The 72,089-nt window shown below is 47.8% G+C and overlaps 2 protein-coding genes and 1 non-coding gene across 12 annotated transcripts; all 3 read right to left on the bottom strand.

The window, feature by feature from the left end:
- Positions 1-37,380: 37,380 nt before the first annotated feature.
- TRNAD-GUC (transfer RNA aspartic acid (anticodon GUC)) lies at positions 37,381-37,452 on the bottom strand. The gene has a single exon. It is a non-coding gene; the product is annotated as a tRNA-Asp (tRNA).
- A 402-nt stretch (positions 37,453-37,854) lies between these two features.
- On the bottom strand, positions 37,855-41,024 carry LOC125531301 (uncharacterized). Of its 3 annotated transcripts, none has more exons than XM_087518585.1 (5): positions 40,713-41,024; positions 39,777-39,942; positions 38,806-38,978; positions 38,481-38,667; positions 37,855-38,268 (listed from the first exon to the last, which is right to left on the bottom strand). In XM_087518585.1, the coding sequence occupies exons 2-5, from the start codon at positions 39,916-39,918 to the stop codon at positions 38,039-38,041; spliced, it is 732 nt and encodes a 243-aa protein (XP_087374711.1). In that variant the 5' UTR covers positions 39,919-39,942; positions 40,713-41,024; the 3' UTR covers positions 37,855-38,038. The 3 variants fall into 3 exon arrangements, with proteins under 3 accessions (XP_087374711.1, XP_087374712.1, XP_048551669.2); XM_087518586.1 differs by having other exon boundaries at positions 39,777-39,910; positions 40,713-41,023; XM_048695712.2 differs by lacking the exon at positions 39,777-39,942 and having other exon boundaries at positions 40,713-41,021.
- Positions 41,025-41,880: 856 nt separating this feature from the next.
- On the bottom strand, positions 41,881-61,334 carry LOC147976159 (uncharacterized). Of its 8 annotated transcripts, none has more exons than XR_015601350.1 (5): positions 61,065-61,334; positions 60,745-60,993; positions 42,883-43,015; positions 42,627-42,706; positions 41,881-42,459 (listed from the first exon to the last, which is right to left on the bottom strand). XR_015601350.1 is itself a non-coding variant. In XM_087518584.1 (4 exons), the coding sequence occupies exons 1-4, from the start codon at positions 61,091-61,093 to the stop codon at positions 42,680-42,682; spliced, it is 438 nt and encodes a 145-aa protein (XP_087374710.1). In that variant the 5' UTR covers positions 61,094-61,334; the 3' UTR covers positions 41,881-42,679. The 8 variants fall into 8 exon arrangements, 2 of the variants coding, with proteins under 2 accessions (XP_087374710.1, XP_087374709.1); XR_015601347.1 differs by lacking the exons at positions 41,881-42,459; positions 42,627-42,706 and adding exons at positions 59,521-59,770; positions 59,867-60,104 and having other exon boundaries at positions 42,892-43,015; XR_015601348.1 differs by lacking the exons at positions 41,881-42,459; positions 42,627-42,706 and adding exons at positions 59,521-59,746; positions 59,867-60,104 and having other exon boundaries at positions 42,892-43,015.
- Positions 61,335-72,089: the final 10,755 nt, after the last annotated feature.

The raw sequence follows: 72,089 nt of genomic DNA, 5'->3' as shown, positions 1-72,089 counted from the left end.
AAACCGGAGTGCCGGAAGGGTTACCAGAACCCCCCGAGGAAGTATTGGGCCTTAGTGGGCCTAAGGGGAGAGAGAGGGCAGCAGCCCAGGAGGTGGTGCGCCCCTCCCATGGGGAGTCTGAATTGGACTAGGGGAAGGGGGCGCGGCCCCTCTTTCCCTCTCCCTCTCCCTCTCTTTCCTTCCCCCTTCTCTCTTCCTAGTTGGACTAGGAAAGGGGAGTCCTACTCCTACTAGGAGGAGGACTCCCCCTCCTTGGCGCGCCCCAAGGGCCGGCCGGCCTCCCCCCTTGCTCCTTTATATACGGGGGCACGGGGGCACCTCTAGACACACAAGTTGATCTTCGTGATCGTTCTCTTAGCCGTGTGCGGTGCGCCCCTCCACCATAATCCTCGATAATATTGTAGCGGTGCTTAGGCGAAGCCCTGCGACGGTAGAACATCAAGATCGTCACCACGCCATCGTGCTGACGAAACTCTTCCCCGACACTTTGCTAGATCAGAATCCGGGGATTGTCATCTAGCTGAACGTGTGCTAGAACTCGGAGGTGCCGTAGTTTTGGTGCTTGATCGGTCGGGCCGTGAAGACGTATGACTACATCAACCGCGTTGTGCTAACGCTTCCGCTTACGATCTATGAGGGTATGTAGACAACACTCTCCCCTCTCGTTGCTATGCATCACCATGATCTTGCGTGTGCGTAGGATTTTTTTTTGAAATTACTACGTTCCCCAACAGTGGCATCCCAGCCTAGGTTTTATGTGTTGATGTTATATGCACGAGTAGAACACAAGTGAGTTGTGGGCGATATAAGTCATACTGCTTACCGGCATGTCATACTTTGGTTCGGCGGTATTGTTGGATGAAGCGGCCCAGACCGACATTACGCGTACGCTTACGCGAGACTGGTTCTACCGACGTGCTTTGCACAAGGTGGCTGGCGGGTGTCAGTTTCTCCAACTTTAGTTGAACTGAGTGTGGCTACGCTCGGTCCTTGTGAAGGTTAAAACAGCACCAACTTGACAAACTATCGTTGTGGTTTTGATGCGTAGGTAAGATTGGTTCTTGCTTAAGCCCGTAGCAGCCACGTAAAACATGCAACAAACAAAGTAGAGGACGTCTAACTTGTTTTTGCAGGGCATGTTGTGATGTGATATGGTCAAGACATGATGCTAAATTTTATTGTATGAGATGATCATGTTTTGTAACCGAATTATCGGCAACTGGCAGTAGCCATATGGTTGTCGCTTTATTGTATGCAATGCAATCGCCCTGTAATGCTTTACTTTATCACTAAGCGGTAGCGATAGTCGTAGAAGTATAAGATTGGCGAGACGACAATGATGCAATGATGGAGATCAAGGTGTCGCGCCGGTGACGATGGTGATCATGACGATGCTTCAGAGATGGAGATCACAAGCACAAGATGATGATGGCCATATCATATCACTTATATTGATTGCATGTGATGTTTATCTTTTATGCATCTTATCTTGCTTTGATTGACGATAGCATTATAAGATGATCTCTCACTAAATTTCAAGATAAAAGTGTTCTCCCTGAGTATGCACCGTTGCCAAAGTTCGTCGTGCCCAGACACCACGTGATGGTCGGGTGTGATAAGCTCTACGTCCATCTACAACGGGTGCAAGCCAGTTTTGCACACACAGAATACTCAGGTTAAACTTGACGAGCCTAGCATATGAAGATATGGCCTCGGAACACTGATACCGAAAGGTCGAGCGTGAATCATATAGTAGATATGATCAACATAGTGATGTTCACCATTGAAAACTACTCCATTTCACGTGATGATCGGTTATGGTTTAGTTGATTTGGATCACGTGATCACTTAGAAGATTAGAGGGTTGTTTTTCTAAGTGGGAGTTCTTAAGTAATATGATTAATTGAACTTAAATTTATCATGAACTTAGTACCTGATAGTATCTTGCTTGTTTATGTTTAATTGTAGATAGATGGCCCGTGCTGTTGTTCCGTTGAATTTTAATGCGTTCCTTGAGAAAGCAAAGTTGAAAGATGATGGTAGCAATTACACGGACTGGGTCCGTAACTTGAGGATTATCCTCATTGCTGCACAGAAGAATTACGTCCTGGAAGCACCGCTGGGTGCCAGGCCTGCTGCTAATGCAACTGACGACGTTAAGAATGTCTGGCAGAGCAAAGCTGATGACTACTCGATAGTTCAATGTGCCATGCTTTACGGCTTAGAACCGGGACTTCAACGACGTTTTGAATGTCATGGAGCATATGAGATGTTCCAGGAGTTGAAGTTAATATTTCAAGAAAATGCCCGGATTGAGAGATATGAAGTCCCCAATAAGTTCTATAGGTGCAAGATGGAGGAGAACAGTTCTGTCAGTGAGCATATACTCAAAATATCTGGGTATAATAATCACTTGATTCAACTGGGAGTTAATCTTTCGGATGATTGCGTCATTGACAGAATTCTCCAATCACTTCCACCTAGCTACAAGAGCTTCATGATGAACCATAATATGCAAGGGATGGATAAAACAATTCTCGAGCTCTTCGCAATGCTAAAAGCTGCGGAGGTAGAAATCAAGAAGGAGAATCAAGTGTTGATGGTCAACAAGACCACTAGTTTCAAGAAAAAGGGCAAGGGGAAGAAGAAGGGGAACTTCAAGAAGAACAGCAAACAAGTTGCTGCTCAGGAGAAGAAACCCAAGTCTGGACCTAAGCCTGAAACTGAGTGCTTCTACTACAAGCAGACTGGTCACTGGAAGCGGAACTGCCCCAAGTATTTGGCGGATAAGAAGGATGGCAAGGTGAACAAAGGTATATGTGATATACATATTATTGATGTGTACCTTACTAGAGCTCGCAGTAGCACCTGGGTATTTGATACTGGTTCTGTTGCTAATATTTGCAACTCGAAACAGGGACTACGGATTAAGCGAACACTGGCGAAGGACGAGGTGACGATGCGCGTGGGAAATGGTTCCAAAGTTGATGTGATCGCAGTCGGCACGCTACCTCTACATCTACCATCGCGATTAGTATTAGACCTAAATAATTGTTATTTGGTGCCAGCGTTAAGCATGAACATTATATCTGGATCTTTTTTGATGCGAGACGGTTATTCATTTAAATCAGAGAATAATGGTTGTTCTATTTATATGAGTAATATCTTTTATGGTCATGCACCCTTGAAGAGTGGTCTATTTTTGATGAATCTCAATAGTAGTGATACACATATTCATGATGTTGAAGCCAAAGATGCAGAGTTGATAATGATAGTGTGACTTATTTGTGGCACTGCAGTTTAGGTCATATCGGTGTAAAGCGCATGAAGAAACTCCATACTGATGGACTTTTGGAACCACTTGATTATGAATCACTTGGTACTTGCGAACCGTGCCTCATGGGTAAGATGACTAAAACGCCGTTCTCTGGTACTATGGAGAGAGCAACAGATTTGTTGGAAATCATACATACAGATGTATGTGGTCCAATGAATGTTGAAGCTCGTGGCGGATATCATTATTTTCTCACCTTCACAGATGATTTAAGCAGATATGGGTATATCTACTTAATGAAACATAAGTCTGAAACATTTGAAAAGTTCAAGGAATTTCAGAGTGAAGTTGAAAATCATCGTAACAAGAAAATAAAGTTTCTACGATCTGATCATGGAGGAGAATATTTGAGTTACGAGTTTGGTCTACATTTGAAACAATGCGGAATAGTTTCGCAACTCACGCCACCCGGAACACCACAGCATAATGGTGTGTCCGAACGTCGTAATCGTACTTTACTTGATATGGTACGATCTATGATATCTCTTACAGATTTACCGCTATTGTTTTGGGGTTATGCTTTAGAGACGGCCGCATTCACGTTAAATAGGGCACCATCAAAATCCATTGAGACGACGCCTTATGAACTGTGGTTTGGCAAGAAACCAAAGTTGTCGTTTCTAAAAGTTTGGGGTTGCGATGCTTATGTGAAAAAACTTCAACCTGATAAGCTCGAACCCAAATCGGAGAAATGTGTCTTCATAGGATACCCAAAGGAGACAGTTGGGTACACCTTCTATCACGGATCCTAAGGCAAGACATTTGTTGCTAAGAATGGATCCTTTCTAGAGAAAGAGTTTCTCTTGAAAGAAGTGAGTGGGAGGAAAGTAGAACTTGATGAGGTAACTGTACCTGCTCCCTTATTGGAAAGTAGTACATCACAGAAATCGGTTTTTGTGACACCTTCACCAATTAGTGAGGAAGTTAATGATGATGATCACGAAACTTCAGAACAAGTTACTACTGAACCTCGTAGATCAACCAGAGTAAGATCCACACCAGAGTGGTACGGTAATCATGTTCTGGAAGTCAAGCTACTAGATCATGATGAACCTGCGAACTATGAAGAAGCGATGGTGAGCCGAGATTCCGCAAAATGGCTTGAAGCCATGAAATCTGAGATGGGATCCATGTATGAGAACAAAGTGTGGACTTTGGTTGACTTGCCCAATGATCGGCAAGCAATTGAGAATAAATGGATCTTCAAGAAGAAGACTGATGCTGACGGTAATGCTACTGTCTACAAAGCTCGACTTGTCACAAAAGGTTTTCGAAAAGTTCAAGGGATTGACTACGATGAGACCTTCTCACCCGTAGCGATGCTTAAGTCTGTCTGAATCATGTTAGCAATTGCCGCATTTTATGATTATGAAATTTGGCAGATGGATGTCAAAACTGCATTCCTGAATGGATTTCTGGAAGAAGAGTTGTATATGATGCAGCTGGAAGGTTTTGTCGATACAAAGGGAACTAACAAAGTGTGCAAGCTCCAGCGATCCATTTATGGACAGGTGCAAGCCTCTCGGAGTTGGAATAAACGCTTTGATAGTGTGATCAAAGCATTTGGTTTTGTACAGAATTTTGGAGAAGCCTGTATTTACAAGAAAGTGAGTGGGAACTCTATAGCATTTCTGATATTATATGTGGATGACATATTACTAATCGGAAATGATATAGAATTTCTAGATAGCATAAAGGGATACTTGAATAAGAGTTTTTCAATGAAAGACCTCGGTGAAGCTGCTTACATATTGGGCATTAAGATCTATAGAGATAGATCAAGACGCTTAATTGGACTTTCACAAAGCACATACCTTGACAAAATTTTGAAGAAGTTCAAAATGGATCAAGCAAAGAAAGGATTCTTGCCTGTGTTACAAGGTGTGAAGTTGAGTAAGACTCAATGCCCGACCACTGCAGAAGATAGAGAGAAAATGAAAGATGTTCCCTATGCTTCAACCATAGGCTCTATCATGTATGCAATGTTGTGTACCAGACCTGATGTGTGTCTTGCTATAAGTCTAGCAGGGAGGTACAAAAGTAATCCAGGAGTGGATCACTGGACAGCGGTCAAGAACATCCTGAAATACCTAAAAAGGACTAAGGATATGTTTCTCGTATATGGAGGTGACAAAGAGCTCATGGTAAATGGTTACGTTGATGCAAGCTTTGACACTGATCCAGACGATTCTAAATTGCAAACCGGATACGTATTTACATTAAATGGTGGAGCTGTCAGTTGGTGCAGTTCTAAACAAAGCGTCGTGGTGGGATCTACATGTGAAGCGGAGTACATAGCTGCTTCGGAAGCAGCAAACGAAGGAGTCTGGATGAAGGAGTTCATATCCGATCTAGGTGTCATACCTAGTGCATCGGGTCCAATGAAAATCTTTTGTGACAATACCGGTGCAATTGCCTTGGCAAAGGAATCCAGATTTCACAAGAGAACCAAGCACATCAAGAGACACTTCAATTCCATCCGGGATCTAGTCCAGGTGGGAGACATAGAGATTTGCAAGATACATATAGATCTGAATGTAGCAGACCCGTTGACTAAGCCTCTTCCACGAGCAAAACATGATCAGCACCAAGGCTCCATGGGTGTTAGAATCATTACTGTGTAATCTAGATTATTGACTCTAGTGCAAGCGGGAGACTGAAGGAAATATGCCCTAGAGGCAATAATAAAGTTATTATTTATTTCCTTATATCATGATAAATGTTTATTATTCATGCTAGAATTGTATTAACCGGAAACATAATACTTGTGTGAATACATAGACAAACTAAACGTCACTAGTATGCCTCTACTTGACTAGCTCGTTAATCAAAGATGGTTATGTTTCCTAACCATAGACATGTATTGTCATTTGATTAATGGGATCACATCATTAAGAGAATGATGTGATTGACATGACCCATTCCATTAGCTTAGCACCCGATCATTTAGTATGTTGCTATTGCTTTCTTCATGACTTATACATGTTCCTGTGACTATGAGATTATGCAACTCCCGTTTGCCGGAGGAACACTTTGTGTGCTACCAAACGTCACAACGTAACTGGGCGATTATAAAGGTGCTCTACAGGTGTCTCCAAAGGTACATGTTGGGTTGGCGTATTTCGAGATTAGGATTTGTCACTCCGATTGTCAAAGAGGTATCTCTAGGCCCTCTCGGTAATGCACATCACTTAAGCCTTGCAAGCAATGCAACTAATGAGTTAGTTGCGAAATGATGTATTACGGAACGAGTAAAGAAACTTGCTGATAACGAGATTGAACTAGGTATTGAGATACCGACGATCGAATCTCGGGCAAGTAACATACCGATGACAAAGGGAACAACGTATGTTGTTGTGCGGTCTGACCGATAAAGATCTTCGTAGAATATGTAGGAGCCAAAATGAGCATCCAGGTTCCGCTATTGGTTATTGACCAGAGACGTGTCTCGGTCATGTCTACATTGTTCTCGAACCCGTAGGGTCCGCATGCTTAACGTTACGATGACAGTTTCATTATGAGTTTATATATTTTGATGTACCGAAGGTTGTTCGGAGTCCCGAATATGATCACGGACATGACGAGGAGTCTCGAAATGGTCGAGACATAAATATCGATATATTGGACGGCTATATTCGGACAACGGAAGTGTTTCGGGTGATTTCGGAGAAAACCGGAGTGCCGGAAGGGTTACCGGAACCCCCCGAGGAAGTATTGGGCCTTAGTGGGCCTGAGGGGAGAGAGAGGGCAGCAGCCCAGGAGGTGGCGCGCCCCTTCCCATGGGGAGTCCGAATTGGACTAGGGGAAGGGGGCGCGGCCCCTCTTTCCCTCTCCCTCTCCCTCTCTTTCCTTCCCCCTTCTCTCTTCCTAGTTGGACTAGGAAAGGGGAGTCCTACTCCTACTAGGAGGAGGACTCCCCCTCCTTGGCGCGCCCCAAGGGCCGGCCGGCCTCCCCCCTTGCTCCTTTATATACGGGGGCACGGGGGCACCTCTAGACACACAAGTTGATCTTCGTGATCGTTCTCTTAGCCGTGTGCGGTGCCCCCCTCCACCATAATCCTCGATAATATTGTAGCGGTGCTTAGGCGAAGCCCTGCGACGGTAGAACATCAAGATCGTCACCACGCCATCGTGCTGACGAAACTCTTCCCCGACACTTTGCTAGATCGGAATCCGGGGATTGTCATCTAGCTGAACGTGTGCTAGAACTCGGAGGTGCCGTAGTTTTGGTGCTTGATCGGTCGGGCTGTGAAGACATACGACTACATCAACCGCGTTGTGCTAACGCTTCCGCTTACGATCTATGAGGGTATGTAGACAACACTCTCCCCTCTCGTTGCTATGCATCACCATGATCTTGCGTGTGCGTAGGATTTTTTTTTTGAAATTACTACGTTCCCCAACACCGCCAACCCGGTGCACCATCGGCGTACGAAGCATATTGAGCTCGATATTCACTTCGTGCGACAGCAGGTTCCCCATAGCCGTGTTTGGGTTCTCCACGTTCCGACGACGCAACAGTTTGCTGATGTGATAACTACGGGATTGCCTACTTCCGTCTTCGAGGAGTTTCGGTCCTGTCTCTGTGTCTCCGGCGACGCTTCGACTGCAGGGGGTGTTGAGTATATGTGTTGCATGTATTACGTATATTGTGGCCCACCTCCTAGTTGTGTATAGTTGAGGTCGAGGCCTACATGTACTTGTATATATGTGCACCAGCAACTAATCAATACAACGAATATTGTATTGCCAAACCATCCCTATACAAAGTGGATCTATCACTTGATTGTACAACTTCTCACAAATGCTCTCAAATCCCTTAGGGATCTAAGATTTGGTGTATGAGTGGGTGAGATAGAGAGTGAAATGTGTTCTTGGGGATGTTCAAAGTGAATGGTCAACCCTCTCATGGAATAGGAGAGAGGTATATATAGTATCCCACAATAAGTGGTCGTTGGAGCCAAATGAATGCAGCAGTTCTCGGATGTCCGAGGCTTACCGGACGTCCGAGGCCTCGACAGGTACCGGACAGCCGACATACTACCGGACGTCCGACAAATATACTCTGTTTGTATGGTACCAGACGTGCGGAAAACACCAGATGACCGACATTTTGACTCTAGTTAGTGAGTATCGGATTTCTGGAGAACGTCGGTCCTCCGAGGCCCCGGACATCTGATAGAGACCGGAAGTCCGATGTTTTCGCTCTGTTAGGGACAGATCGGATTTTTGGAGGAGGAAGGAAATCCGATATTTTGGCTCTGTATAGGTAGTACCGGACGTCTGATTGATACCGGTCGACCGACAAGTATCGCACGCCCGAGAGAGATAGAGAACAGATGGTGAAACATGAAGATGATTATTGAGCAAGTCCATTGTAAGACCCCATGTTCCCGTCTTAATAGTGTTGGGGAACGTACAAATTTCAAAATTTTCCTATGCACACGCAAGATCATGGTGATGCATAGCAACGAGAGGGGAGAGTGTGTCCATGTACCCTCGTAGACCGAAAGTGGAAGCGTTAGCACAACGCGGTTGATGTAGTCGTACATCTTCACGATCTGACTGATCAAGTACCGAACGCACGGCACCTTCGAGTTCTGCACACGTTCAACTCGATGACGTCCCTCGAACTCCGATCCATCCGAGTGTTGAGGGAGAGTTTCGTTAGCATGACGGTGTGGTGACGATGATGATGTTCTACCGACGCAGGGCTTCGCCTAAGCACCGCTATGATATGATCGAGGTGGATTATGGTGGAGGGGGCACCGCACACGGCTAAGAGATCAAGAGATCAATTGTTGTGTCTATGGGGTGCCCCCCTCCTCCGTATATAAAGGGGGGAGGAGGAGAGGGTCGGCCAAGGGGGTGGCGCGCCCTAGGAGGGGGAAACCTACTCCAAGTAGGTTTGCCCCTCCCTTTCCTAATCCAAGAAGGGGGGGAAAGGAAGGAGTGGGAGAGGGGAAAGGCAAGGGGGGCGCCGCCCCCCTTTCTTTGTCCTATTCGGACTCAAGGGGAGGGGGCGCGCCTCTTGCCCTAGTCGGCCCCTCTCTCTCCACTAAGGCCCAACAAGGTCCATTAGTTCCCGGGGGGTTTCGGTAACCCCGATACTCCGATAAATGTTCGAAACCTTCCGGAACCTTTTAGGTATCCAAACATAGTCGTCCAATATATCGATCTTTACGTCTCGACCATTTCGAGACTCCTCGTCATGTCCGTGATCACATCCGGGACTCCGAACTAACTTCGGTACATCAAAACATATAAACTCATAATATAACCGTCATCTAACTTTAAGCGTGTGGACCCTATGGGTTCGAGAACTATGTAGACATGACTGAGGCACGTCTCCAGTCAATAACCAATAGCGGAACCTAGATGCTCATATTGGCTCCTACATATTCTACGAAGATCTTTATTGGTCAAACCGCATAACAACATACGTTGTTCCCTTTGTCATCGGTATGTTACTTGCCCAAGATTCGATCGTCCGTATCTCAATACCTAGTTCAATCTCGTTACCGGCAAGTCTCTTTACTCGTTCCGTAATATATCATCCCGCAACTAACTCATTAGTTGCATTGCTTGCAAGGCTTATAGTGATGTGCATTACCAAGTGGGCCCAGAGATACCTCTCCGACAATCGGGGTGACAAATCCTAATCTTGAAATACGCCAACCCAACAAGTACCTTTGGAGACACCTGTAGAGCACCTTTATAATCACCCAGTTACGTTGTGATGTTTGGTAGCACACAAAGTGTTCCTCCGACAAATGGGAGTTGCATAATCTCATAGTCATAGGAACATGTATAAGTCATGAAGAAAGCAATAGCAACAAACTAAACGATCAAGTGCTAAGCTAACAGAATGGGTCAAGTCAATCACATCATTCTCCTAATGATGTGATCCCGTTAATCAAATAACAACTCTTTGTCTATGGATAGGAAACATAACCATCTTTGATTAACGAGCTAGTCAAGTAGAGGCATACTAGTGACACTCTATTTGTCTATGTATTCACACATGTATCATGTTTCCGGTTAATACAATTCTAGCATGAATAATAAACATTTATCATGATATAAGGAAATAAATAATAACTTTATTATTGCCTCTAGGGCATATTTCCTTCACTCTCCCACTTGCACTAGAGTCAATAATCTAGATTACACGGTAATGATTCTAACACCCATGGAGCCTTGGTGTTGATCATGTTTTGCTCGTGGAAGAGTCTTAGTCAATGGGTCTGCAACATTCATATCCGTATGTATCTTGCAAATCTCTATGTCTCCCACCTGGACTTGATCCCGGATGGAGTTGAAGCGTCTCTTGATGTGCTTGGTTCTCTTGTGAAATCTAGATTCCTTTGCCAAAGCAACTGCACCAGTATTGTCACAAAAGATTTTCATTGGACCCGATTGAAGGAAATATGCCCTAGAGGCAATAATAAAGTTATTATTTATTTCCTTATATCATGATAAATGTTTATTATTCATGCTAAAATTGTATTAACCGGAAACATAATACATGTGTGAATACATAGACAAACAAAGTGTCACTAGTATGCCTCTACTTGACTAGCTCGTTAATCAAAGATGGTTATGTTTCCTAACCATGAACAATGAGTTGTTATTTGATTAACGGGATCACATCATTAAGTGAATGATCTGATTGACATGACCCATTCCATTAGCTTAGCACCCGACCGTTTAGTATGTTGCTATTGCTTTCTTCATGACTTATACATGTTCCTATAACTATGAGATTATGCAACTCCCGTTTACCAGAGGAACACTTTGGGTGCTACCAAACGTCACAACGTAACTGGGTGATTATAAAGGAGTACTACAGGTGTCTCCAAAGGTACATGTTGGGTTGGCGTATTTCGAGATTAGGTTTTGTCACTCCGATTGTCGGAGAGGTATCTCTGGGCCCTCTCGGTAATGCACATCACTTAAGCCTTGCAAGCATTGCAACTAATGAGTTAGTTGCGGGATGATGTATTACAGAACGAGTAAAGAAACTTGCCGGCAACGAGATTGAACTAGGTATTGGAATACCGACGATCGAATCTCGGGCAAGTAACATACCGATGACAAAGGGAACGACGTATGTTGTTATGCGGTCTGACCGATAAAGATCTTCATCGAATATGTAGGAGCCAATATGGGCATCCAGGTCCCGCTATTGGTTATTGACCGGAGACGTGTCTCCGTCATGTCTACATTATTCTCGAACCCGTAGGGTCCGCACGCTTAAGGTTACGATGACAATTATATTATGAGTTTATGCATTTTGATGTACCGAAGGTTGTTCGGAGTCCCGGATGTGATCACGGACATGACGAGGAGTCTCGAAATGGTCGATACATAAAGATTGATATATTGGAAGCCTATGTTTGGATATCGGAAGTGTTTCGGGTGAAATCGGGATTTTACCGGAGTACCGGGAGGTTACCGGAACCCCCCGGGAGCTATATGGGCCATGATGGGCCTTAGTGGAAAAGAGAAGAGGCAGCCCCTCATGGGCCGCGCGCCCCTCCCCTCCCTTGGTCCGAATAGGACAAGTATTCCAACTAGGATTGGGGGGGGGGGGGGAATCCTACTCCCAGAGGGAGTAGGACTCTCCTGGCGCGCCCTCCTTGGCCGGCCAGCCTCCCCCCTTTAGTCCTTTATATACGGAGGCAGGGGTACCCCAGAAACACACAAGTTGATCCACGTGATCTTTTCCTTAGCCGTGTGCGGCGCCCCCAGCCACCATAGTCCTCGATAATATTGTAGCGGAGTTTAGGCGAAGCCCTGCTGCAGTAGTACATCAAGATCGTCACCACGCCGTCGTGCTGATGGAACTCTTCCCCGACACTTTGCTGGATCGGAGTCCGGGGATCGTCATCGAGCTGAACGTGTGCTAAAACTTGGAGGTGCCGTAGTTTCAGTGCTTGATCGGTCGGGCCGTGAAGACGTACGACTACATCAACCAAACGCTTCCGTTGTCGATCTACTAGGTATGTAGATCACACTCCCCCCTCTCGTTGGTATGCATCACATGATCTTGCGTGTGCGTAGGAAAATTTTTGAAATTACTATGTTCCCCAACAGTGGCATCCGAGCCTAGGTTTTATGTGTTGATGTTATATGCACGAGTAGAACACAACTGAGTTGTGGGCGATATAAGTCATACTGCTTACCAGCATGTCATACTTTGGTTCGGCGGTATTGTTGGACAAAGCGGCCCGGACCGACATTACGCATACGCTTACTCGAGACCGGTTCTCCCGACATGCTTTGCACAAAGGTGGCTAGCGGGTGACAGTTTCTCCAACTTTAGTTGAACCGAGTGTGGCTATGCCCGGTCCTTGCGAAGGTTAAAACAGCACCAACTTGACAAACTATCGTTGTGGTTTTGATGCGTAGGTAAGATTGGTTCTTGCTTAAGCCCGTAGCAGCCACGTAAAACTTGCAACAACAAAGTAGAGGACGTCTAACTTGTTTTTGCAGGGCATGTTGTGATGTGATATGGTCAAGACATGATGCTAAATTTTATTGTATGAGATGATCATGTTTTGTAACCGAGTTATCGGCAACTGGCAGGAGCCATATGGTTGTCGCTTTATTGTATGCAATGCAATCGTGATGTAATGCTTTACTTTATCACTAAACGGTAGCGATAGTCGTGGAAGCACAAGCTTGGCGAGACGACAACGACGCTACGATGGAGATCAAGGTGTCACGCCGGTGACGATGGTGATCACGACGATGCTTCGGAGATGGAGATCACAAGCACAAGATGATGATGGCCATATCATATCACTTATATTGATTGCATGTGATGTTTATCTTTTATGCATCTTATCTTGCTTTGATTGACGGTAGCATTATAAGATGATCTCTCACTAATTATCAAGAAGTGTTCTCCCTGAGTATGCACCGTTGCGAAAGTTTTTCGTGCTGAGACACCACGTGATGATCGGGTGTGATAGGTTCTATGTTAAAATACAACGGGTGCAAAACAGTTGCACACGCGGAATACTTAGGTTATACTTGACGAGCCAACCATATACAGATATGGCCTCGGAACACGGAGACCGAAAGGTCGAGCGTGAATCATATAGTAGATATGATCAACATAATGATGTTCACCAATGAAACTACTCCATCTCACATGATGATTGGACATGGTTTAGTTGATTTGGATCACGTAATCACTTAGAGGATTAGAGGGATGTCTATCTAAGTGGGAGTTCTTTAAGTAAATTAATTGAACTTAAATTTATCATGAGACTTAGTACCTGATAAGTATCTTGCTCGTTTGTGCTTGTTTGTAGATAGATGGCTCGTGCTGTTGTTCCGTTGAATTTTAATGCGTTCCTTGAGAAAGCAAAGTTGAAAGATGATGGTAGCAATTACACGGACTGGGTCCGTAACTTGAGGATTATCCTCATTGCTGCACAGAACAATTACGTCCTGGAAGCACCGTTGGGCGCCAGGCCTGCTGCAGGAGCAACGTCGGATGTTATGAACGTCTGGCAGAGCAAAGCTGATGACTACTCGATAGTTCAGTGTGCCATGCTTTACGGCTTAGAATCGGGACTTCAACGACGTTTTGAACGTCATGGAGCATATGAGATGTTCCAGGAGTTGAAGTTAATATTTCAAGCAAATGCCCGGATTGAGAGATATCAAGTCTCCAATAAGTTCTATAGCTGCAAGATGGAGGAGAACAGTTCTGTTAGTGAGCATATACTCAAAATGTCTGGGTATAATAATCACTTGATTCAATTGGGAGTTAATCTTCCAGATGATTGCGTCATTGACAGTATTCTCCAATCACTGCCACCAAGCTACAAGAGCTTCGTGATGAACTATAATATGCAAGGGATGAATAAGACTATTCCCGAGCTCTTTGCGATGCTGAAAGCTGCGGAGGTAGAAATCAAGAAGGAGCATCAAGTGTTGATGGTCAACAAGACCACTAGTTTCAAGAAAAAGGGCAAAGGAAAGAAGAAGGGGAACTTCAAAAAGAACGGCAAGCAAGTTGCTACTCAAGAGAAGAAACCCAAACCTGGACCTAAGCCTGAAACTGAGTGCTTCTATTGCAAGCAGACTGGTCACTGGAAGCGGAACTGCCCCAAGTATTTGGCGGATAAGAAGGATGGCAAGGTGAACAAAGGTATATGTGATATACATGTTATTGATGTGTACCTTACTAATGCTCGCAGTAGCACCTGGGTATTTGATATTGGTTCTGTTGCTAATATTTGCAACTCGAAACAGGGACTACGGATTAAGCGAAGATTGGCTAAGGACGAGGTGACGATGCGCGTGGGAAACGGTTCCAAAGTCGATGTGATCGCAGTCGGCACGCTACCTCTACATCTACCTTCGGGATTAATATTAGACCTAAATAATTGTTATTTGGTGCCAGCGTTAAGCATGAACATTATTTCTGGATCTTGTTTGATGCGAGACGGTTATTCATTTAAATCAGAGAATAATGGTTGTTCTATTTATATGAGTAATATCTTTTATGGTCATGCACCCTTGAAGAGTGGTCTATTCTTGTTGAATCTCGATAGTAGTAACACACATATTCATAATGTTGAAGCCAAAAGATGCAGAGTTGATAATGATAGTGCAACTTATTTGTGGCACTGCCGTTTAGGTCATATCGGTGTAAAGCGCATGAAGAAACTCCATACTGATGGACTTTTGGAACCACTTGATTATGAATCACTTGGTGCTTGCGAACCGTGCCTCATGGGCAAGATGACTAAAACGCCGTTCTCCGGTACTATGGAGAGAGCAACAGATTTTTTGGAAATCATACATATAGATGTATGTGGTCCGATGAATATTGAGGCTCGTGGCGGATATCATTATTTTCTCACCTTCACAGATGATTTAAGCAGATATGGGTATATCTACTTAATGAAACATAAGTCTGAAACATTTGAAAAGTTCAAGGAATTTTAGAGTGAAGTTGAAAATCATCGTAACAAGAAAATAAAGTTTCTACGATCTGATCGTGGAGGAGAATATTTGAGTTACGAGTTTGGTGTACATTTGAAAAATTGTGGAATAGTTTCGCAACTCACGCCACCCGAAACACCACAGCGTAATGGTGTGTCCGAACGTCGTAATCGTACTTTACTAGATATGGTGCGATCTATGATGTCTCTTACTGATTTACCGCTATCCTTTTGGGGGTACGCTCTAGAGACGGCCGCATTCACATTAAATAGGGCACCATCAAAATCCGTTGAGACGACGCCTTATGAACTGTGGTTTGGCAAGAAACCAAAGTTGTCGTTTCTGAAAGTTTGGGGCTGCGATGCTTATGTGAAAAAGCTTCAACCTGATAAGCTCGAACCCAAATCGGAGAAATGTGTCTTCATAGGATATCCAAAGGAGACTATTGGATACACCTTCTATCACAGATCCGAAGGCAAGACTTTTGTTGCTAAATTCGGAAACTTTCTAGAGAAGGAGTTTCTCTCGAAAGAAGTGAGTGGGAGGAAAGTAGAACTTGACGAGGTAGCTGTACCTACTCCCTTATTGGAAAGTAGTACATCATAGAAAACTGTTTCTGTGACACCTACACCAGTTAGTGAGGAAGCTAATGATGATGATCATGAAACTTCAGAATAAGATACTACTGAACCTCGTAGATCAACCAGAGTAAGATCCGCACCAGAGTGGTACGGTAATCCCGTTCTGGAAGTCATGCTACTAGATCATGGTGAACCTACGAACTATGAAGAAGCGATGGTGAGCCCAGATTCCGCAAAGTGGCTTGAAGCCATGAAATCTGAGATGGGATCCATGTATGAGAACAAAGTATGGACTTTGGTTGACTTGCCCGATGATCGGCGAGCAATTGAAAATAAATGGATCTTCAAGAAGAAGACTGACGCTGACGGTAATATTACTGTCTACAAAGCTCGACTTCTCGCAAAAGGTTTTCGGCAAGTTCAAGGGATTGACTACGATGAGACCTTCTCACCCGTAGCGATGCTTAATTCTACCCGAATCATGTTAGCAATTGCCGCATTTTATGATTATGAAATTTGGCAGATGGATGTCAAAACTGCATTCCTGAATGGATTTCTGGAAGAAGAGTTGTATATGATGCAACCAGAAGGTTTTGTCGATCCAAAGGGAGCTAACAAAGTGTGCAAGCTCCAGCGATCCATTTATGGACTGGTGCAAGCCTCTCGGAGTTGGAATAAACGTTTTGATAGTGTAATCAAAGCATTTGGTTTTATACAGACTTTTGGAGAAGCCTGTATTTACAAGAAAGTGAGTGGGAGCTCTGTAGCATTTCTGATATTATATGTGGATGACATATTACTAATTGGAAATGATGTAGAATTTCTGGATAGCATAAAGGGATACTTGAATAAGAGTTTTTCAATGAAAGACCTGGGTGAAGCTGCTTACATATTAGGCATTAAGATCTATAGAGATAGATCAAGACGCTTAATTGGACTTTCACAAACCACATACCTTGACAAAGTTTTGAAGAAGTTCAAAATGGATCAAGCAAAGAAAGGGTTCTTGCCTGTGTTACAAGGTGTGAAGTTGAGTAAGACTCAATGCCCAACCACTGCAGAAGATAGAGAGAATATGAAAGATGTTCCCTATGCATCAGCCATAGGATCTATCATGTATGCAATGCTGTGTACCAGACCTGATGTGTGCCTTGCTATAAGTCTAGCAGGGAGGTACCAAAGTAATCCAGGAGTGGATCACTGGACAGCGGTCAAGAACATCCTGAAATACCTGAAAAGGACTAAGGATATGCTTCTCGTATATGGAGGTGACAAAGAGCTCATCGTAAAAGGTTACGTTGATGCAAGCTTTGACACTGATCCGGACGATTCTAAATCGCAAAACGGATACGTGTTTACATTAAACGGTGGGGCTGTAAGTTGGTGCAGTTCTAAACAAAGCGTTGTAGCGGGATCTACATGTGAAGCGGAGTACATAGCTGCTTCGGAAGCAGCAAATGAAGGAGTCTGGATGAAGGAGTTCATATCCGATCTAGGTGTCATACCTAGTGCATCGGGTCCAATGAAAATCTTTTGTGACAATACCGGTGCAATTGCCTTGGCAAAGGAATCCAGATTTCACAAGAGAACCAAGCACATCAAGAGACGCTTCAATTCCATCCGGGATCTAGTCCAGGTGGGAGACATAGAGATTTGCAAGATACATACGGATCTGAATGTTGCAGACCCGTTGACTAAGCCTCTTCCACGAGCAAAACATGATCAGCACCAAGGCTCCATGGGTGTGAGAATCATTACTGTGTAATCTAGATTATTGACTCTAGTGCAAGTGGGAGACTGAAGGAAATATGCCCTAGAGGCAATAATAAAGTTATTATTTATCTCCTTATATCATGATAAATGTTTATTATTCATGCTAAAATTGTATTAACCGGAAACATAATACATGTGTGAATACATAGACAAACAAAGTGTCACTAGTATGCCTCTACTTGACTAGCTCGTTAATCGAAGATGGTTATGTTTCCTAACCATGAACAATGAGTTTTTATTTGATTAACGGGATCACATCATTAAGTGAATGATCTGATTGACATGACCCATTCCATTAGCTTAGCACCCGATCGTTTAGTATGTTGCTATTGCTTTCTTCATGACTTATACATGTTCCTATAACTATGAGATTATGCAACTCCCGTTTACCAGAGGAACACTTTGGGTGCTACCAAACGTCACAACGTAACTGGGTGATTATAAAGGAGTACTACAGGTGTCTCCAAAGGTACATGTTGGGTTGGCGTATTTCGAGATTAGGTTTTGTCACTCCGATTGTCAGAGAGGTATCTCTGGGCCCTCTCGGTAATGCACATCACTTAAGCCTTGCAAGCATTGCAACTAATGAGTTAGTTGCGGGATGATGTATTACAGAACGAGTAAAGAAACTTGCCAGCAACGAGATTGAACTAGGTATTGGAATACCGACGATCGAATCTCGGGCAAGTAACATACCGATGACAAAGGGAATGACGTATGTTGTTATGCGGTCTGACCGATAAAGATCTTCATAGAATATGTAGGAGCCAATATGGGCATCCAGGTCCCGCTATTGGTTATTGACCGGAGACGTGTCTCGGTCATGTCTACATTGTTCTCGAACCTGTAGGGTCCGCACGCTTAAGGTTACGATGACAGTTATATTATGAGTTTATGCATTTTGATGTACCGAAGGTTGTTCGGAGTCCCGGATGTGATCACGGACATGACGAGGAGTCTCGAAATGGTCGAGACATAAAGATTGATATATTGGAAGCCTATGTTTGGATATCGGAAGTGTTCCGGGAGAAATCGGGATTTTACCGGAGTACCGGGAGGTTACCGGAACCCCCCGGGAGCTATATGGGCCATGATGGGCCTTAGTGGAAAAGAGAAGAGGCAGCCCCTCATGGGCCGCGCGCCCCTCCCCTCCCTTGGTCCGAATAGGACAAGTATTCCAACTAGGATTGGGGGGGGGGGGGAATCCTACTCCCAGAGGGAGTAGGACTCTCCTGGCGCGCCCTCCTTGGCCGGCCAGCCTCCCCCCTTTAGTCCTCTATATACGGAGGCAGGGGCACCCCAGAAACACACAAGTTGATCCACGTGATCTTTTCCTTAGCCGTGTGCGGCGCCCCCAGCCACCATAGTCCTCGATAATATTGTAGCGGAGTTTAGGCGAAGCCCTGCTGCAGTAGTACATCAAGATCGTCACCACGCCGTCGTGCTGACGGAACTCTTCCCCGACACTTTGCTGGATCGGAGTCCAGGGATCGTCATCGAGCTGAACGTGTGCTAAAACTCGGAGTTGCCGTAGTTTCGGTGCTTGATCGGTCGGGCCGTGAAGACGTACGACTACATCAACCAAACGCTTCCGTTGTCGATCTACTAGGTATGTAGATCACACTCCCCCCTCTCGTTGCTATGCATCACATGATCTTTCGTGTGCGTAGGAAATTTTTTGAAATTACTACGTTCCCCAACACCGATGCACTAGGTATGACACCTAGATCAGATATGAACTCCTTCATCCAGACTCCTTCATTTGGTGCTTCTGAAGCAGCTATGTACTCCGCTTCACATGTAGATCCTGCTACGACGCTTTGTTTAGAACTGCACCAACTGACAACCCCTCCGTTTAATAAAAACACGTATCCGGTTCGCGATTTAGAATCGTCCGGATCAGTGTCGAAGCTTGCATCAACGTAACGATTTACGACGAGTTCTTTGTCACCTTCATAAATGAGAAACATATCCTTCATCCTTTTCAGGTATTTCAGGATGTTCTTGACCGTTGTCCAATGATCCACTCTTGGATTACTTTGGTACCTCCCTGCTAAACTAATAGCAAGGCACACATCAGGTCTGGTACACATCATTGCATACATGATAAGCCTATGGATGAAACATAGGGAACATCTTTCATTTTCTCTCTATCTTATGCAGTGGTCGGGCATTGAGTCTTACTCAACTTCACACCTTGTAACACAGGCAAGAACCCTTTCTTTGCTTGATCCATTTTGAACTTCTTCAAAACTTTTTCAAGGTATGTGCTTTGTGAAAGTCCAATTAAGTGTCTCGATCTATCTCTATAGATCTTGATGCCCAATATATAAGCACCTTCACCGAGGTCTTTCATTGAAAAACTCTTATTCAAATATCCTTTTATGCTATCCAGAAATTCTATATCATTTCCAATCAACAATATGTCATCCACATATAATATTAGAAATGCTACAGATCTCCCACTCACTTTCTTGTAAATACAGGCTTCTCCAAAAGTCTGTATAAAACCATATGCCTTGATCACACTATCAAAACGTTTATTCCAACTCTGAGAGGCTTGCACCAGTCCATAAATGGATTGCTGGAGCTTGCACACTTTGTTAGCTCCCATTGAATCGACAAAACCTTTTGGTTGCATCATATACAACTCTTCTTCCAGAAATCCATTCAGGAATGCAGTTTTGACATCCATTTGCCAAATTTCATAATCATAAAATGCAGCAATTGCTAACATGATTCGGACAGACTTAAGCATCGCTACGGGTGAGAAATTCTCATCGTAGTCAATCCCTTGAACTTGTCAAAAACCTTTTGCAACAAGTCAAGCTTTATAGACAGTAACATTACCGTCAGTGTCAGTCTTCTTCTTGAAGATCCATTTATTTTCAATGGCTTGCCGATCAACGGGCAAGTCAACCAAAGTCCACACTTTGTTCTCATACATGGATCCCATCTCAGATTTCATGGCCTCAAGCCATTTTGCGGAATCTGGGCTCACTATCGCTTCTTCATAGTTCGTAGGTTCGTCATGGTCTAGCAACATAACCTCCAGAACAGGATTACCATACCACTCTGGGGCGGATCTTACTCTGGTTGACCTATGAGGTTCAGTAACAACTTGATCTGAAGTTTCATGATTATCATCATTAACTTCCTCACTAATTGGTGTAGGTATCACAAGAACCGGTTTCTGTGATGAACTACTTTCCAATAAGGGAGCAGGTATAGTTACCTCATCAAGTTCTACTTTCCTCCCACTCACTTCTTTCGAGAGAAACTCCTTCTCTAGAAAGATTCCAAATTTAGCAACAAAAGTCTTGCCTTCGGATCTGTGATAGAAGGTGTACCCAACAGTCTCTTTTGGGTATCCTATGAAGACACATTTATCCGATTTGGGTTCGAGCTTATCAGGTTGAAGCTTTTTCACATAAGCATCGCAGCCCCAAACTTTAAGAAATGACAACTTTGGTTTCTTGCCAAACCACAATTCATAAGGCGTCGTCTCAACGGATTTCGATGGTGCCCTATTTAACGTGAATGCAGCCGTCTCTAAAGCATAACCCCAAAATGATAGCGGTAAATCAGTAAGAGACATCATAGATCGCACCATATCTAGTAAAGTACGATTACGATGTTCGGACACACCATTACGATGTGGTGTTTCGGGTGGCGTGAGTTGCGAAACTACTCCGCATTGTTTCAAATGAAGACCAAACTTGTAACTCAAATATTCTCCTCCACGATCCGATCGTAGAAACTTTATTTTGTTGTTACGATGATTTTCAACTTCACTCTGAAATTCTTTGAACTTTTCAAATGTTTCAGACTTATGTTTCATTAAGTATATATACCCATATCTGTTTAAATCATCTGTGAAGGTGAGAAAATAATGATACCCACCGCGAGCCACAATATTCATCGGACCACACACATCTGTGTTGGGGAACGTAGTAATTTCAAAAAAAATCCTACGCACACGCAAGATCATGGTGATGCATAGCAACGAGAGGGGAGAGTGTGATCTACGTACCCTTGTAGACCGACAGCGGAAGCGTTAGCACAATGCGGTTGATGTAGTCGTATGTCTTCACGGCCCGACCGATCAAGCACCAAAACTACGGCACCTCCGAGTTTTAGCACACGTTCAGCTCGATGACGATCCCCGGACTCCGATCCAGCAAAGTGTCGGGGAAGAGTTCCATCAACACGATGGCATGGTGACGATCTTGATATACTACCGTCGCAGGGCTTCGCCTAAGCACCGCTACAATATTATCGAGGACTATGGTGGAAGGGGGCACCGCACACGGTTAAGAATATGATCACGTGGATCAACTTGTGTCTCTAGAGGTGCCCCCCTGCCCCCGTATATAAAGGAGCAAGGGAGGAGGAGGCCGGCCCTAGGAGGGGGCGCGCCAAGTGTGGAGTCCTACTAGGACTCCCTAGTCCTAGTAGGATTCCACCTCCCATATGGAATAGGAAAAGAGGAAGGGAAAAGGAGAAGGAAGGAAGGGGGCGCCCCCCTTCCCTAGTCCAATTCGGACCAGACCAAGGGGAGGGGTGCGGCCACCCTTGAGGCCCTTTTTCTTCTTTCCCGTATGGCCCAATAAGGCCCAATACGTATTCCCGTAACTCTCCGGTACTCCGAAAAATACCCGAATCACTCGGAACCTTTCCGATGTCCGAATATAGTCGTCCAATATATCGATATTTATGTCTCGACCATTTCGAGACTCTTCGTCATGTCCCCGATCTCATCCGGGACTCCGAACTCCTTCGGTACATCAAAACTCATAAACTCATAATATAACTGTCATCGAAACCTTAAGCGTGCGGACCCTACGGGTTCGAGAACAATGTAGACATGACCGAGACACGTCTCTAGTCAATAACCAATAGCGGAACCTGGATGCTCATATTGGCTCCTACATATTCTACGAAGATCTTTATCGGTCAGACCGCATAACAACATACGTTGTTCCCTTTGTCATCGGTATGTTACTTGCCCGAGATTCGATCGACGGTATCTCAATACCTAGTTCAATATCGTTACCAGCAAGTCTCTTTACTCATTCTGTAATACATCATCTCGCAACTAACTCATTAGTTGCAATGCTTGCAAGGCTTATGTGATGTGCATTACCGAGAGGGCCCAGAGATACCTCTCCGACAAACGGAGTGACAAATCCTAATCTCGAAATACGCCAACCCAACATGTACCTTTGGAGACACCTGTAGAGCTCCTTTATAATCACCCAGTTACGTTGTGACGTTTGGTAGCACACAAAGTGTTCCTCCGGCAAACGGGAGTTGCATAATCTCATAGTCATAGGAACATGTATAAGTCATGAAAAAAGCAATAGCAACATACTAAACGATCGGGTGCTAAGCTAATGGAATGGGTCATGTCAATCACATCATTCTTCTAATGATGTGATCCCGTTAATCAAATAACAACTCTTTTGTTCATGGTTAGGAAACATAACCATCTTCGATTAACGAGCTAGTCAAGTAGAGGCATACTAGTGACACTCTGTTTGTCTATGTATTCACACATGTACTATGTTTCCGGTTAATACAATTCTAGCATGAATAATAAACATTTATCATGATATAAGGAAATAAATAATAACTTTATTATTGCCTCTAGGGCATATTTCCTTCAGTCTCCCACTTGCACTAGAGTCAATAATCTAGTTCACATTGCCATGTGATTTAACACAGTTCACATCATTATGTGACCAACACTCAAAGGGTTTACTAGAGTCAATAATCTAGTTCACATCGCTATGTGATTAACACCCCAAGAGTACTAAGGTGTGATCATGTTTTGCTTGTGAGATAATTTTAGTCAACGGGTCTGTCACATACAGATCCGTAAGTATTTTGCGAATTCTATGTCTACAATGCTCTGCACGGAGCTACTCTAGCTAATTGCTCCCACTTTCAATATGTATCTAGATCGAGACTTAGAGTCATCCAGATCTGTGTCAAAACTTGCATCGACGTAACTTTTTACGACGAACCTTTTTGTCACCTCCATAATTGAGAAATATTTCCTTATTCCACTAAGGATAATTTTGACCGCTGTCCAGTGATCTACTCTTAGATCACTATTGTACTCCCTTGCTTAACATAGTGTAGGGTATACAATAGATCTGGTACACAGCATGGCATACTTTATAGAACCTATGGCTGAGGCATAGGGAATGACTTCCATTCTCTTTCTATCTTCTGCCGTGGTCGGGCTTTGAGTCTTACTCAATTTCACACCTTGTAACACAGCCAAGAACTCTTTCTTTGACTGTTCCAATTTTTGAACTACTTCAAAATATTGTCAAGGTATGTACTCATTGAAAAAAAACTTATCAAGCGTCTTGATCTATCTCTATAGATCTTGATGCTTAATATGTAAGCAGCTTCACCGAGGTCTTTCTTTGAAAAACTTCTTTCAAAACACTCCTTTATGCTTTGCAGAATAATTCTACATTATTTTCGATCAACAATATGTCATTCACATATACTTATCAGAAATGTTGTAGTGCTCCCACTCACTTTCTTGTAAATACAGGCTTCACCGCAAGTCTGTATAAAACTATATGCTTTGATCATCTCATCAAAGCGCATATTCCAACTCCGAGATGCTTGCACCAGTCCATAGATGGATCGCTGGAGCTTGCACATTTTGTTAGCACCTTTAGGATTGACAAAACCTTCTGGTTGTATCATATACAACTCTTCTTTAATAAATCCATTAAGGAATGCGGTTTTGTTTATCCATTTGCCGGATTTCATAAAATGCGGCAATTGCTAACATGATTCGGACAGACTTAAGCATAGATACGAGTGAGAAACTCTCGTCGTAGTCAACACCTTGAACTTGTCGAAAAACTTTTTTTTGCGACAATTCTAGCTTTGTAGATAGTAACACTACTATCAGTGTCCGTCTTCCTCTTGAAGATCCATTTAATCTCAATGGCTCGCCGATCATTGGGCAAGTCAATCAAAGTCCATACTTTGTTTTCATACATGGATCTCATCTCAGATTTCATGGCCTCAAGCCATTTCGCGGAATCTGGGCTCATCATCGCTTCCTCATAGTTCGTAGGCTCGTCATGGTCAAGTAACATGACCTCCAAAACTGGATTACCGTACCACTCTGGTGCGGATCTCACTCTGGTTTTACCTACGAGGTTCGGTAGTAACTTGATCTGAAGTTACATGATCATCATCATTAGCTTCCTCACTAATCGGTCTAGTAGTCACAGGAACATATTTCTGTGATGAACTACTTTCCAATAAGGGAGCAGGTACAGTTACCTCATCAAGTTCTACTTTCCTCCCACTCACTTCTTTTGAGAGAAATTCCTTCTCTAGAAAGGATCCATTCAAAGCAACGAATATCTTGCCTTCGGATCTGTGATAGAAGGTGTACCCAACATTTTCTTTTGGGTATCCTATGAAGACGCACTTCTCCGATTTGGGTTTGAGCTTATCAGGGTGAAACTTTTTCACATAAGCATTGCAACCTCAAACTTTAAGAAATGACAGCTTAGGTTTCTTGCCAAACCATAGTTCATATGGTATCGTTTCAACGGATTTAGATGGTGCCCTATTTAACGTGAATGCAGCTGTCTCTAATGCATAACCCCAAAACGATAGTGGTAGATCGGTAAGAGACATCATAGGTCGCACCATATCTAATAAAGTACGGTTATGATGTTCGGACACACCATTACATTGTGGTGTTCCAGGTGGCGTGAGTAGTGAAACTATCTCACATTGTTTTTAACTGAAGGCCAAACTCGTAACTCAAATACTCTTCTCTACGATCAGATCGTAGAAACTTTATTTTCTTGTTACGATGATTTTTCACTTCACTCTGAAATTCTTTGAACTTTTCAAATGTTTCAGACTTATGTTTCATCAAGTAGATATACTCATATCTGCTCAAATCATCTGTGAAGATCAGAAAATAATGATACCTGTCGTGAGCCTCAATATTCATCTGACCACATACATCAGTATGTATGATTTCCAACAAATCTGTTGCTCGCTCCATTGTTCCGAAGAACAGAGTCTTAGTCATCTTGCCCATGAGGCATGGTTCGCAAGCATCAACTGATTCATAATCAAGTGATTCCAAAAGCCCATCAGCATGGAGTTTCTTTATGCGCTTTACACCAATATGACCTAAACGGCAGTGCCACAAATAAGTTGCACTGTCATTATTAACTTTGCATCTTTTGGTTTCAATATTATGATTATGTGTATCACTATGATCGAGATCCAATGAACTATTTTCATTGGGTGTGTAACCATATAAGGTTTTATTCATGTAAACAGAACAACAATTTATTCTCTTACTTAAATGAATAACTGTATTACAATAAACATGATCAAATCATATTCATGCTCAACGCAAACACCAAATAACACTTATTTAGGTTCAACACTAATCCCGAAATTATAGGGAGTGTGTGATGATGATCATATCAATCTTGGAACCACTTCCAACACACATCGTCACTTCACCTTTAACTAGTCTCTGTTTATTCTGCAACTCCCGTTTCAAGTTACTAATCTTAGCAATTGAACTAGTATCAAATACTGAGGGGTTGCTATAAACACTAGTAAAGTACACATCAATAACATGTATATCAAATATACTTATGTTCACTTTGCCATCCTCCTTATCCGCCAATCACTTGGGGTAGTTCCGCTTCCAGTGACCAGTCCCTTTGCAGTAGAAGCACTTAGTCTCAGGCTTAGGACCAGACTTGGGCTTCTTCACTTGAGCAGCAACTTGCTTGCTGTTCTTCTTGAAGTTCCCCTTTTTTCCTTTGCCCTTTTTTTGAAACTAGTGATCTTGTCAACCATCAACACTTGATGCTCTTTCTTGATTTCTACCTTCATCGATTTCATCATCAAGAGCTTGGGAATCGTTTCCATTATCCCTTGCATATTATAGTTCATCACGAAGTTCTACTAACTTGGTGATGGTGACTAGAGAATTCTGTCAATCACTATTTTATCTGGAAGATTAACTCCCACTTGATTCAAGCGATTGTAGTACCCAGACAATCTGAGCACATGCTCACTGCTTGAGCGATTCTCCTCCATCTTTTAGCTATAGAACTTGTTGGAGACTTCATATCTCTCAACTCGGGTATTTGCTTTAAATATTAACTTCAACTCCTGGAACATCTCATATGGTCCATGACGTTCAAAACGTCTTTGAAGTCCCGATTCTAAGCCGTTAAGCATGGTGCACTAAACTATCAAGTAGTCATCATATTGAGCTAGCCAAACGTTCATAACATCTGCATCTACTCCTGCAATAGGTCTGTCACCTAGCGGTGCATCAAGGACATAATTCTTCTGTGCAGCAATGAGGATAAACCTCAGATCACAGATCCAATCCGCATCATTGCTACTAACATCTTTCAACACAATTTTCTCTAGGAACATATCAAAATAAACACAGGGAAGCAACAACGCGAGCAATTGATCTACAACATAATTTGCAAAATACTACCAGGACTAAGTTCATGATAAATTTAAGTTCAATTAATCATATTACTTCAGAACTCCCACTTAGATAGAGATCCCTCTAATCCTCTAAGTGATTACGTGATCCAAATCAACTAAACCATGTCCGATCATCACGTGAGATGGAGTAGTTTCATTGGTGAACATCACTATGTTGATCATATCTACTATATGATTCACGCTCGACCTTTCGGTCTCCGTGTTCCGAGGCCATATCTGTATATGCTTGGCTCGTCAAGTATAACCTGAGTATTCCGCGTGTGCAACTGTTTTGCACCCGTTGTATTTGAACGTAGAGCCTATCACACCCGATCATCACGTGGTGTCTCAGCACGAAGAACTTTCGCAACGGTGCATACTCAGGGAGAACACTTCTTGATAATTATTGAGAGATCATCTTAAAATGCTACCGTCAATCAAAGCAAGATAAGATGCATAAAAGATAAACATCACATGCAATCAATATAAGTGATATGATATGGCCATCATCATCTTGTGCTTATGATCTCCATCTTCGAAGCACCGTCGTGATCACCATCGTCACCGGCGCGACACCTTGATCTCCATCGTAGCATCGTTGTCGTCTCTCCAATCTTATGCTTCCACGACTATCGCTACCGCTTAGTGATAAAGTAAAGCATTACAGCGCGATTGCATTGCATACAATAAAGCGACAACCATATGGCTCCTGCGAGTTACCGATAACTTGGTTACAAAACATGATCATCTCATACAATAAAATTTAGCATCATGTCTTGACCATATCACATCACAACATGCCCTGCAAAAACAAGTTAGACGTCCTCTATTTTGTTGTTGCAAGTTTTACGTGGCTGCTACGGGCTTAAGCAAGAACCAATCTTACCTACGCATCAAAACCACAACGATAGTTTGTCAAGTTGGTGCTGTTTTAACCTTCGCAAGGACCGGGCATAGCCACACTCGGTTCAACTAAAGTTGGAGAATCTGTCACCCGCTAGCCACCTTTGTGCAAAGCACGTCGGGAGAACCGGTCTCGCGTAAGCGTATGCGTAATGTCGGTCCGGGCCGCTTCGTCCAACAATACCGCCGAACCAAAGTATGACATGCTGGTAAGCAGTATGACTTATATCGCCCACAACTCAGTTGTGTTCTACTCGTGCATATAACATCAACACATAAAACCTAGGCTCGGATGCCACTGTTGGGGAACGTAGTAATTTCAAAAAATTTCCTACGTACACGCAAGATCATGGTGATGCATAGCAACGAGAGGGAGAGTGTGATCTACATACCCTTGTAGACCGACAGCGGAAGCGTTAGCACAACGCGGTTGATGTAGTCGTACGTCTTCACGGCCCGACCGATCAAGCACCGAAACTACGGCACCTCCGAGTTTTAGCACACGTTCAGCTCGATGACGATCCCCGGACTCCGATCCAGCAAAGTGTCGGGGAAGAGTTCCGTCAGCACGACGGCGTGGTGACGATCTTGATATACTACCGTCGCAGGGCTTCGCCTAAGCACCGCTACAATATTATCGAGGACTATGGTGGAAGGGGGCACCGCACACGGTTAAGAATATGATCACGTGGATCAACTTGTGTCTCTAGAGGTGCCCCCCTGCCCCTGTATATAAAGGAGCAAGGGAGGAGGAGGCCGGCCCTAGGAGGGGGCGCGCCAAGTGTGGAGTCCTACTAGCACTCCCTAGTCCTAGTAGGATTCCACCTCCCATATGGAATAGGAAAAGAGGAAGGGAAAAGGAGAAGGAAGGAAGGGGGCGCCCCCCTTCCCTAGTCCAATTCGGACTAGACCAAGGGGAGGGGTGCGGCCACCCTTGAGGCCCTTTTTCTTCTTTCCCGTATGGCCCAATAAGGCCCAATACGTATTCCCGTAACTCTCCTGTACTCCGAAAAATACCCGAATCACTCGGAACCTTTCCGATGTCCGAATATAGTCGTCCAATATATCGATCTTTACGTCTTGACCATTTCAAGACTCCTCATCATTCCCCGATCTCATCCGGGACTCCGAACTCCTTCGGTACATCAAAACTCATAAACTCATAATATAACTGTCATCGAAACCTTAAGCGTGTGGACCCTACGGGTTCGAGAACAATGTAGACATGACCGAGACACGTCTCTAGTCAATAACCAATAGCGGAACCTGGATGCTCATATTGGCTCCTACATATTCTACGAAGATCTTTATCGGTCAGACCGCATAACAACATACGTTGTTCCCTTTGTCATCGGTATGTTACTTGCCCGAGATTCGATCGACGGTATCTCAATACCTAGTTCAATCTCGTTACCAGCAAGTCTCTTTACTCGTTCTGTAATACATCATCTCGCAACTAACTCATTAGTTGCAATGCTTGCAAGGCTTATGTGATGTGCATTACCGAGAGGGCCCAGAGATACCTCTCCGACAAACGGAGTGACAAATCCTAATCTCGAAATACGCCAACCCAACATGTACCTTTGGAGACACCTGTAGAGCTCCTTTATAATCACCCAGTTACGTTGTGACGTTTGGTAGCACACAAAGTGTTCCTCCGGCAAACGGGAGTTGCATAATCTCATAGTCATAGGAACATGTATAAGTCATGAAGAAAGCAATAGCAACATACTAAACGATCGGGTGCTAAGCTAATGGAATGGGTCATGTCAATACATCATTCTTCTAATGATGTGATCCCGTTAATCAAATAACAACTCTTTTGTTCATGGTTAGGAAACATAACCATCTTCGATTAACGAGCTAGTCAAGTAGAGGCATACTAGTGACACTCTGTTTGTCTATGTATTCACACATGTATTATGTTTCCGGTTAATACAATTCTAGCATGAATAATAGACATTTATCATGATATAAGGAAATAAATAATAACTTTATTATTGCCTCTAGGGCATATTTCCTTCAATCTGTATGTATGATTTCCAACAAATCTGTTGCTCGCTCCATAGTTCCGGAGAACGGTGTTTTAGTCATCTTGCCCATGAGGCACGGTTCGCAAGTATCAAGTGATTCCAAAAGTCCATCAGTATGGAGTTTCTTCATGCGCTTTACACCAATATGACCTAAACGACAGTGCGACAAATAATTTGCACTATCATTATCAACTCTGCATCTTTTGGCTTCAATATTATGAATATGTGTATCACTACTATCGAGATTTAACAAAAATAGAGCACTCTTCAAGGGTGCATGACCATAAAAGATATTACTCATATAAATAGAACAACCATTATTCTCTGATTTAAATGGATAACCGTATCGCATCAAACAAGATCCAGATAATGTTCATGCTCAACGCTGGCACCAAATAACAATTATTCAGGTCTAAAACTAATCCCGAAGGTAGATGTAGAGGTAGTGTGCCGACCGTGATCACATCGACTTTGGAACCATTTCCCACGCGCATCGTCACCTCATCCTTAGCCAATCTTCGCTTAATCCGTAGCCCCTGTTTCGAGTTGCAAATGTTAGCAACAGAACCAGTATCAAATACCCAGGTGCTACTGCAAGCATTAGTAAGGTACACATCAATAACATGTACTCCCTCCGTTCCTAAATATTTATCTTTCTAGACATTTCAAATGACTACTACATACGGATGTATGTAGACATATTTTAGAGTGTAGATTCACTCATTTTGCTCCGTATGTAGCCATTTGTTGAAATGCCTAGAAAGACAAGTATTTAGGAACGGAGGGAGTATATCACATATACCTTCGTTCACCTTGCCATCCTTCTTATCCGCCAAATACTTGGGGCAGTTCCGCTTCCAGTAACCAGTATGCTTGCAGTAGAAGCACTCAGTCTCAGGCTTAGGTCCAGACTTGGGTTTCTTCTCTTGAGCAGCAACTTGTTTGCCGTTCTTCTTGAAGTTCCCCTTCTTCTTCCCTTTGCCCTTTTTCTTGAAACTGGTGGTCTTATTCACCATCAACACTTGATGCTCCTTCTTGATTTCTACCTCCGCAGCCTTTAGCATCGCGAAGAGCTCGGGAATTGTCTTATTCATCCCTTGCATATTATAGTTCATCACGAAGCTTTTGTAGCTTGGTGGCAGTGATTGAAGAACTCTGTCAATGACACTATCAACAGGAAGATTAACTCCCAGTTGAGTCAAGTGATTATGATACCCAGAAATTTTGAGTATATGTTCACTGACAGAACTATTCTCCTCCATCTTGCAGCTATAGAACTTATTGGAGACTTCATATCTCTCAATCCGGGCATTTGCTTGAAATATTAACTTCAATTCCTGGAACATCTCATATGCTCCATGACGTTCAAAACGTCGTTGAAGTCCCGGTTCTAAGCCGTAAAGCATGGCACACTGAACTACCGAGTAGTCATCAGCTTTACTCTGCCAAACGTTCTTAACGTTGTTAGCAGCATCTGCAGCAGGCCTGGCATCCAGCGGTGCTTCCAGGACGTAATTCTTCTGTGCAACAATGAGGATAATCCTCAAGTTACAGACCCAGTCCGTGTAATTGCTACCATCATCTTTCAACTTTGCTTTCTCAAGGAACGCATTAAAATTCAACGGAACAACAACACGAGCCATCTATCTACAATCAACATAGACAAGCAAGAAACTATCAGGTACTAAGTTCATGATAAATTTAAGTTCAATTAATCATATTACTTAAGAACTCCCACTTAGATAGACATCCCTCTAATCCTCTAAGTGATCACGTGATCCAAATCAACTAAACCATGCCCGATCATCACGTGAGATGGAGTAGTTTCAATGGTGAACATCACTATGTTGATCATATCTACTATATGATTCATGCTCGACCTTTCGGTCTCAGTGTTCCGAGGCCATATCTGTTATATGCTAGGCTCGTCAAGTTTAACCTGAGTATTCTGCGTGTGCAACTGTTTTGCACCCGTTGTGTTTGAACGTAGAGCCTATCACACCCGATCATCACGTGGTGTCTCAGCACGAAGAACTTTCGCAACGGTGCATACTCAGGGAGAACACTTATATCTATAATTTAGTGAGAGATCATCTTATAATGCTACCGTCAATCAAATCAAGATAAGATGCATAAAAGATAAACATCACATGCCATCAATATGAGTGATATGATATGGCCATCATCATCTTGTGCTTGTGATCTTCATCTCCGAAGCACCGTCATGATCACCATCGTCACCGGTGCGACACCTTGATCTCCATCGTAGCATGGCTGTCGTCTCGCCAACTTATGCTTCTACGACTATCCCTACCGCTTAGTGATAAAGTAAAGCATTACAGGGCGATTGCATTGCATACAATAAAGCGACAACCATATGGCTCCTGCTAGTTGCCGATAACTTGGTTACAAAACATGATCATCTCATACGATAAAATATAGCATCATGCCTTGACCATATCACATCACAACATGCCCTGCAAAAACAAGTTAGACGTCCTCTACTTTGTTGTTGCAAAGTTTTACGTGGCTGCTACGGGTTGAGCAAGAACCGTTCTTACCTACGCATCAAAATCACAATGATGGTTCGTTAAGTTAGTGTTGTTTTCACCTTCTCAAGGACTAGGCGTAGCCACACTTGGTTCAACTAAAGTTGGAGAAACTAACACCCGCCAGCCACCTGTGTGCAAAGCACGTCGGTAGAACCAGTCTCGCGTAAGCGTACGCGTAATGTCGGTCCGGGCAGCTTCATCCAACAATACCGCCGAACCAAAGTATGACATGCTGGTAAGCAGTATGACTTGTATCGCCCACAACTCACTTGTGTTCTACTCATGCATATGACATCTACGCATCAAACCTGGCTCGGATGCCACTATTGGGGAACGTAGTAATTTCAAAATTTTCCTACGCACACGCAAGATCATGGTGATGCATAGAAACGAGTGGGGAGAGTGTGTCCACGTACCCTCGTAGACCGCAAGCGGAAGCGTTAGCACAACGCGGTTGATGTAGTCATATGTCTTCACGATCCGACCGATCAAGTACCGAACGCACGTCACCTCCGAGTTCTCCACACGTTCAACTCGATGACGTCCCTCGAACTCCGATCCAGCCGAGTGTTGAGGGAGAGTTTCGTCAGCACGACGGTGTGGTGATGATGATGATGTTCTACCGACGCAGGGCTTCGCCTAAGCACCGCTACGATATGATCGAGGTGGATTATGGTGGAGGGGGGCACTGCACACGGCTAAGAGATCAAGAGATCAATTGTTGTGTCTATGGGGTGCCCCCTCCTCCATATACAAAGGGGGGAGGAGGAGAGGGCCGGCCAAGGGGGTGGCGCGCCCTAGGAGGGAGAAACCTACTCCAAGTAGGTTTGCCCCTCCCTTTCCTAATCTAACAAGGAGAGGAAAGGAAGGAGTGGGAGAGGGGAAAGGCAAGGGGGGCGCCGCCTCCCCTTTCTTTGTCCTATTCGGACTCAAGGGGAGGGGGCGCGCCTCTTGCCCTGGCCGGCCCCTCTCTCTCTCCACTAAGGCCCAACAAGGCCCATTAGTTCCCGGGGGGTTCTGTTACCCCAATACTCCGATAAATGTCTGAAACCTTCCGGAACCTTTTCGATGTCCAAACATTGTCGTCCAATATATCGATCTTTACGTCTCGACCATTTCGAGACTCCTTGTCATGTCCGTGATCACATCCGGGACTCCGAACTACCTTCGGTACATCAAAACATATAAACTCATAATATAACTGTCATCTAACTTTAAGCGTGCGGACCCTACAGGTTCGAGAACTATGTAGACATGACCGAGACACGTCTCCGGTCAATAACCAATAGCAGAACCTGGATGCTCATATTGGCTCCTACATATTCTACGAAGATCTTTATCGGTCAAACCGCATAACAACATACGATGTTCCCTTTGTCATCGGTATGTTACTTGCCCGAGATTCGATCGTCGGTATCTCAATACCTAGTTCAATCTCGTTACCGGCAAGTCCCTTTAGTCGTTCCGTAATATATCATCCCGCAACTAACTCATTAGTTGCATTGCTTGCAAGGCTTATAGTGACGTGCATTACCGAGTGGGCCCAGAGATACCTCTCCGACAATCGGAGTGACAAATCCTAATCTCGAAATACGCCAACCCAACAAGTACCTTTGGAGACACCTGTAGAGCACCTTTATAATCACCCAGTTACGTTGTGTTGTTTGGTAGCACACAAAGTGTTCCTCCGGTAAACGGGAGTTGCATAATCTCATAGTCATAGGAACATGTATAAGTCATGAAGAAAGCAATAGCAACAAACTAAATGATCAAGTGCTAAGCTAACGGAATGGGTCAAGTCAATCACATCATTCTCCTAATGATGTGATCCCGTTAATCAAATAACAACTCTTTGTCTATGGCTAGGAAACATAACCATCTTTGATTAACGAGCTAGTCAAGTAGAGGCATACTAGTGACACTCTGTTTGTCTATGTATTCATACATGTATCATGTTTCCGTTTAATACAATTCTAGCATGAATAAAAAACATTTATCATGATATAAGGAAATAAAAATTAACTTTATTATTGCCTCTAGGGCATATTTCCTTCAAATAGTGCGGGATCCCTATACTCAAGAGCAAACATAAAGAGCCTAAGCTAGTAGTCTTGTTTCTTCGTTTTTGAGTAATATATGTATGTTCTATAGTCATGATCCACACACACGATCCTGAGGGGACTAAACCTGAGATATACTTGACAAACATTGTTAGTCCCCTATGTGTATATTGTCATCAACATCAAAATACAATTAAGGGCATGATTGCACTTTCAGCGCCCCCTATTGAGACACAAGTTCCCTCACTCCCTCTAGTTCTCAAGAAAATTGTGAATGCCACAAGAATGCTCCTCCCTCCTCTTCTACTCTGATATTGTCAAGCTCTGGACAGTGAAGCTAGCACTGCTGGATCCCTAGTGTCGTATGTGTGCAATCTACAGAGGGATCATGCATTCGATTCTTATTTTGAGGGAATTGTTCGTGTTTGAGGGACTTCAAGAATGATCTTCACCCATTCTTCTTTCGATGCAACTCATTGTTGGTAAAGATCAGATCTAAGCTTGTATGTACATCTTCATAGTGATCCTGTGTAGGATGTTTTTTTTTGTTTTCTACTATGATTCCGAACACTTCTTTCCCACCGGTTTGGGAGTTGTTCATACATATTTCTACCACTCTTCTGAACCACAAACCATCTCCCCCAAACCCTTATCGCCCCTATATGTTAAGGGGTAATTGTGGATGGATCTTGAAGCCTATTGTTGATCTCCTCCATTGTTTCCCTTTTCTTCTATCTCCTACTTTCTTGAGTTGCATCTTGTGAGATTGGGAGACTAGTGACTAGTGACGTGTGGAACCTTCCCATGCCACTAACTCTAGTTGGTTGGCCGGATAGTTGAGTCCAATCAACTACCGACGTATGAGCACCGGCCCGTGCCACTAGTATTTTACCATCAGCCACGAGTACACGAACGTCGTTGATATTTTGAAAAGAGCAGTGCTAGGCAGACGACAAAAGTTGGACGACCAACACACGACGATGAAATCCAGCTAGCGAATCTCATCCATAGCCATGCAACGTCCGTTGGATTGTTGTTCGTGCATAGATCGGCCACGTTGTGTCGTGTGTGGAGAAATTATGTTTTGAAAAACTATCAGCAACATTCCAGATTTTGAAGGTGCCACTAATTATCTATTTCTATAAGGGTTTTCCTACCAATGGCTTACCTGAGTTTTGGCCATCGGCGCCCGCATCGGACGTTCACACAACCCTTTGTACCTTCGGCATCCTCTCTCCCTTATCTCATTGTCTCCGACGGCCACCTCGCCCCGTAGAGCTGCCAATGAGTCGAGTTCAAGTGAGTTGGACTAGGCTCACATCAATTTATACTAAAGTTTGAGCAAGCACAAACTGAGCAAAGCTCAAGATCGAGTTGTATAGAAAGTAACTTATGATTAGCTTGTAACGACCTCGAGTCTATCTAGATAGTTTTGAGCTAAATAAGATGTTTTTCTTTATAATCTAAGCCAACTTTTCCAACAAGATAGAACACAACACAACATAAAAAACAATTATAAAATATGACGTATTCTCTGCCAACTGAAAACTAGTACTTAATAGCAAGATATCATGGATGAACTAGAATGGGAAGAAAATGAAGGTGCATCTGCTCTCAAACTTTGGTAAAAAAATAACAAGATATTTACACATATTGAGGCTGATTTGTCTTCATGCTTAATTAAGCTTCCATGCTTTCTAGTGATAAAATGGAGAAAAATCATACACAATATATATGGCAATAAATTATCCTATTTTCTTTTAATACATATCAAGATTATTTGATGTAATTACATGATATCGAGCAAAAATCGAGGGAGCCAGTGTTGGCTCAAGATCGACTACTTTCTCGATCAAGCTAAATAAAGTGCTCATACACAACTCATTTATATTCGAGTCCATCTTGAGTAGAGCAAAAGTACGAGTCAATCTCAAAGGCTCGTGAGCATTGAGCTTTTCTTGCAGTCCTAGCCGCGCAACCGTTGAATAAAGCTTCGCCTCAAACAACCGCGATCGCGTCCCTCTTCTCCTTTTCATGCAAGTTTGTTAGTGAAACCCTAACAGAGTCAAGAAAAATGTGGGAGGTGGTTGTGGGGCATGCTTAAAAAACTGCATGAGCCACCCAATATGCGATGTGTCCAAGCGCCAAAGTGCTATGCAAAGAAAGCGCACAACGCCTTTTAGCATTTGGGGCAATACAAATGCCCTTTCGTAAAAAGAAGGAAACCAGAAACAAGTTCAATTGGTACGCAAGAAAACAATGCAAAGGTAAAAAAAAAGGAGCGCTATTGAATTCAGCTTCGCGTCGGACAACCGCGATTGCGCCTTGACCTTCCTGTTCCCCCACTCGCTTGTGTCGTTTTCCTTCCCTGTTCTCCTTTTCATGCAAGTTCGTCAATGAAACCCTAGCAGAGTCGAGAAAAATGCAGGAGATGGTTGTGGGGCACTCTTAAAAAAACTGCCTGTGCCGTCCAATAGTGCGATGTGTCCAAGCGCCCGAGTGTGTTGTGCAAAGAAAGTGCATAACGCATTTTAGCATTTGGGGCAATACAAATGCCCTTTCATAAAAAAGAAGAAAACCGGAAACAAGTTCAATTGATACACAAGAAAACAATGCAAAAGGTTTGAGAAAAGAAGGTAGCGCCGTTGCCGGGGATCGAACCCGGGTCACCCGCGTGACAGGCGGGAATACTTACCACTATACTACAACGACTTCGGTGATTACACATTTTTGGGGCCTTATAATTAGCTTATAGTTACTAGCTAACAGTGCACAGTTGCCCGTAGCATGAGGAACGTGCAGCTTTCAGTTCCTAATGCGACCCGACGTATGATCAGCTCGCCTCGAATAGCGGAGCTAAAAGAATCTACCCAACTGTATGTATTTCTCGAGATCGTTTTCTTGCACATGCTGAGGTTTTCGACCCAGCAGTAGAGCCGGCGGCACTGGAGAGCCTCGTTGGCCAGCTGATCGCCGGTGACTACCCTGGTAAGCATTGTAATCCGACAGGGCAAATGCGAGGGATACAATGAAGACTGACATGTGATGACCCACTCATAACTGAATAAGCAACGCTAACCGTTGCCAGATCTTATGAGGGGGAAAAGCGCGAGGAATCGAAAGAGTTGTTCTGTTGCTGTCAGAGTTGTGTCTTTCAACCGTGGAGGTGCTGTACATCACAAAAATTTGAAGCTAAAAACTGAAAAGAGAAATGGAAAGAAGAAGAACATTTTATACACGGCGACGTGAACTAATCTGGGATGATTGGAGATCAGGGCGTCAGACTGTATTCGCTATCTTAGAGTTCATTGCTCAGGCCCAGCTCGTCGTCCATGTCGTCTCCCTCCTCGAAGAGCTTGAGAAATCGTAACTGATCCCGCTCCCTCTTCTTTTTCAGCCAGTACTTGTAGGCTCCGAACAAGGCGAGGACGACGATAACGGAAGCGAGAACGCTTACTATTATGGTAACAGCAACAGATGTCTTTTTGGCTTCCACCTCTGAGCTAGAGTGATGGGCTGCAGCATCACCTGACAATGGTAGAGAAACAAAAATCTTTGAGCAATAGCCATGTAGAGCTCAAACACATAAAGCATATCGTTAACAATCTATCAATTCAACAGAGCAAACTCGACATCAAATATGCTGCAATGTTGTTACCATGATAAGAAAAAAGCAACCACAAATCATATAAAGGAAGTTTTGAAGAACAGAAACTAGAGGTACTGAATATGAGCCGTACCAACAGAGACAGTACAGTTTGGGCACAGGAAGGTCCCATTGAACTGCCCTTCCTTGAAGTGTGTGTACTTGCCATCTTTGAAGTCACTAGAACACAGCTCCCATTCATCAAACACATCATTTCTAAACATATCCTGTTCGTACAAACCACATCGCTTGCACTTCTTTTCTGGAAGTTCCGTTAAGGGCTGCACAACATGATGTAGTAAGGAATTCAGTGCTTAGTAAAGAAGATAAACGCAAACACCACGATTACTGAAAACCAGTATCAGGTGTGAACCAAATGAGAGGAAGCCACCAATATCTTAAGTAAAAGTTAGACTGACCTGCCATGATTCTTCACCCTTAAAGGTATATATCAAATTTGCCTCCTTCACGTCAGGCAAATATGTCTTGTTATCTCCACTGCAGCGGAAAAACACAGTTGGTCTGGAGAACCATTCATGAGTGGTAAATATATCAATGGTATCAAGTGTGACAAGCCTCGAAGAAAAAGCCCCTGCAAATTAAGCATAATCAGTCGTGCACAAAGAATTATTAACGGCAATAGAAGAAATATTATCAAATATTATATCCTGTTCAACTACATACACGAGAACACAAAAAATGCAACAGAGAAAGCATACATGAATTTTAGTTCTATGCATTCCCACTTCAGCAAGGGTATACTCATAATTCATATGGTATTTCCCCTACAATTTTTTCTCAACTCGAATCACACAAGGATTACTATCCAGTATTCAATGTAAGAAGTACAAGGCTTTGACTATGCTCTTTTCTTTCTTTACCTTTATGTTTTTCTAAAGCTTATTCAGTAGGTTACTAACATGAGTATGCTATGTAATACAGTAGCAGACAGTCTAATCAATCAATCAATCAATACCTCTTTTCTATGATATTTGTGTTAGTCTAATGCGCAACTTGAGATATTATCATACTGAGAATACAATCTATTACTCAAGTTACTGGCACAATAGAAACTCACCCCAAGTCTTATACTCAACACACCAGCCACTGCTTCACATGGTCAAACACAGCACATTTTTATACCATAGGCAGTGAGAACATACCCAGTCCTTCCTCCTCATAAAGCACACCCATGCTACCAACATGAGAAGCACCACTAGAAAGTGATAAGAACCCATTTCAAAGGAAAAAAAAGGTCATAAGAAAACTATGTTAACAAGGTTCAACTACGATGCCACAAAGTTAAAAGAAACAAAATAGATACACACATGAAGAAACAAAAATGAGAAATTCTGCTGTTAATATTAATAATGCACAAAACTATTTTCACCTCTGAATTTGAATTGGCTACTACCAGAGCAGAATTTGTCATTCTTGTTTCTCGGCGTGTGGATCAAATTGTGTGGCATCATAGATGAATCTTGTATCGAATCGATGTTCTCATTTTTCACCAGACGTCCAGACCTTTTCATGTTTTTGGTGGTAGAACGGAACCACTGTAAGGTAAGGAAGCACCAGATATCCCCTCAACAGGATGTAACCCAGTTTAATTAGAAAGCACGGTCAAGAACTGCTCCGAGTACATATTGATCCCTATCTAAAAAGACACCCTCAGCTGAACAACTACCACCAGCTCCAACAAATGTTCAACAACCGGAGCATGAGATTTTATTTCTAGTAACAATCCTCGTTTCTACAGATAGAAAACTAGTGATAATCCTACTTTCACTAGACTAATGTGCTCACATAACTCCATAGAAGAGTTGCCAAGAATATGGAAATGGCAAAGAATATGATGGTTTGACTTATGATTTGCATTGAGTTATACTGATAGAAAACAAACTAATTATGAAGCCTAACCAAATATTTTTTCATGGTGGAACCGAAACGGGGCCACGCTAAGGATTGCTGGACTAGGACAATCCAAATCAAACCAGCAGAACATCCAAATAGTATTATTTGTCATAACACTTGCTTTCAAGGCTCTATAAATCACTACTGCCCTCTCCCGCACGACATCGCCAATAGAAGTCAAGTTGATGAACTGGTAAGCGCTTAGATTGCAGCCAACTTGTTCAGCAAGCCGCCAACGCATTCGAATAATACATACAGATTAAAAGGTAACCACTCTCCACGGACAAAATAGGGTAAACTGCCCGTAAAAAAAAAAGGTAAACTAGATTCGGTCAAATGTCCACGCGGAAAGATTGACTGCTTAAATCCGAAGAAGAAAGCAGTATTGGGAGAGGTAAGAGCCGGATCTCACCAGGAATCGAGCAGAGGGCGACGAATTGGACGACGAGAAGGAGGCGGCCAGGCGAGATCGGCGGCCGCCAAGTCATGCTACGGCTGCGGTGAGCGCTGCGGATCGCCGGTGAAGAATCAGAGTCTCGGACGCAGCTCCCCTAGCGTCTGGCCGCCGTAGGCAGGCAGGTGTTCGCTGCGTCGCTCTTCTTCTTCCTTTTCTTCTTCTTCGCCGTCGAAGTCCCGGAGAGAGAGAGGACAGACCTTTCTCCCGTGGCCACGCGTAAACCCACTACCTTTTCTTTGGAACAGGGAAATGACTCTAAGCCCCTGCTTGGAATCGGTGTATTTCTATACACCTGTATTTGTTTTACAAGTGTATCTTACCGGCCGTGTGCAAATTCTATCTGAGAATCAAAACGGCGGATCGTGGTCTGCATATTTTACAGGGGTAAAAGCGCTGGAAACGACAATCCAATCAAGGCCTAAGTATCAAATAGGATCAAAGATGCAATATAAACGAATGTGCTCATGTGAGCCCGAGCTGCAGTGATCCCGAAATCTGTACCACTACTTCATCTCGTGATCGATGCAACCAGAGGTACTGGTACAGGCATAAGACCCACAAGTCAAATGCCGTTCAATTAACCCCGTCACGTATCGTTATGACGGGACAGAAGGAGATACACGATGTGGGCCGTCTCAGCCAAGATTCTGGTCTAATGTGGACCGGCAAACCCATTTACTACAAACCACCGTTGGACCTACCAATCTTCCTAGCCTCAAAAAAGAAAAACTACCAATCTTTCTCTGGACGGCTCCGCTCTCTTCTTATTCTTCAAGATTCAACCCACCCCCTCGTAGACCAGTGTTTGAATCAACTCGAATTAGTCCCAGAAATTCGTTCCACAGCATGTCTGCATTAACTAGCCCAACCATTCAGCAAGCAAACAATGACATGCAGCGGTATTTGGTTTCTGAAAGCACATGTCAAAAGTTCTCTGATATAAAACATACTCCCTCCGTTCCAAATTACTCGTCGCGAAAATGGATGTATCTTCGCGACGAGTAATTTGGAACGGAGGGAGTATATGGCAGCACCTTAAAACCTGGGATTAAAGTTCATCTGGACACACAACATATCTACTCATCTACCAGATATAATACAGTAATTACCATGAAACATGAGATCAACCCCACCTGAACATCACATTTCTTGAATATAGACAGTGAATCAAACACTAATAATTCGGAAATAGGGTATCATCACCACCTGAAGATCACTACCATACATGTAGTCATCCTAAAGAAACCATTGTTTTTCTTGTTAAAGAACGACAGCATCAGCAACAGCAAGCAATATTTTTAAGTCTGAAAATGTCCTATCTAGCATGCTAGAACTGAAATTATTCTTTTGATACTCTGCTAACACACATGTTATGTTCATCTAGGCTCAAGATTTTGTTTTTACAGGAACCAGACAACTTAGTATCATTTGTCTAACATAGTTCTACAACCGGAAAACTTGATCACTCGCATCAATTATTTGAGTCCTAGTTCAGCTGCTATGTGACAGTTGTTCCTACGGCGACCTTCAACACCACAGTTTTTTGCATCTGGCTGGCTTACGAGGCTGCTTTGGAACATCTGCCTGATCAGGGCAGGTTGTTCGTTTGTGCCCTTGCCTCCGACTTATATTGCAGAATTTTGTGCGCTACTTAAACCTTCATAGGGCGCCTTCTCCCTACTTGTCGTAGGCCTCCCAATCTCTGTAAACGGCTTCATTTCAGCAGCATATTTCTTGAACAAGGAGATTACATGCTCATATGCTTTCACACTGCTGTCCCCCATGCGCACAAGCTCCATCGCATGCATATACATATTGAAATGCCTGTAACTAAATGGGTTTTGTTGAGCATGGTCCCTCAGCTAGTACCTGTGTCAGGTTAGGCGGGAGGATATCCCGTGCATCTATGGTCCATCTTTTTACTATATGCTTCTTTGGGATTTCTGTACCTGCATCGAATTAGTCTGCATTCATCAAATGATTCAAGAGCGATCATGAACAATTTTCACATAAATCTTAATTGCATAATTAACAGTTCAGGACTACCTTCAGTACATGGCTGCATAGCAACCCCATGTGGGCAAACTGCCTGCATTCACATTCAAATTCGCAACATATGTTTTACCTGTTTCGATCTCCTCCATCTGGTATGCACCACACTCTTATAGTATATGGCCGAATTGCCCAAACATAGCTCTGGTATATATCTTGCCAGCATGTCTTTCGGTTGCCATGCTTGCTCACATAAGTGGCCTGCCCTGCAAAATCAACAATTTGATGTCGTCAGACAATTACTTGTCATTGTTTAGAAAAAAACTTTTCCTTTTTTCTAATAAGTATCTTGTTGTCGGAGTAAATAGCCATGGGTAGCCTAGCCGGCTTCCCCTGGCACTTCTGCAAAAACTACGAGCCCGCCCGGCTCCCAAGAATCCAAGACATGGGGCCACCTTCCCCCCGCCGGCTGTGATCCAGGCCGGCTTTAGGAAGGCGGTCCGACTTTAACCTTCGTGAGAGGGCCGACTCCAAGAAGCCGGCTACGAGAAGGCCGACTCCTTCAAGCCGGCTCCCCATAAAGTAGTTAAGACCGTACCCACAAAGTTTGCACCCACCTAACAGCGGTGCGACGGGGCATGGCTACGGCAGAGCCTGCCACCCCCGAATCCCGGGGCACGCCTGGCACAGTGCGCCGTACGAGGTAGGCATGACCCGTCCGGCGCAGCACTGTTGCCATGTTGACCCTGGCGTCACCCACGACGGGCCGCCAGCGTGGCCCACAGGCGGTGGGCCCCTTAGAGCAGAGAGGCGGCCGAAGGAGGCCACGCTTCCAACCAGCCGGCCCAAGACGGAGCCGGCTCCCCGCAGCCGGCCCGCCGCCTCCCTCGAAGAGGACGCCCCATTAAGGAAACAAGACGCGGTAAGGCTACAGCGATCGTCCGACAGGCGGCGGTACTGTAGCCGCGCTTACCACGATGAAGCTCACGTCAACAAGATGAAGCCACAGTGACCAGCCGCTCACCAGGCCCGAGGCATTGGGGCCCGCTTGCTGACCAAGGAGCTAGCAGCCGGCGGGACCCACCAGTCGGCGGGCCCCAATAGCCGGCGCATGAGCCGGCGAGCACAGTCACAGACGGCTGGGCCCCGCGCCCAGTCGGATTACCATTGTACCCCCGGGGGGTAGGCCTATATAAACCCCCCGGAGCACCCATGCAAAGGGTTGGACCCCCTGCTAGTTCTAGATACCGTAAAAGGAGAAGAAGCAGGCTAGCCGTGCCCTTTCTTCCTCCTCCCCCCCCCCAAAACAGCTCAACGAGCGTTGTGTAGCGACTCGATTCATCTAGTGAGCATGCGGAGACCCCGCAGAGCAGCAGTAGGGGTGTTATCTCCTCGGAGAGCCCCGAAGCTGGGTAAGATCCGCCGGCGTGCATGTCTTCGCCTCATCCCGCTTCCAAGCACCGGCGACGTCTTACTGGTTCCCACAAAGATAAGCCACCCGTTGGCATATGTCGCACCTACCACCCGACATTTGGCGCCCACCGTGGGGCCAGGCGCACCGTCGTCCGGAGACCTGTTCTGGACGGGAACCCTCTTCCTTCCCAGCGAGCGTAGCCAGCCCGGCACGCCCGATGGCGCTTGCCACGACGCACTGCAAGGCGTCACCAGCATCTGCGCGGCAAGCGGCCTCGCCGATCTCCCCGACGAGCTCGCCTCCGATGCGGGCACTGACCGCCTCGCCAACCTTCTCGGCCAGCTCCATGTCTCCAGCGAGCCCGCTGCGGACCTGGAGTCGGTTGGTTCCACCGACCCGATGCCTGTCGACTCCGACACGGCCTCCTACGACGCCTTCCCCACCAACGTCGCGATCTACAACGACCCGCTTCCCCGAGCCGACGGCCACGATGCTGTCGCTGCCGAAGTGATGGTTGTCGGCCACAGCGGCCCGGCCGACGAGAGCGCCCGCGACGCCTCGCGCGCGGCGGCCCACGACTGGTCCGCTCCTCTCCCGTCCGACGCCGACGACGAAGCCCTGGAAGCACGCCGCCTCGCCCTCCTCGCAGAGGGCCGGAGGCTGGCCTCCGTAAGACGCCTCACCGAGGCCTACCGGCGCGAGGCTGACCGCGCCGCCTTCGGCACGCCGGCCCCGGGCGGGCCAAGCCGGGCCGGCCTTGTCAAGCAACGCGGCGCCGTCATCGCCGACACACTGGGAGTCGACCGCCCGGTCTATGCCACTCCGCTCGAGAACTTGCGTGCCGCCCAGGCGGCCGTAGACGAGCTGGACGGCCTGGAGGCCGAAGACCTTCCCCACATGACCCGGCGCATCCAGTAGTTGATTGACGCCGCCACGCAGCGGCACGAAGCCGACGCTCGCGCGGAAAGCCTTCCCCCGCGCCGAGAGCACGGCGCGATGTCCCGGACGCCGACTACGAGCGATACCCGCGCGCGACGCGAGAAGGAGCCGGCTACCAGCCGCAGCCGGACCCGGATCTCCATCGAGCGGGACGCAGACGGTCATCCCCGAGCCATGGAGTGGCGGGGCGACCCACCTCCGCCTCCGCCCCGTGGAGAGAGATACCCCGCCTCACCGCCAGTGGCGCACCCGACTCTCAGCGGCCGGTTGGGCCGCCGCGAGGGAATCGGCGAGAACGACGCCCGTCATCGGATCGACCGCCTAGCGCGATCCCTGGCATTGGAAGAAGAAGACGATGTCGGCCCGCCTTGCTTTGGCCCCCGCATCCGCGACGAGCCCTTTCCCAAAGGGTTCTCGCTCCCAAGAGACACGCCCAAGTACAACGGCTCCGTGAAACCGGAAGATTGGTTGATCGACTACTCCACCGCAGTTAGCATCGCCAATGGCAATCGGCGCGTCGCCGTGAAGTACGTGCCCCTCATGCTGCAGGGCACGGCGCGGACCTGGCTCAACAGCCTCAAACCGCGTAGCATCAACAGCTGGCTAGACTTCACAGAAGTCTTCATCCGCAACTTCACCAGCACTTACAAGCGGGCTCCCAAGCCCCGACAGCTTTCCTTGTGCGTGCAAGGCCCCGCCGAGTCCACTCGCGATTACCTCACACGTTGGGCCGAGCTCCGCAACTCCTGCGAAGGGGTGCACGAGGTACAAGCCATAGAGTACTTCACAGCCGGATGCCGAGAAGGCACCCTCCTCAAGCACAAGCTCCTCTGCGACGAGCCGGCTACTCTCGACGAGCTTCTGGACATAGCGGACAAGTACGCTACCGCCGACTCCTCGATGAAGACCGAGCTTCGGGTAGACGCGTCCGGAAAGGTGCTCAACCCGGCGCCCAAGACGCCGGCTGGAGAACCCGGCCGACACCCCAACTCGAACGACAACAAGCGCAAGGGCCCCGCGCCACCTCCCGCTAGCCGGCAGGTGGCCACGGTCGAAGATGCGCCGCCTGAAGAACGACCGGCGCCCAAGAAGCCCAAGGGCGGCAGGCCGGCTTGGCAGCCCGCCTTCTCCTACGAGCAAACCCTCGACGCCCCTTGCAAGTTCCACAGCGGCGCGAAGCCGTCCAACCACACGACCCGGAAGTGCAACTGGCTCACCCGAATCTCTAAAGGCGAGGGGCTCTTGCCACCTCCGCCTGCCGGCCCGCCGCCTCCGCCTCCGCCGCCTCCGGCCGCTCGGCCCGCAGTCGGAGCCGTGCATGACGAGTTTCCTGATGAGCAAGCAACCTACGTCGTCTTCACCAGCCAGCCCGAAGACCGGCGCAGCAAACGCCGAGAGCGCCAGGAAGTCAGCGTGGTCGCTGCCGACCCCGCTGGACACATGCATTGGTCAGAAAAGCCCATCAGCTGGAGCCGGGCCGACCACCCGGAGGTGATGCCGTCTCCCGGCTCTTGTGCTTTGGTCCTGGAAGCCACCCTTGCAACGGACAGACGCGCCGCCCGCTTCTCTCGTGTGTTGATAGACGGCGGGAGCAGCATCAACATCTTGTATCGTGACACCCTGGAGAAGTTGAACGTCAAGACAAAACAGCTCACGCCCACTCGGACAGTGTTCCACGGCATCGTACCCGGCCTGTCCTGCGCCCCCATTGGCAAAATCAAGATTAATGTACTTTTTGGGGACAAGGAGCATTTCCGCCGGGAAGCGATCTGGTTTGAAGTGGTGGACCTGAAGAGCCCTTACCATGCATTGCTGGGCCGACCTGCCTTGGCCAAATTCATGACGGTTCCCCACTATGCATACCTCAAGATGAAGATACCAAGCACCAAAGGCGTCATCACCGTAGCCGGCGACTACAAGAAGTCCTCCGAGTGCGCCGCAGCCAGCAGCCGGCTGGCCGAGTCCCTTGTGATCGCCGAAGAGAAGAAGATGCTGGACCGAGTCGTGGTCATGGCCGGCAAGCAGTCGGCCATGTCCCCCGACCCCAAGGAGCATGATACTCAAGGGTCTTTTCAGCCGGCCAAGGAGACGAAGAAGATACCTCTTGACCCCGAGCGTCCGGAGAGGTTTGCCGTCATCGGGGCAAACCTGAACAGCAAATAGGAAGGCGAGCTCGCCGATTTCCTCCGTGAGAATCGGGACATCTTTGCGTGGTCCCCCAAGGACATGCCGGGTGTTCCGAGGAAATTCGTCGAGCACAAACTGCATGTTCGAGAAGACGCAAAGCCGGTCAGACAACCCCTTCGCCGGCTGTCGGAGGAGAAACGCAGGATTGTAGGGGAGGAGATAGCCCGGCTCTTGGCGGCCGGCTTTATCATGGAAGTTTTCTTTCCAGAGTGGCTCGCCAACCCGGTCCTTGTGTTGAAGAAGAATAACAAGTGGCGCATGTGTATAGACTACACAAGTCTCAACAAGGCCTGCCCCAAAGATCCTTTTGCCCTGCCGAGGATAGACCAAGTGATAGACTCCACAGCCGGATGCGAGCTGTTGAGTTTTTTGGATGCTTACTCCGGATACCACCAGATAAAGCTAGACCCGGATGACCGCCTGAAGACCGCCTTCATCACGCCGTTCGGAGCCTTTTGCTACCTGACTATGACATTCGGCTTGAGAAATGCCGGTGCCACCTTTCAGCGCTGCATGCAGAAGTGCCTCCTCAAGCAACTCGGCAGAAACGCTCATGTATACGTGGACGACATCGTGGTGAAGACGGAGAAGCGTGTCACCTTGCTGGAAGACCTCAAGGAAACATTTGAGAACCTGCGCCGGTTCCAAATCAAGCTCAACCCTGAGAAATGCGTGTTCGGGGTGCCAGCCGGCCAGCTCCTAGGCTTCCTGGTCTCCGAACGCGGCATCGAATGCAACCCGGCGAAGATCAAGGCCATCGAGAGAATGGCGATCCCCACCAAGCTTTGAGACATTCAGAAATTCACCGGGTGCTTGGCCTCCTTGAACCGCTTCATGAGCCGGCTCGGAGAGAAAGCTCTCCCCCTCTACCGCCTCATGAAGAAGAGCACTCACTTCGAGTGGAACGACCAGGCCGACCAAGCTTTCCACGAGTTAAAGAAGATGCTGGCCACGCCGCCTGTCCTCGCGGCGCCGAGTGAGAAAGAGCCCATGCTCCTTTACATCGCTGCAACCAGCCGGGTGGTCAGCACCGTCATCGTAGTCCAGCGCCCGGAAGAAGGCCGAGCCCAGCCGGTCCAGAGGCCGATGTATTATTTGAGCGAGGTGCTGTCCGCCTCAAAGCAGAACTACCCGCACTACCAAAAGATGTGTTATGGCGTGTACTTCACCGCCAAGAAGCTGAAGCCCTACTTTCAAGAGCATCCCGTCATGGTCGTATGCACTGCCCCGCTAGCCGAGATCATAGGCAGCCGGGATGCATCCGGCCGGGTGGCGAAATGGGCCATCGAGCTGGCCCCATACACGATCTTCTACCAGCCCCGCACTGCCATCATGTCCCAAGCACTGGCCGACTTCCTCGTCGACTGGGCCGAGACCCAGTACCTGCCGCCGGCTCACGACTCCACCCATTGGCGCATGCACTTCGACGGGTCCAAGATGCGCACCGGCTTGGGAGCCGGCATTGTCCTTACCTCTCCCAAAGGCGACAAGCTCAGATACACGCTACAAATCCACTTTGCCGCCTCCAACAATGTGGCCGAGTACGAGGCGCTCATACACGGGCTCCGGCTTGCCAAAGAACTTGGCATTCGCCGGATCCTATGTTATGGCGACTCGGACCTGGTAGTCCAGCAGTCATCCGGTGACTGGGACGCCAAGGACGCGAACATGGCGAGCTACCGTTTCCTGGTCCAACAGCTCAGCGGATACTTTGAAGGATGCGAGTTCCTCCACGTACCTCGAGCCGACAACGAGCCAGCCGATGCCCTGGCTCGAATAGGCTCAACCCGGCAAACAATTCCAACCGGCGTCGCTCTACAACGCCTCCTCAAGCCGTCCATCAAGCCGTCTCCGGAATCCGATTCCATCTTCGTGCCGCCCGAACCCGATGCGGCCAGGTCCGGCTCGAAGAATCAAGTAGCCGACCCCAAGACCCTCGTAGCCAGCCCGGCGACTGCGGTAGCCGGCTCGGGGACTGCGGTAGCCGGCTCGGGGACTGCGGTAGCCGGCTCGGGGACTGCGGTAGCCGGCCCGGAGACTGCGGTAGCCGGCCCGGGGACTGCACCAGCACTACAGCCGGCGGCTGACTCCAGCACCTCACCGCCCAGCCCGCCCACCCTGGTGGCGGTAGCCACTTTGGCAGTAGAAGAAGTCGTGGCCCCGTCATGGGCTCAGTCCATCCTCAACTTCCTAGTAAACCAAGACCTGCCGGTTGATGAAACAGAAGCAAGACAAGTCCAGCGCCGAGCCGGAGCATACACAATCATCAACAGAGAACTACTCAAGCGCAGCGTCACCGGAGTCCTCCAGTGATGCGTCGAGCAAGAGAAGGGCATTGCAATCCTCGCAGACATTCACCAAGGAGAGTGCGGCCACCATGCGGCCTCAAGATCACTTGTCGCCAAAGCCTTCCGCCATGGTTTCTTCTGGCCGACTGCTTTGGACGACGCCAAAGAATTAGTCAAGCATTGCAAGGGATGCCAGCTCTTCAGCTCCAAGCAACACATGCCGGCTTCGGCACTCAAGACCATTCCCCTCACTTGGCCCTTTGCCGTTTGGGGACTGGACATGGTGGGCCCATTCAAGACGGCGCGCGGCGGCATGACTCATTTGCTCGTCGCCGTGGACAAATTCACCAAGTGGGTTGAGGCGAAGCCGATCAAGAAGCTGAATGGGCCGACTGCCGTGACGTTCGTCGCGGACATAACAACTCGGTACGGCGTGCCGCACAGCATCATCACCGACAATGGCACGAATTTCGCCAAAGGAGCCTTGGCACGTTTCTGCGCAGCCCAAGGTATCCGGCTGGACTTAGCATCCGTCGCCCACCCGCAGTCAAACGGCCAGGTCGAGCGAGCCAACGGCCTCATCCTCTCCGGCATCAAGCCCCGACTGGTTGTACCTCTGGAGCGCTCAGCCGGCTGTTGGCTCGATGAGCTGCCAGCTGTCCTTTGGAGTCTGCGCACTACACCAAACAAGTCAACCGGCTTCACCCCCTTCTTCCTTGTGTATGGTGCCGAGGCGGTCATCCCAACTGACATCGAGTTCGACTCGCCTCGAGTAACCATGTACATGGAAGCGGAGGCCAAGGAAGCACGAGAAGACGGCGTCGACCTGCTGGAAGAAAGCCGGCTGTTAGCTCTCAGCCGGTCTGCAATTTACCAGCAGGGTTTGCGCCGCTACCACAGCCGGAAGGTCAGACCAAGATCTTTCCAAGAGGGCGACCTTGTGCTCCGGCTGATTCAGCGAACAGCCGGCCAGCACAAGCTCTCGGCCCCTTGGGAAGGCCCTTTCGTCATCAGCAGAGCTCTAGGCAACGACTCCTACTACCTGATCGACGCACAGAAGCCGAAGGCACGCAAGAGAGACGACTCCGGCAAGGAGTCGGAACGGCCATGGAACGCCAACCTCCTTCGAAGATTTTACAGTTGAAAGGCAGTATGTATCACGCTAACTTTTGTATTAAGTACAAGACAATAGGCTCCACGAGGAGGGCTCGGGGACTGCCATCCCTTATTTATGAATGAAAAATATCATGCTTGTCGTATCATTTACTTATTCCGTCCGGCACCGAGTCCGACTAGTCGGCTCGGGGACTGGCCGACTGAAGTTATATTAGAAGTCCTACCCGCAGTCAGACAAGTAGTGTGCCGGCTCTCAAGCCTTCCCTTTCCAAAGTCGCAGTTCGAAGAACCGGCTGTCCGGCTGGCAAGGGTTAAAGGTAGGAACGACCGCCCACACGAAAAACGGCTAGGGACTAACGGACTAATATAACAAAGCCGGTTTTTCCCGCACCGCCGACCGGCTACCAGAGTAGCCGGCCGGCCGGTTTCCATTCACTTTACTTTAAATCCAAGAAAGCTCAAGTACTTGCCTCCCCAAAGAGGGAAGGCGGCAAAGGAAAAAGCCTAAGGATAAACAAGCATATGCGAATGGAAACCAAACATGCACATGATAATATTTACACAAAAAAAACCTCCTAGAGGCCAGCATTCAACATAGTTTGGATACACCCCCAGTGGGTGGAACTGCGAAACTTAACAAAAGATTGTTCAAAGACAACAAAGCAGGAAAGATAAAGACGGCATGTCAAGCTGGCGGAGCGGCCGGCTGGTTGGCGGAGACGGTCGCGCTGGCTGAAGGAGCGGCCGGCTGACGAACTTCGGCTTGGTCGCCGCCTCCCGCAGAGGGCGCGCTTCCACGCGCCTCGTTGCTGGAGGCACGGTCGGCCTGAGGTCGGCTGGTTGTTCCACCAGCCGGCTCGACGTCTCCGCCGTCGTCGTCTTCGTCTTCTTCGCCCTCGTCGCTGGAGGCGATCTCCTCCGCCGAGTCCTCGCCCACCGCCGGGTTCAGCCCGAACCACTCCTCTGGCTGCGCGACACCGTCATCATCGATTTCGGGTGCGAAAACGCTGATGTCGGTGCACTCGGCGATCGTTGAAGCCCGCTGGGCGATAGCCGGCCTCACCGCCTCCAGCTCCGCATCGGCCTCCATCCGCCAAGTGCGCAGCTGGTCCAGGCTCAGCCCTGGGTACCAAGCCCAGACGAATTCCAACGCCCGCCCGGCTCCGAGGCGGGCCGCTGACGCTTTCCAAGCCTCGAAGCAACCAACTGCGACTTCCAGCCAGTCGGCAGTTCGGCTCGGCGTGCGGGGGATCGTCTCGCCGGGCCAGAGGGCGGCCAGCACTTGCGCCCCGGCACGTTGGAGCCGGCGAAGCATCCGATGAGCCGACTGCAACCGTGCCTGGACAGCCAGAAGCTGCTCCTCAAGGGTCCGGTTTGCATCCGGCGCGATGTCGGCCCCCGCTTGCCGGCGCGCCTCGCGATGGGCCTCAATGCTTTGGGCGGCGAAGGCGGAGTAGCCTGGGAAGTAATCTGCAAGAAACAACAAGTGACAGCTCAAGATAAGTCAAAAACCCAAGCGGCAAGTGGCAGGAGAGGGCCGAGGAAGGCAGCTTACCGTCGATCAAGTCTTCGATCCGGCCGAAGCCTTCGTCCAGAGCTCGCCGGGTCTCAGACCAGCTCGCCGCCTCCATCTCATATTTCGCTAGCAAGGTGGCTTCACTTTCCCGCGCTGCCTGCAGGGCCGCCTTGTGGCTTTCCTCTTGGTCGGCCAGCTTCTTGGCCAGGCGATCTCGTTCCTGGACCAAGGCAGTGCACTCGGCCTCTTTGGCGTAAAGGGCGGCCTTCGCTTCGCCAAGCTCCTTCCTCAAGTCGGCGTTGGCCCCTGAAGACAAAGAAAGAAGAAAGATCAATAAGAAAGAGTCGTCAAGAAAGATTCGACCCGACTGCGCAGCAGTCGGCCCGAATCTCGGGGACTACACCCAGTGGGTGCGTTGACGCGCCCCCATAGGAGATAAACAAAACCAAGTACTTACTTCGGCTGTCGGCCAGGTCGTCGGTCCGCCGGCTCAACTCTCGAGCCTGGGAGTCGAAGGCGGCAGCGCGAAGGTTGTGGTATTCCTGAAAGTTTAGAAAGAAAGCAAAGTAAGGTGGGCGTCGAGAAAGATCCGACCCGACTACGCGGCAGTCGGCCCGGATCTCGGGGACTACAGCCAGTGGGTGCGCTGACGCGCCCCCACGGAAGAAATCAAGAAAAACAAAGCAGCTAAGAGCGAAGGACTCACCCGGATAGTGGTTCACGTCGACAAGAACTCTTAGTTGAGATGTTGCAGCAGGGCGGCTTGAGCTTGTAGCCGGCTCCGGACCCCTTGAGCCGCCGCATCCAGCTCGCTGGTCCCCCCGCTGGGAGTCCACTCGGACACGGCGGTGCTGGCCGCCTCCAGATCTCCAGCCAGCTGGCCTGCGCCCGCGGCTCGGCGCAACTCCGGCGGAGCAGCGCCTCCTCCAGCACGCCGGCCCGTCGCCAGCTGCACCTTGAGGCCGGCCCTGCTCTCCGGCTCGCCTCCGGCCGGCTCCTCCGGCGCCGCCGACGATCGACCGCCTTGGCCCGCGCCGGTTGGCGCCGCAGGCGGCGCTCTCCCGGCCAAGGCCACGGGCTCCTCCTCCCTCTCCAACAGCGGCGGGTCTTGGATGATCTCCTCCGCCAAGGGCAACGGGGTGTTGGGGGCCATGGCTCGGAGTGGAACGGCGAGCAGCGGAGGCTGGCTGCGCGAGCTTTCCGCCTCCGTCTCTGCGGGAGCCGCCTCCCTCTGGGCCTTGGCTACCGCTTCAGCCTGCCCCTTCGCCGCCTGGGCGGCCGCCTTCTCCGCCGCCTCGCGCTCTTCCCGCGCTTCGCGGGCGTTCCGCTCTGTGGCCTCCCTCAGATCGGCGCGGGGGTCCACGCGGCGGGAGCTCGAAGACCCTCCAGCCGGCCCCACGACGGAGCCGCCCGGGCCCCGCTCAAGAGAAAGTGGCGCCCTGTCCAGCGAGCGAAGAGAAGTTAAGAAGACATTTGAAGAAAAGAGAACAACGACGAGACTGCGGCAAGGCAATTAAAGACTTACGCCGAGACCGCCTGGGGCTGTTTCACAGCCTTGCGGAAGCGGGCCGCCTTCGCGGCCGCCTCTTCTCGCTTCGTCGCCGCGGCGGAAGGTTTGGACTTCTTCGGACGACTACCGAAGAGGCCTAGAGCGGCCCGACGCTTCTGCGCGCCGCCGGCAGCCGGCGCGGCGGACGAGCCCGCGCCCTGTTGGTCGGCCTCCGGCTGGCGACGCGGAGCGACTTCGGCTTCAAAGTCGTCCGGCCAGTCCTCGAAGCTCGCGGTGAACCTTGAGCCTCCGGGCTCGGCACTGTCCCCCACGACGGCGTCTTCCATGGCAGCCGCCCCCAAGTCCGGGTCGTCGACATCATCCGCCGTGCGGTCGGGGGCGTACTGGCGTTCGATCCCTGCCGCCCCGGCCGGCGGCGGAAGAAGAGGGTTCTGCACAGGGAACCGACTGGTCAGAAGCCGGCCGTCACGAAGCCGGCTGACGACGAAAAAGAAGATAAAGAGAGAAACTTACCACGGGTGGAGGATTTGCGCGAGAATACGGCGCCTTGCCGTACTGCCAGTCCCCGCTGAGCTTGCAATTGGCGATGTAGTTGACCATAAGCGCCACCTCCGCGTGGGGCATCTCCCATGTGCTCAGCCGGCTTGGGTCGAAGCGGCCGCTCATCTAACACATCATATGAGGCCGGCTCTGGAGAGGAAGGATCCGGCGCTCCACGAAGGCGGCCACCAAGTCGGCCCCGCGCAAGCCCTCCGACTGAATCAGCACCCGAAGCCGGGCGATGGCGGCGTTCCCGGCCGGAGACAACGACCGGGATCGGAAGCTCCACGAGGGCTGCCTCCCAGCCGGCGGGCCGGCTACGTAAGCCGGCAGGTTGATGTAGTCTTCTTGCTCGGCGACGTTCTTCACATAGAAATAAGATCTCTACCAGACCTTCACCGACTGGATCAGGGGGATGGGCGAGAACGGATTGTTCTCGCTCGCCCTCCTCATGGCGATGAAGGCTCCGCAGGGGGCAGGCACGCCGGCGACGACTGTGCCGAGCTTGCTCTGGAAGAACTCTCCCCAGAGCTCCAGCGTGGGGAGCAGCCCTAAGAAGCCTTCGCAGAGGGAGACGAAGGCCGATAGCAGCATCACCGCATTGGGCGTGAGGTGATGCGGCTGGAGGTTGTAGAAGTCGAGGAAGGAACGCAGAAACCCGCTCGCCGGGAGGCCGAAGCCGCGCAGGCAGTGCGAGCGGAAGACGACCCGCTCGCCCTCCTCCGGCGCCGGCGAGATCTCCCTCTCGGGCGCCAGGCGGACCTGAACGCGGTCGGCGCCGGGCAGGCGCCGGGTCTGGCGAAGGAACTCCACGTGATCCTCATGGACGTTGGAGCCATCCCAGGAGCTTGACAAGGCCATGGGAGCGAGGTGGCGTGGAGACGCGACGGCGCTGAGACGGGAGGCTGCGGCGGCAGTGAGAGGAAGAAGACGAGAGTTGGGAGGGACGGAGTGGGAGGGAGCGCGCGAGCCTCTGTCGCTCCCCCTCCTCCCCCTACTTATAGGCTCACGTGGCGGAGCCGAGGAGGCGTGGCGTGGGAAAGCGTGGGGGTCGATCGTGCCCACTTCCCACGCCCCGCGATTACCGACCCTTAATGGCGAGGCGAAAACTGCCTTGAGAAGGCGAGCGGCCCTGTGGGCCATGGGAGATCCGCGCCCGGACCGAGGCTCGTGATTGGCGGGCCCGGGCCTGCGGCGGCGTCCCATCGCGCGCGTGCGCTCGCAGGATCCTGCCGCCACGTGGCCACGAGAGGGCCCGTGGTCGGCACGCAGGCCCCCTCTCCTCCCGCCTACGCGGGGTTATCTGAAGTCGGCGAACGCCCGCGGAGCCGGCTCTTCAGGATAGGAAGCTGACCAAGCTTCTCGTCCCCTTGTTCACCTCGGAGCTCGATCAGCTTCGGGGACTACTGTCGGAGTAAATAGCCATGGGTAGCCTAGCCGGCTTCCCCTGGCACTTCTGCAAAAACTACGAGCCCGCCCGGCTCCCAAGAATCCAAGACATGGGGCCACCTTCCCCCCGCCGGCTGCGATCCAGGCCGGCTTTAGGAAGGCGGTCCGACTTTAACCTTCGTGAGAGGGCCGACTCCAAGAAGCCGGCTACGAGAAGGCCGACTCCTTCAAGCCGGCTCCCCATAAAGTAGTCAAGACCGTACCCACAAAGTTTGCACCCACCTAACGGCGGTGCGACGGGGCATGGCTACGGCAGAGCCTGCCACCCCCGAATCTCGGGGCACGCCTGGCACAGTGCGTCGTACGAGGTAGGCATGACCCGTCCGGCGCAGCACTGTTGCCATGTTGACCCTGGCGTCACCCACGACGGGCCGCCAGCGTGGCCCACAGGCGGTGGGCCTCTTAGAGCAGAGAGGCGGCCAAAGGCGGCCACGCTTCCAACCAGCCGGCCCAAGACGGAGCCGGCTCCCCGCAGCCAGCCCGCCGCCTCCCTCGAAGAGGACGCCCCATTAAGGAGACAAGATGCGGTAAGGCTACATCGATTGTCCGACAGGCGACGGTACTGTAGCCGCGCTTACCACGATGAAGCTCACGTCAACAAGATGAAGCCACAGTGACCAGCCGCTGACCAGGCCTGAGGCATTGGGGTCCGCTTGCTGACCAAGGAGCTGGCAGCCGGCGGGACCCACCAGTCGGCGGGCCCCAACAGCCGGCGCAGGAGCCGGCGAGCACAGTCACAGACGGCTGGGCCCCGCGCCCAGTCGGATTACCATTGTACCCCCGGGGGGTAGGCCTATATAAACCCCCCGGAGCACCCATGCAAAGGGTTGGACCCCCTGCTAGTTCTAGATACCGTACAAGGAGAAGAAGCAGGCTAGCCGTGCCCTTTCTTCCTCCTCCCCCCCCCCCAAAACAGCTCAACGAGCGTTGTGTAGCGACTCGATTCATCTAGTGAGCATGCGGAGACCCCGCAGAGCAGCAGTAGGGGTGTTATCTCCTCGGAGAGCTCCGAAGCTGGGTAAGATCCGCCGGCGTGCATGTCTTCGCCTCATCCCGCTTCCAAGCACCGGCGACGTCTTACTGGTTCCCACAAAGATAAGCCACCCGTTGGCATATGTCGCACCTACCACCCGACACTTGTAATTTTTGTTCGGTTTTCCTTATAATTTTCCTCAGACTCCCTATCAAACAGCAGTCTCATGTACTTCCTCACAAACACATGCATGGGACAGCCAGGAGACACAAATTTTTTCAGCATATGGTCAGCGCTCTCACTCCACTGCGTACTGGTCATCTTAGCACAAAACACACCTGTTAAGTAAGACTTCGTCCACTTGTGCCGTATCTCATACAATTGTGTCATGTATGCATTGTTCTTTAGTTTGTATTTCTCTACAAGGAACTTCCAAGCCTTCTCAAACGCATCTATGGTGAGCATATGATTAACAACCTTGTGAAACTCAGCACAGAAGTCGATCTTCTTAGAGTACACAACATGCTCGGGATATCATTAATCGATAAAGCTAAATTACAGTCGACTGGACGTTAAGAATAGATCCGCACGATTCACTATTTCCCGTTTTTCTCTCGATCCACTTCTCCCGCGACCGAAGTTCCCATTTTTCTCTCGATCCACTTCTCCCGCGACCGAAGTTCCCGTTTTTTCCTCTCGATCAACTTCCCGCATTTTTCTAGCACAGTAAAAATTTGGAGGAAGCGGGAGTCAAACCCCACACCTCCTGGTTGATAACCGAGGTAGGTAACCACATGGTTTACAATTCGCTTGTGTTTATAGTTAGGTCATTAGTCTTTTGTACATGTCTGTAACGTGAGGTGAAAAATAAACCTCTTTCTTTCTTTTCCTTTTTTACACTATTTTTTCTTACCATTTTGGCATTTGTTTTCTTGTCCTTTTCTAGTCCGTTGACTTATCTACTCTATTAGTATGATTATATGCATAACATGTTTCGATCCTTGTTCCTCTTATGAGGTAACTCTACTGGCCAACCACCTCACGTACGTTCCCTTTTCTTGAACGAAGAAAGTAAATAGGCTATTTAACATGTCTCCTCTTCTAGGTTTGCACAAAAGTTACTGCAATGTCCGATCTTTTCCGCACTTAAGTAGATTATTTTTACCAACTAGTCTCAAGTTGATGACACTAAGGTAATTTTGGCGAGATGGAGGGGGGGGGGTGATGAAATACACCGTCGATTTTTTTGTGTGTGTATATCATGGTAACTCACACATCATAGACCTGATAATTTATGTACCCCGGTCCTGAAAACTTTGGCGATTGGGGGGGGGGGGGAGTTGATGAAATATCCCCCTGGTAAGCTTATTGGAATAGCATGGTAACTCACACATCATAGACCTGATAACTTATTGTACCCCGTTATGAAAAAAGTCTATTTTACTACCCTGAATAAAGTGGGATCTATTTTTCGGCTTTTTTTATCCCCCAAACAAACCCAAACCGGAAAAAACACTCCCTGGCTAGTTTTTCTCCTCCCTCTGTTGATGTGGCACTAGTAAAATGGACTTCTTTCCCCCGGTAACATTGCAAAACCTTGTAAGTGATGTGACACGGTCCTGATAACTTTTGGCTAGGGGAAATATACCCATGGTAACTTTTATGTTAATAACACGGTAACTCACACGTCGCAGACCTGATAACTTAAGTACCCCCAGCGTTGGTAACTTTGGTGACCGGGAGCGGGGGGTGATGAAATATCCTCCTGGCAACTTTTGCGTGAATAGCATGATAACTCACACATCGCATACCTGATAACTTATGTACCCCAGTCCTGGTAACCTTTGGTGATGGTGGTGGGGGAGGGTTGTTGGTGAAATATACCCCCTCCCCCGATAGTTTTTGTGTGAATAGCTTGGTAAATCACACATCGCAGACCTGATAACTTAGGTACAAACACCCCGGTAACTTTAGACCCAAATAAAAATTTGTTGAAATATACCCCGGTTACTTCTATGCAAAATAGCACGGTAATATATGCACCACGAGCTGATAACTTAGGTACAAATACCACAGTAACTTTGACCCGGGGGAAAAGTCATTGAAAACACAGCTCCGGTCACTTCTGCACAAATAACATGTTAATATACGTATAACATAACTGATAACTTTACGGTAACTTTTTGACCAAAAAAGTGATCAAAACATGCCAACATAAGATGTAGTTTGAAAGTTCTCGTTGCGACAAATTTTTATGTGAAAACAATTTTTCAATCAGAAACGACAGTTTGATCTATATTTTTTTACAGTTTTGAAATAGCGAAAATCTACAATGACATCTGCTTTCATGTGCTCTAATGCATTTGCATGTGGAGAGAATCTTGGAGGAGCCATTATTATGCCCCGGTGATTTCTATGTAAACAGGATGGTAACTGATGTACCATAGAGGTGATAACTTACTTTAGCTTTTGACCCAAAAAAAAGTCGTCGAAATATACCAACATTGGATCTAGTTTCGAAGGTATCGTCGCGACAAATCTTTTATGTGAAAACAGTTTTTCAATCGGAGCGACGGTTTGACCTATAAAACATTTTAAAGTTTTAAATTTGATGAAATCTTCGATGACATCAGCAGTTTTGTCCTATATGCATGTATGCAGCTACTAGGAAAAAGATTGGACTGAATGTGTTTGTTCTTGTATTGAAAAAGAAATCAACACTCAGCAACAGCACTCCGAACGATCATAGATGAATCGTGCAGATCTACCACTTATAGTCCGTACGTATGGCCGTTAGCACAGTCCATCATTAATTAAGCAAACAGCCATAGATTGTTACCTGGCAGTATTTTTTGCGGTGCAGCCCCACCCATCATCATAATAAATTCCGCAAAAACCCACTCAAATGTCTCAACCTTCTCATCGCGAACTAGCACTCCAGCTAGGATAATGCTCTGAAAATGATTGTTAACACCCACAAAAGACCAAATGGCATGTCATAAAGGTTTGTCCTGTACGTTGTATCAAACGTCACAACATCTCTCAAGAACATGTACTGCAACCTGCTGTTACCACTAGCCCACATTAGACTGCAGGTAATTTGATCAATGAAGTTAAGTAAAGTCCAACACAATGTTGAGTGGGTCATAAAAAACCATGGAAAAGCTCTTCAGAAGCAGGCATACCGCACAGCCACATACTATCTCCTACATGCATTTTGTTCGATTCACATTCAGCCTGCTTTTTCCATACGTAATGCCGAATCCTTTTTGTGTCTCGCCAAGTGTGTCCAAGCTTGTTCCTATCTTTGGCACGATGTCAATGTCAACAGGCTGCTCTGCAAACTGCCGGATTGTTTTTTCCAGGGCTAATATCCTGCCAGTGCAAGGGGCTCTAACTAATTTAGCAGCCCCAATACGCACTCTGTACAATAATGAAGATTAGTGCACGTAGTCAGTCCCATCTTAGATTAATGCAACGGGATGAAACCAAGCAAAACAAAATTAGTTATAATATTCTCACAGTAAAGAACAGGCCCGGATTGATGCCACAGAACGACATCAACCAAAACAAAAATAATTATAATGTTCACACAATAAACATCAAACCAGTTTCGATGCGACCGACTCTCATCAAGCAAAACAAAATTAAGTTTAATGTTCAGACGACAAGCTAAATAATCATCTATATTTAGTTCTCATGATGATACATAGTATTTGAAAATGTAGTACAAATATACAGGAATGTTGCATAGCCTGACATATTGAGCAGCCAGTGCAGATCCTAACAGGACTGAATTCAATTTTTTACCAGGCTCAATTTCGGCGTACATTTTTTCATTCTGGTTCGCTAACAATCAAGCACAAAGTTGTTTACAATACAATTTTTTCATGACAAACTACCCAAACTACAAAATTCAGTAGTCCACAGAATATTCACTAAAATCACTCCATATCCATTCAAATTACTTCTATCATACGTACTTACATTTTTTACCAAATGACTTTATTTCAACTCAGTGCTAAAACGGAAATTAAAATTATCTCAATCCATAACTTCATACCTTTTAGTCGAGTCAGGAGTTTTCGGGCCAACATGTTCTATGGAGTTCTCTGGACCTTGAGGCTTCTCTGCACTACCTGCACCTGGAGCAGCTTCCGGAGCACAAAGCTGCGCATCTGCACTTGAAGCCGTCACGGTCGACACCTCGACCACCGACGGCGTCATCACAGGGTAATGAAGGGGACTCATGGGGATGTTGTTCTGGTTGACCTCGAGCAGAGTTCTGCTACTCCACCAAGTAGCCTGCAGACTAATCAGATCAAATGCGAATCATAAGTCTAGAAATTGACGAACAATCATCAAGGGCGAACAGACCCATACCTATTTATCGGCTGCATCAAGAACTCCATAGTTGCCGGATCTGCCACTCGCCTTCTAGAAAGAACTTTCTCCACCGGCTCGCATTTTCTCAAGAATGCAAGATCCAAGGAGAAGAGGTAGGAGATAGTCGCTCGTGCCCATTCACAGCCGCAATAACTGCACCCACTGCAGGCGTCACCGGAAAGCAGCAATTCTGATCCACGGATCAGGAAGCCGGCGACATCTCGAGCCACGGCTCTGACCCGCGCCGTCCATGGAGCACAAACGTCCGTGCAAACATGGCCCACCTAACAGGCCCGTATCACGAATTATCTATACCAGATGGGTCCCTCAGCCTGTCAACGCATTGAATATCTCCAATCGCAAAGCTGGAACGAGCGGACAGATACCGAGTTCCAGTGTGCTCGCGCTCACATACTACGCGTCCATAAACGAATCTATACTCTATACCTACCTACTAATAAAGTCATTAGTGCTTCTGTCTGCCTGCCACTAATTTTATCATTAATTTTATAAAATAGTCTATGTGTTTTGGGTATTCAAACATTGATCCAAATAAGTGAAAACGGTTCGCCTTTTTTAAAATCTCCATCCCAACACATGGCAGCCGCCGCCGCCACCCTTCCCCAACGCACGCCTCCAACTCACTCCTTCTTGCTTTGTTCCTCTGCTCCGCTCTTGAGGTCGCCATCTTGGGGTGGATCCGGCCCATGGCAGATGAAGAGGAGGATGGCAGAGCGAAGAACCGGCGCTAGTGATTATCGTATGGTGGCGGCGACTGGTGGAGGGAGAAAAGGGGTAGGGAGAGGAGCCACCACAGCTACCTTCTCTCGCAAACCGCTCCCCGCCCCACGCCACCTATGACGCGCCTCCATGCCGCCAGGAGGACTCTGACGGTGACAAACCTCTAGGAGTTATGACAAACCTCCGCCGCCTGCCCATCTTGGCGTGCAGACATCGTCCCAGGCTACTGAACACCGGTCACTGTCGGCGTTCTGGGAACGGGGGTCCCCAAACTTGCCTGCCTGCGGCCTGTGGCGTGGCTCAAGTGGGGGCCCAGCGTGGCCCATTGTAACATCCCGATTCTTGAAATGTTTAAGAAAAAGTTTTCCAAAAATCAGGACAAGAAAATTTTGTTTGTTTTATTTGGTTACGAAGCTTAAATTGGACTTTTATAATTTGGAGGATTTAATTTGAACTAATGCGAACTTAAATTTAAATTGAGTTTTGTTCTTCTCTTTTAGTTGGGTTTTGTTTTTCTCTCTTCAGCATATTAAATTATGCACATTGTATTTTTGGAACTTCTTTTTCTAGTTTTTCTTTTAGAAAAATCTAACGCTTTTCTTTTATAATTTTCTCATAGGAAAGCTAATTCTTTTCTCTATCTTTTTTGAGTAAATTCTTTTCTAACTCTAGACAAATTGGCTAGCCCAATTTGCCACCTCTCTTCTCTATTTATCTATCCGAATTGGCCAAGCCCATTTCTTTTTCCTCCTCTCTCTTCCCACTTTGCCACTTGGGCCTGACCAAACTGGCCATCTCTCTAGCTAGCGAGCACCTGCTCTCCTTCCTTCTGCACGTTCACAATGACATGAAGAGAAACAGCCACCTACAAGTACATAGGAAACTTCTGCATCCTCCTTTAATTCCTCTTTCCTTCCTTATTTCTCTCCACCTTCCATCTTCCAACGCCAACCCAAGCGCTTCTCCTTCCTCACGGCTCCATCCACACTTGAACCTACATGAGCACACGAAGCTGAAACGTACAGGCACTAGCACTCCTGATTCTCTCAAGCGTTCTCAAATCCGTGAGTATATATATGTGTGCCCCATATCAACTCCTCCCTTCTCCCTTCCACAATCTCTTCAAAACTCTCTCCGAACTGCTTCTGCTCCATGGATGCCGGCGCTCGTTCCCGGTGACTCGGACCATCTCCATCCATGCCCTTGCGCCAGAAGGTTCCCCTGCACACCATGGTTCCATTCAGGGAAGAATGAACGCGATCCGTCAAGCACACACGAAGAATTCTGCATGTCCGCGTACACTGTTCATCAAGTTCGTCGCACTGTTCCATCAAACTCGGTGAGCCTCTATCAAATTCCTTTTGCATGTGTACTTGTCATCACCTAGTGTATCCCGTAGACATCATGATTTGACCTATCTCTGCCGTTGGCCGCGTGTGTCCAAAACTGAATTCGACTCGATGGCATAATTCTTTAGTTTTGTTCATCACATGACTTTGAGCCCAATAGATAAAATTCTCCATATGACCGTAGAAATCCAGTGATGGGGTTAGATTGTGGGTTCTATTTTGTGATCGGTAGAAGAGATATAATCTTAGTCGTTCTTTTTGTATGGAATCCAAATAGGTTTTGTGTTGGTAAAAATTTTCTATTGGTATGTTATTTATATGTCTCTCGTTATGCCTAGGAGTATCAAATGTTTTACTTGATTGATTTGAAGGTGCGTTTTATTTTTTTGTAGCATTTCGTGTAGATAACTTTGTGCATCATCTAAAAGTATGATATGCCTTTGTATTAGTTTCTTCGAGTTATTACCTTGTGTAGGAGTTGATTGGTGCATTAGTTATCATCCCTCATACATGATTGGCACGTGTTATTATTTTAATTAGATTGGAGCATTATTAGTGTAATCTTATTATCATTATTTTGGTTATATTTGATACTTATTGTTTACGAGCGTACAATATTTGGTGAACGCTCGACATCCTTATATTTATGTGGAATTATTCTAAACTTTGCTTTATGTATCGGATAATGGAATATTTCATGTTTCGATTATTTCCTTTTGTTTAGCATGAATATATCTTAGATATATTTTCTATATTCATTTACATCCATGTAGCATGTGTGTTTTATATATTCAAAATCATGTCATGCCTATGATAGTGGTCCGACAATCTATTATTTTGTTGTTTAGTTTCTTTATAGTAGTTGTCTTGAATTGGCATGTTAACTTAGAACATAGCCATGGTTATGATGAATTACTTGTTGTAGGCACTCTATTAGCATTTTAATTATCTGTCGCATCACGCGTGGTTCAAGCTCACTTTCTCACTTTGCTAAGTTGTGTGACATGTCATGTTTTATGTGCTATTTTAGTAGCAACTTTTGAGTAATTGTTAACGCGATTTTGTAGATGTTTATTGTTTAGTATTGCATGGATAGTTGCTTTATCTCATTGTCATATTTGCATTCTATATAGAATTTATTCGTTGTGACATAGAGTTCAGTTTATTATTTCTTAGTAATTAGCAAACGTGTTATATTTACCTAGGATAGTAGCTATGCATGCTTAGTTGATTGACATGTCATGTTAGTACTTACTCAAGTAGAAGGCATATTTGGTTGTATGCCTACCATGTGTTATATCATTGGTAGTTTGTACCTTATGTTCATACATTTGGTTAATGTTTACTTGGTAGATATATCATAGTGATTTGTTGATACCATACATTCTTTTATTTAAGAATTTCTTGCCTTATCAATACCATGTCATGATATTCGATTGTATAACTTGATTGCATAACGCGTGTCTATACCAATCCGTGTGTTGTATGATGCTTAGTTGTGTACCTTTTATATATTTGCAAGTGTATGATGACTACATAGAAGTGCATGTCATTTTCACTCATTCTAGTATAGTACATTGCTTGATGTCATGATCTGGTTGTCTAACTTGCCTAAATGCTTAGTATGACATGTCCATGTGCTTATATGAGATAACTAGTATGTAAGGTTGTGTGCTCTTGCCATTCTTGATGTTCATGTTAGTTGATATCAACTAGGTTATCTCATTGTTGCGAGTTGTATTATATTAGTATCATACTTTGGCATCTTGTGTGATGATCATTCATACTTAGCGTTATACAGTACCTAGTTATTACATTGTTGTATATCTAGATGCCGTTCATGCAAGTGATCTTTCATATTTTATGATGTTCCAGGTGTTATAGTTGTACTTGTGTTGCTCTTATATGATTGACTTGTCTCACGTAGTATTATGAGTGCTTTATACTTGTTGTGATAGTTCATCTCATGTTTAGGATAGTTGTACATCCTTTTGTTCCATGTGTTGTATAGTTTCTTGTTAATTCCTTTACAAATGAATTGGTTTGATATATAATAGACTTGATCCTATTTCTTTTAGTAATGTTTTATGGCTAGACCTAGATCAACTAAATCCATGTTGTTGAATGGTATTTGATTGCTTAACTAGTATGGTTTACAATGTTGGTTTGATGATCATATGGATTACTTGCTTTTGAATATAATAGATGATGTATATGTTTGGATGCTATTGATGACCATTATAAATATTTAGATTATGTCTAATTATTTATTTGTGGTTAACTTTTACCTTGAGCATGTCATGTTGTGATTGCGTAGTTAAATGCATAGGACAGTTCCTTTTTATGTGTGTTGATGACATTGCTTTTGTTATATAGTTAGGTGTGATGTGTAGTGGGTACTACTAGTGGTTAGTACCATAGTTCGTATTAGAACATTAGTATTGTTGGCAAGCCTTGATTATCCATCATCAACTAAACCCTGTCAACTCATCGGGTCCTCTACTTACATTCCAGTCATGTTATCTCCTTTTGGAATCTCCATCTGATCAATATCTTGCTATCCATCCACCCTTAATTTGTTTTGGATGTTATTTGGATTACTTTTGTTTTAGTAGTTATTCTTTGTCTTTTGCTATCGGTACGACAAGTAGGGAGTGACGACGATGTTGGACATGGACAGAAACAGGTTACCGAAGAAGGACTCAACAACGAAGGCATGCCTCCTTCTTTAATCATATTTATCCTATGTTTACAAAATTGCATTCTGTTTTATGGCTACTATATGCATGCTATTTTATCTCGTAGCTAGCGTGTCGATTGACACATTACCCTGATCCACTTGTCGCCTATTCACTTGACACCTGAGTAGAATTATATAGTATTCTGGTAGAGTAGAAATGCTTAGCCATGCTTATTACCCTATAGGTTCTTTGTTGAATGATCTTTGAGTCATTGACACTTGAAACTTATTGTTGAGCTCGCTGAGCTAGGCAAGTTGGCCTTGTTGACCTTCTCTATCCTCTTCTACTCTGGGTGAAACTTACCATCTGAATACTGGCACGGGCGACAGCTGAATCAAGGATTGAAGGAGCGATTGGCCGCCCTTCACGACTTGAAGGGGGCAATCAGTCGTCTGTGCCGCTTAAGGCCTAATAAGTCTTGGATTTGAAGATTGTGATAACAGTACAACCACATGCTATATGGGCACTGGCTTGGTCAAGTAAGCTAGTCAGCCTTAGGTGTCGATGTCGCCTTACCGCAGATGGGATAGCTGCCTTAAGAGGAGTATCCTCGGCACAGATGGGGGGGCGGTTTGAGGACATACTCTCAGTTCCGTGCGCCAGACCCGGTGGGCATGTCACATCTTTGGGGGATCTAGTCCAAAGACCCCGTCACAATCTCCCTTCCGGTATACCAGATGGTGTACTACGCTAGCGACGGCTAGTGGCAACAAGTCGGGATTGTGTCGTGTGGGTAAAGTGTACAACCTCTGCAGAGTGTAAAACTAATCGAATAGCCGTGTCCATGGTCAAGGACATCACATGAATCTTTCTTGACATACAGGACCTGTCTTGCTTATTCCCTCTTTACCCCTATTCTTGGAACCTATGAAGAGTGAGTTGATCGAGGATCCTCACTTTGATGAAAGTTATTCTGCAGATAAAACACATTCTCATCAAAAACTGCTTTTATCCAACTGCTTTATTTGTCAAACAAAATTAGCTTTATGCAAATGAGCCATACAGCCTTTCTTTGAAGCCACATGTAGTTATGAGGACCTTCCCCGAGGGAGGCATGTTGAGTACGTAATGTACTCATGGCAATAATTTTGTTGACAACAGAGTTGCATGGAGATGAAGGTGATGACTACGACTACTATGGCGATCCATAGGAGTGAGGTCACGTGGACTACATCGACTGCCTATGGCTGAGATGGAGTCGCTACGCATTGTACTTTCCGCTGTTTTTCTGAATGTAATAAGTGTCATGAGACATTTATCTAGGTATGCCTTGTGGCAAGATATATTTAAAATTGTAATACCTTTTATGTACTGTGCAATGATATCATTTCACTGTGTCATCAACAATGATCCTAGGGTTGACAAATATACACAGGAGGGTCTGGAAGTTAATTCCGGGTTCTCACACCCATCTTCATCAGCTCAAGCTCAAGACCCTCGCGAGGGCCAAGCCTCGCGGGGCGGACGACAGGAAGCTTCCTCAGAGGCAACCTCATCAGGCAGGCTCACGAGGAGGCAGAGAGATCAAGGCAGGGGTACCTCATGAGGAACCCGTGACGCAAGCCATGATGATCGAGACCAGGCGGGCGCCAGCCTGCGCAGTGTCCTTGTTTCCCCTTTGGTGCAAAGGGGGCAAGTACAGGCCAAGGCATCAGGCAAAGGTTGCCATTCCGGTGCAACGAGACCAAGACCAGCAGAGCGGCAGGACAGAAGTCACCGTGGAGCCCAATACGGCGTCATCACCAGTGCTTTTGGCAGCCGAAGACCACCTTTGGTCAGGATAACTTGTACTACATGTTCCCCTTCAAAATGGCCAATTGTTGGCGCCCTTCCCGCTCATTATTTGGGGAGAGGCCTAGGGCCTCTATAAATAGAGCTAGCCACCACAGAGTAGAGGGGATCGATCTATCAATCGAGAAAACATCTAGAAATCTGGTAGAACCCTAGCAGAGAGAGAGGGAGAGGCGACTGAACTCACCCTAGCAGTTCATCGCACCAGCTCAAGAACACCTCTCGCGAGGCTGTTCTTCCTTTGTACTGATCCTCATCAGCCCCTGAGGCAATCCACCACACCACACACTGGAGTAGGGTATTACACCACAACGGTGGCCCCGAACCAGTATAAACCTTGTGTCCCTTGTGTTGTTCGTTGTTTCCAGCTCAAATCACGCGAGGAGATTGGACGTAGATTGGTAGGAGAGAGATCTCCGCGTGCACCCCAGTGTTCGAACCTCAAGGGTCTGCCGGAACCCGAAATCCGACATTTGGCGCGCCAGGTAGGGGTGCGCTGGAATCTTTCTTCCGCCGTTCGCGTGTTATCTTCCGCCGTGTCCATGGCTAACGCTCGTCGGGCTCGCGCCGAGCGCCGGGCTGCTCTCGCCACCCGCGTCGCCCAGACGGCACCCGTCGGCGGACGTCCTCGTCGATCCCCGTCGCCTGCCGCCAACGCCGCCACCGGCCCGGCGGGGAATGAGCAGCAGACCTCCTCCCAGCATCCTTCGGTGCAGCGGGAGGGCCGCACCGCCACACCGTCGCTGACTCCAGCCGCTTCGTCGTCCCATGCCCGTCGCGCCCCCACGGACGCGCACGCCGCGCTACTCCTGGCAAGAGAACTCTTGCACTACCGCTCCGTCGACGACCTCTTCGAAGATTGGCTCGCCCGCATCACCGAGCTTGTCAGCGCCGCAGGGGGCTCCCCCTTCCCGTCCTTCTCGCTGCCTCACCCTCCATTCCGTGCAGGTGGCGAGGATCAGGAGGTGCCTCCACCACCACCTCCCCAAGGAGGCGCCTTGGCTCCGAGGCGCGCAGCCCCGGGGCGAGACCCTCCGCGTCTGGCGACTGCGCAGTAAGAAAGAGCTGCCAAGAGATTCCTCGTCCCCAAGAAGGTGCTCGCGCGCTCCCAATGCCGGTGCGCGAAGATCGCGTCCCTGCACCTCCACGCCAAGACCCCGTGCTGCTCCAAGCGGTGGCACGCGGTAATCCCCATGAGCAAGCCCAGTACCAGCAAAAGGCACCGGTGGCCATAGCAGGCTGCCGTGCCCTCACCCCCGAGCTATGCGACGTCGCATGGCCAGGCAAGTTCAAGCCTGACCTGCCCCCTCGCTACGATGGCATGGCAGACCCGGCGGAGTTCCTGCAACTCTACGAGCTATGCATCGAAGCCGCCAACGGAGACGAAAGGGTCATGGTGAACTGGTTTCCCATGGCGCTCAAGGACGGGGCCCGCACCTGGCTCCTGAACCTAGCTCCTGGCACAATCTCCTCCTAGGACGAGATGCGCACTCGCTTCATCGCCAACTTTCAGGGCACTCGCGACCGGCCCCCGGCCGTGAGCGATCTGCACCGCATCAAGCAGCAGCAAGGGGAAACCCTGCAGAAATACATCCAGTGCTTCAACAACGCTTGCCTCAAGATCCCCAAGGTGACTGAAGAAGCCATCATCTCGGCCTTCTTCGATGGCGTACGCGACGTCAAGATGAAGGAGGAGCTAGCAATCCATGAAGACCTATGCACATCCCTGGAGCTGTTCAACTTGGCGACCAAGTGCGCTAGGGCTGAGGAAGGGCGCCTTTCCCTCCTCGAGCTCCCGGCTGCCGACCCAGAAGAAAAGAAGCCCAAGGCCAAGGACATGAAGCGCAAGGGGGCTGCCATGCTTGTAGCGGAGCCAGACACCAAGCGAGGCAGGGATCAGCCTGAGTCATCCAAAGGCAGCCGGTACTGCATGTACCATGACCTCCACACCCACAACACCAACGAATGTCAAGAGCTCAGGGCCGTGAGAGATGGACGTGTCGGCCGACGCCCCGAGCGCAAAGACAGGGGCTATGGCCGAGGAGGAGGAAGAGGTGGCGGATGATGGGAAGACCGTGGCCCTCGCCAAGGGTGGCATGACCGACCTCGCGAGGATCACTGGCAGGACTAGCCTCGCGAGGGAGGCTGGAGAGATCAGCCTCGTGAGGATCGCCCGCGCGGCAACGCAAACCTTCCTCCTCTGCCGCCACCGCCAAGGAGGAACGTAGATCAACATCAGGACAACGGGGCTGGGGGCTTCCAGGAGCCGCGCGCAATCGCTTGCATCTTGGGTGGCGCGCAGGCCCCAGCCTCACAGCGCATCTTCAAGAAATTTGCTCGCGAGGTGAATGCAGTCCTCCCCAAGCTTGAGGCCACACGCCCTCTCAGGTGGTCCGCATGCGCTATCACGTTCAGCTCAGCGGATCAGCTCAAGTGCACGGCAACGGCTGGAGTCCTCCCTATGCTTTGCTCCCCAGTCATCAGCAACGTGCAGGTCACCAGGACCCTCATTGATGGCAGAGCAGGACTCAACGTCCTGTCCGTCGAGACATTCGACAATTTCCAAATGCCGTACGATCAGTTTCAGCCAACCAAGCCCTTCTCAGGAGTCACTGATGGTTCCACTGTTCCGATAGGGCAGGTTCGCCTTCCAGTCACCTTCGGGCAGCGCAACAACTACCGCACCGAGCTCATCGACTTCGACGTCGCCCACATCCGTCTGCCATACAACGCCATCCTCGGGTACCCAGCCCTGGCCAAGTTCATGGCAGTGACTCACCATGGATACAATGTCCTCAAGATGCCAGGAAGCGGTGGAGTCATCACCGTACCTTGTGAAGAAAGAGACGCGGTGTGTGCACTTGAGCGCGCGTTCCAAGCCGCAGCAATCGAAGACCCGGACCGCAGAAACAGAAGACTTCCCGAGGCGACCCCCAAGAAGAAGAAGGCTTCGCATGGCCCAACCCATCAGGAGGAAGGCGCCTCCGGAGGTGTTGGGTCAGGATCTGCGCCCAATCAGGGAGCGCCACCCTCTCTCGCATAGGAAGGCGCGCCCGGCGCCCTCCTCAGGCAGGGCTCGGGGGCTCTTTCTTGGAGAGCCACCGACTTTGCCAAGGTCGCGAGGGAGGCGCTCGGGCACCACTTGGAGGGGTGCTTCTAGGCACGTTTCCCTCAGGAAGGTACAAGGCAAGGAAGACCAAACCCTCAGGAGTTCATCGCAAGCAACACTCAGGAGCTATAGGAGTCGAGAGTCATGCGCGGCAGCCGCCGCTCGCCCGCCATGGCCCCACATCCAGGTGAGGATGGTGGGCTGCGCGTCTGCATCGACGTGCCAGAGCTCAACCAAGCCGCGTCTCAGGAGCGCCTCTGGCCTTCGCGCGTGCGGCGCTGTGAGGGCCCACCTCACAACTACGTTCGCATGCCTTTCGGCCTGCCAAATGCAGTCGCCGCTCATCAGCGCTTCCTGAGGAGCATTCTAGAGGCTCGGGAGGTCAGGCATCGTGCGGTCTTGGCAGAGATGGAGATGGCTCTCGGAGACCCACCTGTGCCCCCCGGAGCCTCCAGAGGTCCCTGGGCCTGGGGGCTCGTGAGGGTCGACGTCTTCATCGCGTATCGCCCGCTTCTTCAACATCACTCCATCTTCAACGGCACCAGGTGACATCTTTCTAAGTTCCGCTTTTAGCTGGGAGCGCCCATAGGGCCGCATCATTCCCAGGTCACGTGGGTCCGTCCCTGCGGCATGTATCCGTTTTGCTTATGCTCTTTACTTACCTTGTCGGGGGCGCCCCTCGGGCTGCATCATCCCCGAGCTGCTCGGGCCTGGCCCTGCAGCGTTTGATTTTCCAGCGTCTACTTAAAATGAATTTCCTCCTGCGTGCTTAACATACCCAACCTAATCGCCTGCTCGATTGACGCCTACCTATGGAGCCACTTGCTCTGGCACGGCATCTGCGCACGGGTCCGTCCCTGCAACGCTGAAAAATCTGAGTGGTCGAGTTCTGGCCGCGGCAGCCCCACAAGGTGCCACCTCACCAGGCCCTCAGTGCCCCAATCACTCCTCCGGAGCGACCAACGGTTGGCTGGCGACCGTAACAACAGGTCTTGTTTCTCCTTATGACTGGTGTGCAGGACCTACTCCAGGAGCAACGCTAGGGACATCGCGAGCTGTCTCTCCCTCTCTCCGGCACGGACCGCTTGCACATTAAAAGGGGGGCGCCTGAGCATCGCGACTCATGGGCTCCTACTGGCTCTCCAGCCCTCACCCCCTGGCCTTGACCCACGGCATCGCGACCTGTCATACCAGCGGCGGCTGACCTCGCTCGAGGGCCGGGACCTGAGGACGTAGAGCATTAAGGAAAGTGCGGGGGAGTGGGAAGAAGCTCGCGAGGACCTAACCAGCA

Source organism: Triticum urartu, chromosome 4A (assembly GCF_056163025.1).
Source record: "Triticum urartu cultivar PI428250 chromosome 4A, HENAU_Tu73, whole genome shotgun sequence".
NCBI lineage: Eukaryota > Viridiplantae > Streptophyta > Magnoliopsida > Poales > Poaceae > Triticum > Triticum urartu.
Note: the sequence above shows the minus strand (reverse complement) of the source record. Positions and strands in the feature narration are given on the sequence as shown.

Coding starts and splice junctions, on each gene's coding strand:
- LOC125531301 (XM_087518585.1), bottom strand. CDS start 39,918: ATGAAAAGGTCTGGACGTCTGGTGAAAAATGAGAACATCGATTCGATA. Junction 38,979..39,776: donor TAGCCAATTCAAATTCAGAG/GTGAAAATAGTT, acceptor CTTAATTTGCAG/GGGCTTTTTCTTCGAGGCTT. Junction 38,269..38,480: donor AAACTGTACTGTCTCTGTTG/GTACGGCTCATA, acceptor TACCATTGTCAG/GTGATGCTGCAGCCCATCAC.
- LOC147976159 (XM_087518583.1), bottom strand. CDS start 61,093: ATGGAGTTCTTGATGCAGCCGATAAATAG. Junction 60,994..61,064: donor TTGATGCAGCCGATAAATAG/GTATGGGTCTGT, acceptor TGATCTGATTAG/TCTGCAGGCTACTTGGTGGA. Junction 60,105..60,744: donor ACTCCTGACTCGACTAAAAG/GTATGAAGTTAT, acceptor ATTATTGTACAG/AGTGCGTATTGGGGCTGCTA.